Here is a 71,779-nt window from a genome sequence, read left to right as displayed (position 1 = left end):
TTTTAATTCCTCTCTCCTCTCCTCCCCGCCCTCACCCAAAGAATTAATCTGCGCCAAATCTGAGCAGCATATTTAGGATGGACTGCTTAAAATATGCTCACTGGTCTACTGGAAATGCACTTGGTAGGGGGTGGAGGGGCCTGTCAAAGACTTAGACAAATGTCCCGAAGCCAGTATAAGCATTGATTTGGGATAAAACTTTTTTTCTCACCCAGGCTGCTCTAGCTCACCCAGAGTGAGTAGCAGTTAGGACTTATGTGTTTTAGGATATTTCACAATTTTTCTAAATGATGATAATAGCTGGGGGCCAGAGAATTTGAGAAGTATTTCATGTTCTGTCTCCTTTTTGGAGATTTATAAAGCTTATCAGCAATTGGATATTAAAGGTACTGATAAGTCCTGCTGTAATGATAGCTATTTCATTTGGTTGACTCAGCATTAACGAAGTATCTTTGCCTCCTGAACGCTCTTAGGATGGAGAATCTTTTTTCTATCTCACGGAGCTCATGTTTTTTCTAACCTAGGTACTGAAAGTAAAGGAAATCAGTCTCTGGGTGGAAGAATTGTATGTTTGGGGTTCAGGTCTGATAAACATATGGCTTCTGTCTGCATCTCCTCAGATTGTCCTGTGACTTTAAAAAAATTAAATTATCAAAGTGAATGTGGTACCACCTTCAAACCTCTTTCAACATGTGAATGAAAATATCCATTTTGGAAAAGTTTATTTACGTAAACCTCATTTTTCTTACTCTGTGGTTAAGTATTTTGAATCACAGAGGGACCAGAAGCCCTCCTCTTTCCCATAACTGCACCACTGCCTCTAAAAATCACGAGAGATGAGCCCCAAACGGAACCAGAGGTCCCTGATCTGGCAAGGGAAGGTCACGGGTGAGCAGAGAAGCGATAGTTATTGGACAGTCATGCGAGACACTCTATAATCAGGGTTTATTATCTCTTCTGACCTTTTCCTTTCTCTCTGATGCATGTGGGAGCAATCAATACATGTTTCCAAAATTCCTGCCCATTCTCCACAGTGGTCCAGATTTCCTGTCTGTGGGAATCCCGCCGACTTCTAGCAGTTCAGAATCTGCCCCAGCGTCGAGTGGACGTTTTATTCGTTTTTCGGCCGAAGTCATTTCTGCTAATTTGCTAATTCATTCACCTCCTCTGTGCCAGCCGCTGGTCGGCCGCGGATCGCTTCCAGCCTACTTTTGTGCGGCCGGACGCGAACTCTATGGGCTGCTTTGAGTTGCCGTAAGTCCTTTGGAGGGAGGCACCTGACAGATTGTGCTACTCTAACAACACGCACCGCAGGTGTCACGAGAGGATGCTTTGGAATCACCGGATCTAAAATTTTCGCAAGAGATTCGAAACGAGCCTGGTTGTGATACATTTCTGTTGTCTCGGAGCATCGGCTTGTGCTCCCGGACCAAATTGGACACCTAATCACCATGCATTTTTAGCAGTCTTATCATGGGCTGCCTTCTGAGAGGGATTCTCAGAAGACAGATCTTAGCCCGGGTTCTCAAGGAGTACGCAGCCTGTCGAGAGATTCCGGCCATCTCTCTTAATAAAAAAAAAAAAAAAAGCTAGAGGTAAAATAATGATACATGTTGGTATAAATGGAAAAGGCAGTGTTAATTCCGTACCGATCGCTGTCCTCAGCACCATAAAAGTGTTAACTTTTCTACTCCTCAATCCTAGGAAGTACGCATCCTTATTATTTCTGTTTAGATGCGAGTAAGCTGAGACACAGAGAGGTGAAGACACTTGCCCAGGAGCACACAGCTAGTCAGTGGCAGAGATGGGGTTAATTGACTTTGAACACAAGATCACTGTTCCTGGAAGAAAGTGGCTTTAAGTGAGTGTTTACTGTATGCCAGGTCTCGCACTACGTTCTTGCGTGTCTTACTGGGTTTAATTTCCATAAAAGCTTTTAAGGCCAAGAAGTATCATATCCATTTTTGTCGGTAATAAATCGAAGCTCAGGCAAGTCGAGTAGCTGTCCCAGAGTTAGGGGAGCCTTCAAGGGGCCGATCCAAGGTTCACATCCAGGTCTGCTTGATTCTAAATTTTGTTCAGCTACACATGTTGCCTCTGTTGGTCTAAACCTTTGTCTGGCCAAGTAGCTTTTAATAGAAATGCATTCACACACACAAGAGACGCACACACACGCCCCTAGCTAGTTACCCGTCCCAGCTACCAGCCGCCCGGTATATTCCACCCGGTATATCCCGCCCAGTATATATCCTGTGGAGCGTAGCCACAAAGGGGCCAGTTGTCTCTTCTGTCACAACCCAGCTCCAACCTGGAGTGGCCAGGGGACCAGGAAGGGCCATCCCCACCTTCATGGCAGCCACCTGGCCCTGGTTGCTGCTGGGAATGTGCTCCGGGGGGCTTTCAAGGGGGAGGCCTCTCCTGTATCCTTGCTGCACGTAGGGTCGGGCCCCTTCACCGCCCAGCAGAGCAGGGACCAAGAGCCACCGAAGTGTGAACCTGGTTGACCCTCGGTGAGGACTCCGCCCCGGGGAACGCCCAGCGGACGTGTCTGTGGCCAGAAGGGCTGAGTCACTTCTGAGGTCGTCCGCAGATCTCCTGCTCTGCTCCTCTCTCACTCACTGAGGACCTGGGCTCCCGTCTCAGTCAGTGAGGACTCGAGCCCTCTGGCTCCAATGTCAGAGGGGAGAGTGGTTCCCTGAGTCACAGTCTCAGAGGAATTAGGAGCATCTCCCGCGCCCCCCAAGCCTCATCATCAGTCGCCTCATGAAGAAGGGAGTCGTTTGGCTTCGGGGGACCTGGAGTTTGGCCCTGGTCCTGTTGCTTGCTTGTTAGGGGACGGTGGGCAGGCCCCTTAACCCTCTCGTGGCCTCACCGTCCCCAGGGTGGAGCGAGGGCGTTAACAACAGGCCTCACGAGGACTGCCAGGTGACTTCCCAGTGGTGGGAAGCGCCCGAGGCAGTGCCTGGCACCTGCCTTTGCTGCCCTGAGCCTTTTCAGCAGCAGCCCCTCCCCATCCAGCGAGCATCCTCACCCATCCCTGTCCAGTTGGTCAGGATGGCCACTGTTCCGCGAGGCCAGTCGCGGGCATGGCCGGCAAAGCCCAGCATGTTAGTGCTTGTAGACGACACAGCACTGCCAGGATGGGGACCCGACCCTGCCTCGGGGGCCCCGAGGCCTTCCTGCGTGTGGAGACTCCCTCTTGTAGCAGGCGCCGTGCATCTCCTGTCGCCTCTGCTAGAACGGAGGACACGCTTATTTTCGTGCCTGGTTGTCGCTTCTGCAGCGAAGCCCCCCGGCCGGGTCACTCCTGTCCGGTTCCTGCCCTCACGATCCTACGCGTTTCTCCCCCTCCGTGCTTCACCTGGATTTAACGGGCAGCGTGCGCCCTCGGGGAGGGCACAGACCGCGGATTTGTCCCTTCCCGCCGCTTGCCCTCCTCCCCTCCCCCTCTGCCCCCTCGTATCCCTTTTGCCTCCCGCAGCCTTTGCCCACAGACGTCCCGTTGCACGTTTCTGGATGGGAGGAAGGAAGAAGGAATCACGCGCGCCCCCGCGGGACCTGGCAGGCCCTGTGTGGCTCCCCCAGTCTGTGGGGACAGGCGGCTTTGCCCGGCGGGGCGCCGGTATCCTGGTGACCAGCTCCTGCAAGCTGCCGCCCCATCCTGGGGAAGGGAGGGGCGCCCTGAGAGCGTGCTCGGAGCTTCACTGCAGTGTGGAAGTGAGCACGGGAAGTCCGATGCCAGGTGGGGAGGCGCTGGTGGTGACCTAGGTGGTGGGCTGACCCTTGCCGGTCAAGGCTGTGCTCCCTTATCGAGCAGGAAGCTGGCAGGCTGGGTGTTAATCAATTGATAGCATCGCTTGGCCTCCAGCAGCCAGATCAGATTTTGTAAGAGAGCAGCTCGCTGATTTGCCAGTCTCTCCTGCCTCGTCGAGATCTCAGGTTGGTGGCCGAAGGCAGCTGTGAGGCTCCCCCCGGATGCCGGAGAGGGGCCAGAGCGTGGCATGCCACGCTTCCCCTGCAGGAGGATACAAGCCCCCAGAGAGAGGGGAAAAAGAGAAGAAGGAACGTGCCAAGAATGTTCTGAGGGAAATGAAACTGTCATGTGACTGTGGGCTCCCCGCATCGGGAGGAGGGGCTGCAGGCAACCAGGACGGGTCCAGCTCAGAACTGAAGTGAGTCAAGTCTCTTTAATAAGAAGCTTGTCCTTTGGTCCGGCCCTCTGCCCTTAGAAACACTTCCCACATCTCCCTTTCTTTTCCTGGCCCTGCACAGACCTGATCCCATGACCCAGCACTTCGTGCTTTCATTGCCCATCCTGTGTCTTCAGTCTTGCCCGCCAACACACTGACCTTCAGTCTTGTGCCCGAGCAGTTTTCCCAAAGTCTTAGCAGGTCACCCCCCTGTTCCAGTGATAGCACCTTCCTGTGACTGTTCCTCCTCCTGTCCAGGTGGGTGTTTCTCAAGGTGCACCCATTCTGGTGTCCACCATGTTGGTGCCGGGGCTGACGTTGGATCTGGGATGCAGAAGATACTCATGTTTATGAACAAATGGATGGATGAGGGGAGGGATGGATGGGTGGGTGGGTCACTGGATGAATGGGTGAGTTGGTGGATGAATGAGGGGGGTGGATGGATGGATGGGTGGATGGACACCTGTCTGCATGCATGCATGGGATGGTCAGGGACAGGAAGAGGTAGAAAGACCCGGAGGTGTGTGTGTGAGATGCGGCAATCTTCATGGTGGTTATTGGGACCATACACAGTGGACACACGCCAGGTTCTCCCTGTCTGTGTAGCCATGCCCAGGCTCCCTGAAAGTGTGCTCTCTTTGCTATGCTTGACTTGGTAGCTCTTACCTGGTTTGCCCCACAACTCTAAAAAGGATCAAGTCGGAAACTTAAGGAACCAGACTGGAAATGACATCATTTACCTTACTCACATGCTATTGGCCAAAACTGAGTCACCTGACCCTCTTTTAAGGGGCAGAGCATGCTGGGAAATGTAGTCTAACTGTTTTCCCAGGAAGAGAGGGGAACCAGGGTTTGGTGAACACCCAGTAGCCTCTGCTAAACCTGCCTTCTAGGTCCACTCTTGGGTGAAACACACGCTTTGGTTCATGATACACTGACGTCATACCTCCAAGCCAGTCCTGTCCGATTCCAGCTCTGACCGTGGCCCCTGAGATTCCATGCCATATAGAGCTCCAAGTCCTCACCCCACCCTGATCCTCATACACTCTTCCCAAGGAGAAACCTGATGGGACTTCTGAGTACCAGGTACAAAACAGAGCACATCGCCTGGCTTTGGGTACTTTTTCTCCTGTGTAATAGTGTCCACACTCTTGACCCATGGCCTGAAGGAGGAACCTTCTCCTCTTTCCTTTCTCCTTCCTCCTCTGCTTGTCCCATTCTGGGTCATACCAGTTTGCCCTTGGAGTTGGCTTTTTTTTTTTTTAATCCAAACCAATTAAAAATATATTTTGTAAAAGAGTGGGAAGAAAAATGTCTTTCACCTCAGCTGAGAATTCCGCCTGCCCAGTTTTACCTGGAAAAGAATTGAAACCGACAACATGTTACTAATTGGGGAATTTGAGCAGTCCCTTCCGCGTGGCATGGGTCTTCAATGTACTGGCTCCGGTGTGTGAATAGTCACAAGTTTACCGTATCTGAAATCAAGGTTCTGAGAGGTAGCGTCTCAGACAGACCAAGCAATGCAGTCAAGGTGTATTTGGGGACAGGCTACGGATTCTATTAATATTATGCCCTAGAGCTTGACCCAAAGGGGAGGCTTAGTGCCAGCTTCTGTGGTGTCCTCCCATTGTAGAGATGCCAGTGTCCTTCCTCACCAGCAGCTGGCCTCCTCATCCCTTTGCCCCTCCCAAACCTGTGGAAAGTAGTGTAGGACCGTGAAAAACTGGTTCACATCCCAGCCCCATCTCTGTTGTCTGAGCCTGGCGATAATTTCTCCGACCATCGATTTTCTCATGTCTCCAATTGAGTCGACAATGCCAACAGATGAAAGAATTCGATCCTTGATATGAAGTACCAGCACCGACATTAGCATGGAGTAGCCTTTCTCCTCCTTTCTTTTCCTGTGAAGGAAATACCAAATCCTGCCTGGGGTACAGGGTAGAAGGCGTTTCCAAACACCCAGTGCTGTGGTCTGCACAACCGGCTTGCTTCTCTCTCAGATTCAGGCGAGCTGGCTCGGCTCTAGGGAGAGAGACCGAGGATTCCCTCTGTCAGCAGGGAGTTGATCCCTTGCAAGTGCAGCTATTAAAGCCTGTAATGATGGCACCTTCCCGGCAAATTCCATTCAAGTGCGGAGCCACGGAAAGGAACTGTCGTGCCAAGGCAGGTCTTAGAACTGATGCCTGTTCAGACACTGGAAAGGGACCCGTTCACTAGTTCCTGCAACATATCCAGCAAAAACGGTTATGGTTCTTGATTTTATGGAGCCCTTACGGGGATGGAAGACTGGCGTGTTGGGACAGAATACAGGTGTGTTGCAATGGTGGGACAGAACCCTCTGTGCACTGGTATATCCTGGGATGGAACGCAGGTGCACTGGGACGGTGCATCAGAGGGGACACAGGGAAGTGACATTGGCACATGGGGGTGGTACAGAGACCCGCGAGCAGGAGCCACTGGGATGGGCCATCCTGGAATGGGGCCCTGGGATGAAGTGCAGCCACGCTTAGAAATATACACAGGGTGACGCGTGCGGATGATACGCACATAGGGCACACGGGTATGCTGGAACAGGGCACAGTGGTGGGACACAGTTAAGGCGAGATCGTACGCCCCAAGATTCTGCCCACGAAGACACCCCACCATTGCCATGCCGAGGACCTACCACACTGTTCGTCCCTGTGGCTGATGATGTGTGTTTTCCGCTTCTCTGCTGGGACCCCACAGCTGTCCACGGTGCAGAGCCTGGAAACAAGCAGCCCAGTCTCAAGTTCTGGCCCCGCCGCTCTCGGCCGTGTGACCTTGGGCCGGTTCGTAAGCCCCCCCGAGGCTCGGGCTCATTCTTTCATCTGCACAAAAGACGAATGAAAATCTTCTTTGTGGGCTTGTAAAGCACGGGTGATGCAGAAGCACCCAGAGTCCGTCCCCGCTCAGGGTTACCTGTGACGGTTACTGGCTCTTTCTTGCAAGCTGGCGTGCAGGGGAGTGGGGACGAGGGCTCGGAAGTCTTAAGGGACAAAGTTTGAGGTTTAGCTTTTCCACGCGGTAACTCTGAGGCCCTGGCAAGCTGTGCTCTAAGCCTTAGTGTCCTTATCTACCAAAGAGGGTTAATGATGTCTACTTCTGTGTGCGTGCTGCTTTTTCGAATAAGTCGCTTCTCTCCATTGAATGCCGGGCAGGTGGTAAAAACTCCCACAACGAACGAGGCGTAAATCAGTACTTCCAGGTGAAGGGACAGTCCGGGGAGACTAAGACGATAAATCCAGTCATACCGTGAAGGAAGCAACCGCACATAAGGTGCTTGGCCACGCTTGGCACACGGTAGGAACGCGGTGAATGTTTGGTTCCCTCCTTGGAGCAACGCAAGGTTTTCAGGGTAGTTTGCTTAGGCTTGGAAGGGAATATGGGGCAAATGGCGTTTTCTACCAAGAGAGCTGGGCTACCGGAAGCTGGGCTCTTCGGTGCTGTGCAAACCTGATCAGGCTGGTCCCGACCTGCTCGGTGACGGAACATCCACCCGGAGGTCTGTGTCCGGCAAATCTTGTCTGCGGGGAGGGGAGCCAGACTTGGATCTCAGCCTCTCCCCGCGCCCATGCTCCTGGGTCCTAGGGCTCTTAAAGTGACACCTTTCAGCTGCAACATACCACAGAGCCCTCGTGGTCATTAAAATGATTCTTTGGCACCTTTTCTTCAAGAAGAGGAGTGTGGCTGACAGCTCTGACCAATGCCAAGTTCAAATTACAGTAATTACGGCAGTTCTGTCCCCGGGTCCTTTCAACCCTTGCTAGTATCCTTGTTCCCCGAAGCCCTGAAACGCTCTGGGGACTTCTCCTTGTCAGAAACGCTTGATGTCCTTGAGGTGGGGATCATCACCTATGACAGGTGTGGGTTGCGCTTGACCTTTTGCAGCCAGAAGCCCAGAAAAGGCCTTCAAGGTGGCTATGGACATGAATCTCAGTAACACGAATCCCTTATGGCGGGTCTCTTCAAGCTGGCGCACGCGAGCGCTTACAGGAAATCACATGAAAAAAAAAATTCAGTGATGGAGATGCCGAGCCACGGGGATGACAGGCTTCGTTGCCTAAGGTGAGATAGGAAATCAGTGACAGGAGCCCTCTGCCATGTGACTCCACATCCATTCACTCACTGTCGTCTTGTCAGCCTTACCACCGTGGCATGCGTTCTCTCACCGAACACCTTGACTCTCCACATCCTCCAGTCTTAGCCTCACGACTCTCCTGGGAGAGGATCCCCTTGGCCTTCTGACTTTGAAGACGAAGAAACTGAGGGCCAGAGAGAACGAGTACATTTTCCAGGAACACCGAGTAAGAGAGGAGTACGACTGGGATTCAAATCTATGTCCCTGCCCTTCAGCACGATTCTGTACGGTCTCCAGTGCCCCCGTGCCCTTTGTTCGGTGTCTTTTTATTAGGGAAAATCTCAAACACGCACAAAGTAAATGGAGTAGTGTGTCAGTTTCCTAGAGCTATGTAACAGATGTCCACAAATTTAGCAACTCAACACAACTCCCATTTATTAACCAAGAGTTTTCGTGGGTCAGGAGTCTGGGCATGACTTGCCTGGGTCCCCTGGGCAGGGTCTCATAAAACTACAGTCAAAGGGCTCTCATCAGAAGTTGGAGATGCTTTTCGAAGCTCAGGGGGTTGTCGGCAGAATTCCTTTCTTTTCCAGCTGTAGAACTCACGGAGGCTTGTTTTGTCCAGATCCTCCTGCTTTGAGTCTCTGGCTTCAGGGAAGGCCTAAATGCTCTTCTGAGAGTTCACCTGGTTAGGTCTGGCCCACCTACTATAATCTCTCTCTTAATGAACTCAAAGTCAAAGTGGTTAGGGACTTTAATCTGTAAAATCCCTTTGCCACGGAGTATAACATAATCATAGGAATGACATCTTGTCACATTCCTAGGCCCACTCCCCCCACTCAAGGGGAGGGGATTCTACAAAGGTGTGGGTCACTGGGGGGTCATCTTAGAATTCTGTCTTCAAGGATGACCCATGTGTTCTCGCTGTGTAGCTTTAATAATGCTTAACACTTTGCCATACTTTTTAAAAAATTTTTTTAAACATAGGTTTATTTTTGAGAGAGTGCCGGTGGGGAAGGAGAGAGAGAGAGGGAGACGCAGAATCCAAAGCAGGTTCCAGGCTCTGAGCTGTCAGCACAGAGCCTGACGTGGGGCTTGAACTCAAGAGCCGTGAGATCATGACCTGAGCCGAAGTCGGACGTTTCACCGACTGAGCCATCCGGGCGCCCCTGTCATGCTTCTAATAATCCCCCACCACCCCTCATTATTATTTATTTTTATAGTATTTTAGGTAAAACTCACATACACTGAAAGGCACACATCTCAGCTGTGCAGCTTTGACGAATGGACGCACCCCACATAACGCACACCCTTGTGACCGCTGAGAATATCTTCATCCCTTGGAAAGTTACTCCTAGTCAGACGCACTTACGTGTAACTTTTAATTTTAAAAAAGATAATATTTGCACTAAGTCCTATCACAGCCACCAGAGTGCAGGCAATCCATCCCTGTTGGCTTCTTTCCTGTTCTTGTAACTGACAGTCTCAGTTCTTGATGAGATTCCACGAAGGCGAAGCGAAGGGACCCAGCTGAGCTGCCCATGGCCATGGAAAAGAGACTTCTGGAAATGCTTTGGTCGGGGTGCCCGGGGAAGCCATCTGCGCGTGCTGCCGTCATCGGCCCCGTTACCAGCGCAGTGTCTAGAAAGCATGGGTTGGGGCTCTGATCCTCGTTGGGTGGTCCACACGTTTCTGATTGCCAGGGCACGTAATTGACCACGGTCGGTCATACCCGTTGGCTTTCAGAGCTCCCCCCATATGGCCACATGCTCTGAGGTGAAGGGTGCTCTTGACCTTGACTGCCCGATCGTGAGGGGGCCCTTCTTTCTCCCAAAAGGCAGGCCTGGGGCACAGCTGCGCTCAGGGCTTTCCTCCCTCCCCAGGGAAACACGCTAGGTGGCAGGAGGCAACGTGGCGAAGAAATCTCCAATCGTTCCCCTCCCATCTGCAGAAGGGAAAGGGGATGTGGAATCGGACAGACAGACTGCAACATGCAACACTAATGCCACGTTGCCCTTTGGGCCGGGGTATTTTAACATCAGAGTCTCATTCTCCTCGCGCCCCATCTCAGCTTCGTTGAGTTTTTGTGGGGATCGAATGGAAACACAATGGCACCTGTCAGAAAGCACCCGAGAAGCCCCAGTCCCTTCTCCTTGGCTGTGGGTTTAGCAATAACCTTTTCTCATTTGTCTGTCCCGCCAACCAGCAACTCTCTCAACCAACTCTTACCAACTAATATGCATGAAGGATGGAGATATGAGGGATGTATGAGGGAAATATACGGACCCGTCAAACATGATCTGTGCCTTTGGTAGGGGAAATAGGCATTTTTTATAAACACCAATAGTATAAACCAGGCAGGGGTAATTTCCCCCAAAGAAGTAAATAACAACATGCATTAAGGTTTCCAGTGGGGCTATTTTCTCCTGCACCATCTGGAAAGATCTGGGTGAGGGAGGGGCCGCCGATCTCTAGTTTAAAGACGACAAATAATTCTGGCCCCGTTTCATACCTCCTTTTATTTCCTCCTCGCTCTTGCCTCTCTCCTTCAGGGAGATACTCTATTCCACTTCGTTCCCCTGTTCCCTTTTTCTTGCTCGTTCTCCCTCTCCTTACAGACGCAGGAATGCCCACCTTTCTCAAGTACACTTCCTGGCTGATTCCCCCCCGCCCGATGCTTTATAAACCGTAACCCCCGGTCCCCGGGGTCTGCAGATGTCATGAGAAGGACCCCATGAAGAGCAACGTTGGTGATTTCTCATTTAATTTTTTTCAAAGATTTGATTTTTTTTTTTTTCACTTAAAACTCAAAAATGCCATTAAAAGCCTCACCCGGATCAGCTGTATCTTTAAGTGTAAAATCCATTTTAGCCGCCCGAGCCGCGATACGGTTAAGTACTTACTTTTATTGTCTGTCTGGGCATGGTTTTTAACGGCAGGTAGAGAATTGATCAATAATGTCATAAAGACACCTCACCCCGTGCCCTTTCCCCAAGCCCGAGCTCAGGGGAGTGGCTGAGGTCTGTGTGCCCTGAACCGTCCAGGGTGTGCAAGGCTGTGGATGCCTGTTCTCTCTCCTTTTGTCGGGCATTGTCTGGCATAGGCTGACAGTTCTTTTTTACAGTCCCCCCGACTCTTTGCCAAGGGAACCATCCATCTGGTCTATACACTAGTGTGAGATCCAATGAGAGGATAGGAATTTGTCCTTCCTGTTAGGGGAGGCTTGTGGTGGCTCCGTCTCTCCAGCATTTACCCTGACTGGGGTGGGGGGTGAGGAGAGAGGAGTGACATTCCAGAATGGCAGTTGTCCTGTTGGATGTCCTTAGTGCCCCCCCTCTTGGATTTGGCACCCCGGGACTCTTCCTGAATAGATGGGAGCCAAGGAAATCATACCTGCCTTTATCAGTGCATGCGAGCGTACTGGGCGAAGAAACGAAAAGGGTTCAGTTGCTGTCCAGAGGAGAATGTGTATGAATCCCTGTGTGCTCTTGGTCTAGGCTAGACCAGGGCTTGAAGCACTGTGCACGTCCAGAGGTCAATGGCAGACTATACCATCGAGCACTTTGGGGTGGGGTTGGGGGAACAGGAGCTATGTCCCAGGAAAATGGGCTGTTGGTGTGGTGCTAAAGCACTAAGATGCCCTTGTCACTCTCCCAGACCTTATGGAAAACTGGGGTCCTCATTTAGGCATTTATGTCCTCTTCTGTGTTTATTGGGAACCCACAGCTTGCTCAAAACTGTATGAGCCAATGCTCAGAGTCGCGAAGACCTGTAAAGAGCCTCCGGGTAGTTCTTCTCTGAGAACCGCCTGGGGTAGATGCCAGGGAACTCCTATTCACCCTTCAAAGCCCAGCTCTAACATCGCCTCTTCAGTGAAACATAGCTGTTTCTCCATAAGCGTGTTTTAGCCTTTGGGCTTTTGCACTTTCTGTCCCCTCTGCCTGGAAGGTGTCACCTCTGTTCCCTCCATTGCTCCCTCCAGCTCTCTGCTCACAAAGTTACTTTATCAGAAAGCTTTCCTCGGCACTACAGAAAAAAGCATCCCCAACTCTATAGCCCATTACTCGGCTTTGTTTTTTTTCCCGTTCTCTTATTCCAGCTCGCAGTGTGTATATATTTCCGCACTTACTGTCTGTCCTTCTCCTCCAGAATGCAAGCTCGGTAAGGACAGGAATGATGTTCTGTCCATGCTGGTCCTGGGAACATGCCTGGTCATCGCTGATTGGCTGGATTGACCCACCTCAAACACTGGCATCCTTCCCATGGCAGGTTGTTGTTGTTCTTTTTAAATAGCTTTACTGAGATATAATTTATATACAGACCGTGAAATTCACCTGTTTAGGGAGTAAAATTTAATAGATTTTAGTACATCTCTAAAGCTGTGCAACCATCACTCTGATTTTCAGAACATTGTCATCACCGCAAAAGGAAGCCCCCCCCCCACCGCTTAGCAGTCAACCCCCATTCCTTCCCTCCCTCCGAGCCCCCAGTAACCACTTATCTGGCTCTGTAGATTTGCCTTTTCTGGACATTTCACGTAAATGGAATCATAAATTACATGCTTTTTGTGACTGGCTTCTTAGCGTGTAGTGTTTGTGGGGCTCATCCATTATGTGGCCTGTTTCAGTATTTTGTTCCTTTTTATTGCCAAGTAATACGCCATTGTATGGCTGGAGCGTATCTTATTTGTCTCTTCACCAGTCGGTACGTACTTGGGTTATTTCCACGTCTGGGACTATCATGAATACTGCTTCCGTGAATGTTTGCGTGGACACGCGTTTTCACGTCTCTTGGGTAGATTTCTGGGAGCGGAATTGCTGGGGGTCTGATGGCAGTTGGTCGCTTTCCCATGTACTGCAGTTCTTCCACTTGAGGGCTGCCTGGGAGTCTTGGCTGTGGGAGCTTTCCTGCAAGACTGAATGTGGACCCTTACGCAGAGTGGCTCCTTATAAACGACGTTAGAGCAGAGGACAGAAGACCTGCTGAGTTAGGGGAGAAGTGAGGGAGGGGGCTGTGGGCTCTTTCCCTACTCGGAAGCACATCTTATCTCCTGCAAGGACGTGCTTCTCAAGGACACGCCCCCCCCCCCAAAGTTGTTTATGGTGTTCCTTGTGTCATCTTTTTACAAGTGTTTTCCTCTCGTAATAAACATGAATTGCACCTATTATGGAAAACCTGATAATACACAACAATAAAGGAGGAAATGGACCACCTGTCATGCTCCACTCCTGACGTGGCCACTTGCCAGACATCCTAGGAGAAGCATAGGGTATCTCTGAGTCTCAGGTTTTTATGTGTGCAAAGTGAGGGGTATAACGAACGCCCTGGTGCCCCCAGAAATAAGGCATGATGACCTGGGTAATAGCATCTGAAAATCTTTGTTTATTCACTCTCAGCATTCTTAACCCTCTGCCTTTAACCCAGAGCATGCGGAAAATTTGCAGTTGAGAATTCTGCCAAGCTCCTTGTGATTTCCCTGGATCTTTTAGGATCCGTGAGACAAGAGGGAAAGAAGAAGAAAAAAAATTCAGACTCATAGGCCTAGAAGCTCTGTTGTAAAACATAGAGAGATATTCCTTCTGTCTCACCACCCTACCCTTGCTGTGTCCTTCTCCCTCGGCAGAATGACCGTGATCCGGAAGCAGGCCAGTAGGAAAGTCCAAGAAACACGGACCTGTAAAATGACACTTCCCTAGGAATTCTTTCAACAAACATCTGCAAGAGTTATCAGGACAATTTGGTTGGGGATGGTGTGACATTAATGAACATGACCCTAATGGTAGCTACCACTTACCACCTGCTATCTTCCAAGCGTTAAGTAACACATTTTATCCATCCCTCCACCCACCCATCCACCCTCCCGTCTCTATCCTTCGTGGCCCCCACAGGAGGTAGATAACCATTATCTCCATAATGTGTCTTGCCCAGCTGGTAACAGACCTGAAAGAAACCTCGGTGTTTGTGATTCCAGTCTTCTGTCCTTTCGCAGTAAATCAAATAACCAGAGTGCCTCTCACTGCGTTGGGTTCTCAGAATACAAAGGTGAATAAGAAACAGGGGTGCATAGTGGTAGAGAGCACGAGTTCTGGAGTCACATAGCTCTGGGTCATCTGTCCATCCACTTCAAGCACCATGTTGGACAATGGGATCGCAGATCCCCTTCCTATAATACGTGGAGTCGTTTAATCTCCATTTTCTTAGTAGAAAACGGAGAGAATAATAAAACCTACACCACTGGGTTGTCGTGAGAATTAATTAAATTGGGCTTGACACAGCACCTGGCAAGAGCAAATTAACAAATGTTGGCTGTTGTTGTCATCGGTGATGGTAGTTGCCTCGTGTAGGAAGACAGGACCCTGCTTTCTGGAAGGGAGCTCCCTGTGGGACTGGGTGTCACCCCTATGGTCCTGCGCTTCCCTAACACTTTCTCTAGCCCCTGGGAGGCGAGACACCCTTGTGGCCATGCCCCCAGCTGGGGCCCCGCACCGTGCCTTGCCCTGCACCCACTGACCAGCTCTGCCAGGAAAAGGCGGATGGGCGTCCCTGTTGGCAAGGATCCAACCGGGCCGACTGTTGGGGTTCAGAGGACAAAGGAAAGGGACATTTGAAGGAAGTTCCTACTTCCTCAGAACCAGTGTTCCTATCTCCCTTGCTCACATGATCTATTGGGACATCCTTCACGTTCCAGCAGTAAGCACGTCCCGGAAAAATGCCAGTGCTGGTCGGTCGTGTGATGAAATGTCTTTCCTTACAAATATACGGGCGGGGGTGGGGGATGGGGAAGAGAAGAAGCTGACTCTGCATTTCTGAGTAAGGTTGAGATGGCATATTTATGTTATTAACTCTTTGAATCTCAGCTAACGGGTGTCTGTATAATGGGAATAACACGAGTACCTATTATGGGGGGGGGGGACTTGTGAGCTTGAATGAAGCCCCGTGTGTAAAAGTGCCTGCCTCTGCCGTGACCATTTTTTTCATGCCGTAGCATATTGTACCTTCATATTGTTCAGGAGAGTAGACAATTTGATTATCCCCCTTTACAGGGGAGGAAATTGAAGCTAAGAGAGGTAATTGGACTCATCTAAGGCCACACAGCTAATAGATGGGAGCAGCCGTCTCCAGGCCCTGATGTGTCTAAATCCCGAGCGACATTCTGCGTTCTGCGTGCCCTGTTCTTAGCCGGTCTCCGTTTCTTGAGCCTCCGGGTCAGCACACTTTTTCCGCAAAGGTACGGTTGTTAAACATTTTCAGCTTTGCGGCCCACACGTTCCCTGCGACCACAGAGAAGCTTGTGACGTGAAAACAGCCATGGACAGTAGGGCGTCGGGCAAGCATGGCTATGTTCCGATAAAACTTTATTTACAAAAACAAGTGGCGGGCCGGCGTGGGCCTGCGGGGCTGTAGCTTCCTGACTTCTGCTTTAGAGCAAGGCCTGGCCGCCTGGGACACACCATGAATGGGGTTAAGGAATAAATGCCTGCTAGCGTGAGGGCAGCCTGTAGCTTCTCCCGAACATCTGCTTGTCCCTACGGTGGCATGCTTTCGTAGCTGGAAGATGGCTATGAAAAAGGCGGTCCGAGCCTGCCTTCGATTGAAGGCGATCAGAGAAAACAGGAGGATTAAGTACAAGAGATCTCCATTAGAAGGGTTTCCTCCTTGTAGCCTTACTGACCCAGGACAAGAATAGCCCGCGTGATTTATAACGCTCCCTGGAGCACTCACTTCTCTGGTTTCTTTTCTGCCCCCTGGACTGTCCTGTCCTCAGCCACCCCCTTCCCCTTCCCCCAAAGCGTTGGGACCTCCCCAGGCACGGGGGCCTCCCAGCGTGCTCTGCCCTGTCCCCGGTGCCAACGCCCCTGGCCTGTCCGGGGCGAGCCGGAGCCGGGCCAATTGAGGATACGTGTGCCTTGAGGCCGGAGCGCTCTGGGGCCGCTCCAGCCCTGTTTCTGGGACAGCAGGTGCAACTGCTCACTGCCACCAAAATACATTCTCGAGGTGAGGGCAGACAGACCAAACAAGAGCAGGGCTCCGCCCTCCCTCCCAGGACTTGGCTTCCTCCAGAGGACACATTTGCTGCGAGGACACCCCGAGTGCTAATCCTCTCGCCCAGGAGATGCGACCGTGGTCAGCACTTTTCGCCGAGGGCTGGACTCGGGCAGGGGCATCCCCCCGGCGCTGGCAGGCTGGCCCAGGGCAGCGGTAAATCACGCGGCAGGAGGCACTCCTTGGACGCCACGCCGCTGGGGACTCCGTGCGTGCCATAAATCGGGAGCTCACTCCGTCTCACCTGTCCCATCCATGTGACAGTGCGCGGGGCCCCCTGGAAGCCCGGGGAAGGGACGATGGCGGCCGATGGCTTCAGCCAGGCCGGGCATCAGCGGGGGCTGTCTCTTTGTCAACTTATTACCTGAGATTTATGCCTGATGCAGCCAGGTCTGCTGGGTGACACATTCTAATTTAATTAAATTTCTGTTGGATTGATGTCTGATCAATCAATAATGTTAATGTTTTTGCAATTTGGAGATTAAAGTATGGTCAGGCCTCGGCAGAACCCCCCCCCCCCCAGCCACCAGCATCATCGTCTTGCTTTGGAATATTCTTTTGGAAGAGGTTTGCCTTCTTTGCTCCCCTCTCTGCCTTCCTCCCTTTCCTGTTTAAACATATTATTACGTGCCTAGAACGTGGACCCTTAATAAGATGGAAATACGGCTTTGGGGCATGGTTTCCGAGCCCGAGGCTGCAGCAGAACCCCCTGGAAAAGTTGGTAGGATCCGGCTCCACGGGCCTCAGCCCAGAGTTTCTGACCTGGGGGGTGTGGGGTGGGGCCCCAAGTCTGCATGTTAACGAGGCCCAGGCGATGCTCCTGGTGGTGGTCCAGGGACCCCGTTCTGGAAACAACTGGCCTGCAGGTAAAGAGTTGAAGCTCCGGAGTCCTCTGCGTGCAGATGTCGTTTACTAAGCTGTGTGGCTTCGGGCAACTTCCTTGATGGAGCCAAGCCTCCGCTTTGACTTGATTTTTCCATAAAACGGGAATAGTAACAGAGCCTAATTCAGAGGGTCCCCGCAAGCAGTGAGCGCGATTCCTCGTGCCTGGGTAACACTCAACCCAGTAAGCGCTCAATACGCGCGTCACCTCCCTTTGTAACGGGAGGAACACAGCTGGGTGCCTGCCTGACAGGAGCCTCCCACCTGGAGGGCTAGACCAATCTAGAGGTGATATTATGATCGATCTAGAGGTGATATACTATGATCGAGGCAACCAGAGGCTCTGACAGGGGTACTGGACCTAATCAGGGAGGTGAGAGAGGCCTCCGGAAGGAATGGAGTAGAAACTGCAAGGAAGGACCAGGGAAAGAGGGTCTGGGAGGCTGGCATCCTTAGAGGCCACCAACAGAACCCTATACGTATATTGAAAAGATCGTTCCAGCTGCAGCTTAAGGGAACAGCCTGCTTGCGGTGAGAACAGACCGACCGTGGCCCGGACTGTACCCGCCAGGCCTCGAGCTCTGAGACTCTGTTCCCTTCTGGAAATCTGACTCCCCAGCCATCGCCTCGGTTGCCTTGAAGTGGATTTGAAATCCCCTGTGTCCCTCTAACGAGGTAATTCGTCCCCATGGCGTGAAAGGTGCCACGTTAAGTGGTCACCCGAGACTCTGGTGAACCAGAACGCATGCCGTCTTCTTCAGGATTTTGCTGCCTGTCGCCGCACACGTCATTTATCCGCACAACGACTGAGATGAGCACGTGCTCTCAAAATGTCTTTGCTGACAACCAGCTGTGAGGGCCGTATCCCAGCACGGGCTGCCCTTTGCCGCCACGGTCTCTGGGTTAGCGTGGGTAGCCAGCTCTCGTTCAGGGTTTCATGGCTTTCTTAAAATTTCTTGCATCCCAGAACCCCTCTCCGAGATTGCTTGGTCGTTTTTCATTGTTCTTTTCGAAACAGAGCCCAAGCCAGCCTTAAGCGATGAAGCCCGATGAGAACCACTGTGAGTGGGTTGGCATTGACGGGCATTACTGATGCCTAAGAGTCACTCTTGATTCCTACAGATGTCACAGCACATCGCCCTGAACCCCTCGGTTATCTGTCCCAAGGCTGGTGGGAGATGCCAGCACATGTGGGACATTATACCCATGAGAAGGTACCATGTCAAGCCCTTCACTGTATCTCTGCACTTAGGCTTCGCGGCACCTGTTGGAGATAGAACCTTCTGTAGCTCCCACTTTGCCAGAAAGTAAACCGAGCATCACAGATAGGAAGTGAGTTGGCCAAGGCCGTGCAGCTTGTGATAGTGGAAATGTAAACCCGTATCAGTCAGCTTAAAAAAAAAAAAATTCTGCCATCCGTCTGTTTTTCATCCAGAAGAACTTGAAATGAAGGAAGTTGATGAAAATCCTTAAGATGTTAGCAGTCGTGTTGATCTATTAATCAGCATCTTTGGGATTTGAATGGTTATCCAGCTACACATGTAGCTACAATCACTAGAAAGTCTGCCACATCTCTCCTCGGCTGTAGCTTTAAGCCATTTCTACGCGATTTGCTCGAATTCCCGCTCCGGTAGGCCTTCTGAGGCGCCCCTGATCTTACCCAAGCCATCGTGGCAATAAGGCCCACACCTGTCTTTCTTGCCGTGCTCACTGTCGTTAGTACCCCCGTTCTTGAATTTGCCGGAAATCAGGCTCAGGGACTCGTCTGCTTTGGGGAATGCACCTTAACCCTTTTGGAAACTCTGGACATTTCCTGCAACCCTTCGTGGCCCTGTTGCTGACCACCAGCTCTTGTCGTAAGCAGTGAAGCCATCTTCCAGGTAGCCCGCACTGACTTAGCACAGATTTCCAAAATGGCGGCCTTGGGCCGAGCCTACCCCGTGGATGCAGGTGTTTTTTGGAGGTCTCTGCACGGTGCTTTGAACAAATTCTGCATTTCTCGTCAGCGTTTGCAAAACCTGGGCAACTCCAGTATAATAAAATCACTCAGGGTCTGGCTTATCTGGAAGATTTCAGGGTGGGGCTGCGCCGCTCGGCCTGCTGGGTCACCGCCCGCTGGACCCTCTCACTTAGACTCCCTCTGCCCCCACCGGCTGCACCCGCACACCTCACGCTTGTAACCCGCCCGCCTGGTGCCACAAGTCACCTGAGTCACTACCCCTGGTGGATGCACTACCCTTGTGCCCCTGTACCCGGTTCATGCTTATTAATTCATCCTCGGCCACGTGTATGTGATCGTTTCCAGCTTTAGAGACTGCTCCTCGGGGGAGAAGGCGGAGGCAGATAAAAGCACAGAACTTCTGCTTTCTTACTGTCATCTGTTCGAATTGCATCATCTTCTCCCAATCCCTTCCTTTTCCTTCTTGCTCCAAACATAGCTCGAAAAGCCCTTTTTATCGTCCTTAGCCTTTTTTTGCAAGCCTCAGCGCTTTCCAGGGTTTTGTCTCCTAACACTCTTCTTACAGAAGCAGTGTCAGTTTGCATTTGTTTTAGGGTGGGATGATGCGTAATAGAATAGCACACCTGCAGAAGCGACTAATTTAGAAATCCAGCCACGTTTTCAAGTTCGCAGTGGGATCCACTACGTCAAGAGACAAAAAAATATGTTAATGGAGTTTAGGAAAAATGTAAGAAATTTTCCAAAAGAGAGGCCCACGGATTTTGAAAAAATCACGTATTTGCATACCCGATGCCAACCTGGACGTCAAACGTGCCCACCTCTCCTGGCTGATGAAAGGTCCAGGAAGGGTTGGACTTGACAAAGAGAATGTGTGCCAAGCTTAGTCCTCATCAGAGCTTGACGATATGCTCAGTTCCGGTTTCCATAATGCACAGGACCCAGTGAGGATATTTGGTGTGGCAGCTGGGTAATGTTGATGTTATCTGCCACGCAAGTTTGCCATAATTCATATAAGACGTGGGGTTTTCAAATCAAATTGTCATTGGATGTTAATGGTATCTGCTCCTGCTGTCTTAAAACAGGGCTGGAAGGAAGGCTTTCAGTGTGTCAAGATAAGTTGGCATTTAACAAGAGCGGCAAGAGTGATCTTATTAAAATGTAAATCAGATCCTATCATTACCTTGCTTAAAACCATCCAGCACCTTCCACCGCCTGGAGATTCAAGCTCAGCTCCTTGCCACGGCCCAGGGCCTTGTGGGATGCAGCCCTGGCTGCTTCTCCGAGCCCATCTCTGGCACCTTCTGCCTTGCTCTTTGCTTTCCAGCCACAAGGACTTTCCCTCTGTTCCTTAAACTAGCTTGTTACCGCTTGGGGCCTTTGTGTTGACCATTTCTTCTGGCTCAGATGGTTTTCTTCTCGAGCCTTATGGGGCTGTGCCGAAGATGCCCATCGACGACAGTACTCATTCCCTGGGGTGGGCCTTCTCTGAGCCCCCTGATGGACACAGCCCTATCCACCACCACTGTCCAAACCCTGACCCTGATTTATGTACCCTCATAGCGCTAAGCAATACCCCAAAATGCGTGTTCCTGTGTTCTGTGCTTAGTATCTGTCTTCCCCATAAGAAGAGAAATTTAATAGAGGCAAGTACCTGAAACAGTGTCCCTGGTACCCGCGTTAGTGCCTGGCTGTGCCTGGTGCTCAGTCAACGTCTGTTACAGGTCCAAAGGCAAGTAAGCACGACCGACTACAGGAATGAACTGTTAGCGTGTCCAGAATGGACAAAACGTGCTCTGTGCTGGGTGTGTGAATGCACAGGCGGGCGTGCCAATGTGTGTGTGTACCTGCGTGTGCCGTTTTTAGTTTGGGGTCTTAGGTTTGAGCCTCTAATACCTTCTGAGTTGGTTTTTGTATATGCTGCAAGGGCCCAGTTTGATTTTTGAAGCCTGTGGAATACCCAGTTTTGTGAGCACCGTTTACTGAATACCCCGTCCTCTTCCCCTTGTGTATTCATGTGTTTGGTGCCCTTGTCGAAGATCAGTGAGCTGTGCTGCGTGTGTGTGCGCTCTTGACAAGAGGTGAGTTGCTAGAGGGGGGGAATTGCTAACTGGGCAAGAATTTCAGGCTTTAAACTCAGAGTGGTGGGGAGGATTTCTAAGCTCGTAGTACAGTGGTTCAGACTGGGGGCTCTGGAATCCGACCACTGCTGTTCCTTGCGTCGTCTCGGCCACTTTGCGACTTTGAGTGCGTTACTCACCCTGTTAGGGTGGGTCTCAGTTTCCTCGCCTGAATAGGGAAATAATAAAATTTCCTGCCTCGTAGAGACGCGAGAAGGAAAAGAAACTATGTGCAGAGTATTTTTGCACAGTGCCTGACATAGAGTAAGGGGTCGGTAAGTGTTGGCTCTTGTTACTATCGTTACCATTTTTTCCCAAACGGAGATGAGCCAGAGGGTTCGTGTGGGGAGGAGTCGCTGATCGACCTGGACTGGTGGGGGCAGGGGGTGGGGGCGGGTGAGTGCCGAGGTCCAGGTGCCATCTGGTTGTGCAGAAAGTAGGGCTTCCATTTCAGGCGCAGCTCAGGGAGGCCTGAGGTCTCATGTAAGGCGTGGTTGGAGCTGAGTCTTGAAACTGGGCTTCAGCCCTTCACACTTTCCACCTCTTATTACACAGCCAGAAACGGCCTCTACCCTCTCCCCACCCCCGCCCCCCACCGAAAACACATTAGGTCTCGTTTTGCAAAAAGGACTCAGGTCACCCAATCCCAGGGGTGCAGGAAGGCAGACCACAGGACAAAGGAGGAAGGGACTTGCTTAGTTAGGTCCCTCTCCTCGTTCCTGGACTGTTTTCAGGCTAACCATGTGGACACAAGTGTTCTCGGTCTTTTCCCCAAACAGTGCTTATGGTAGAGACCACAATACGCTAAACAAACCCTAGTCGTCGTCTTCCTGGGTACCCGGTGGACCACATTGCCCAGCATCCTTTGCAGCTAAATGTGCCATATGACCACGTTCAGGCCAATGCAAAAAACGGGAGGTGATAAAGACCCTTTCTGGCATGGCCCATGAAAACTTCCCATGAATTCCTCCATGACCTTTCTGTCCCATCTACTGGCTGAAGTGACATGCTTCCAAGGACCCGGACTAGCATGGCGGCATGAGATGGAAGGAGCTTAGGTCCCTGTGCTGTCCCAAGGGACACAGCTGACCAGAAACACCCACTTGGAACTGGCCTGTGAGCAAGAAACAAATCTTGGTTGTGTTAAGCCACTGAAATTTGGGGGTGGTTTGTTACAGCAACTTACGCACCCTAAGTAAATACGCCACCCCTATGAAAGTACCATCAGAGTGGTCCATCAGATATCTTCTATAACCATGTACCCTCTGAGAGTGGATTAATGACATCTAAAAATAGAAAAACAGGACGTATATCAACTCTGATTTTTATAAGGGCCACTCAACTCATTGGTATGATGATGCCTACTTAGTAGATAAATAACTGGAGGTTCTTAAAGTTCACAAATATATATCACCACCAGTGTTTTCGGCACCTTATTTCATACTCTTTCTACTGTGTGCTTCTAAGTGTGTTAAGTAAACAGGAGTCTAAGGAGATCTCGACGACACCAGCTTTGGAGAGCTGAAGAAAGAGGAAGAAAGAAAAAGGAAGAAAAAAATGTTCTTATGTGTTTGAAAACCAATCGTCTGAACATTAGCAATAAGAAATGGAAAACGTTTTTGGGGGAGGGGCACTCACCAAAAAAAAAAAAAAAAGGTTGGGATACCTTGGGATAATGTTAACAAGGAATATGAAAGAAAATTTATTACGTTTTTTTTTCAAGTTTAAAAATAAAACTTGGAGAAGTATTTCCAACACATCGACCCCATGCCAAATTCAGCTCTCCGTTGAGGGAAATTTCCATCGAGATCCTAAATGATAGTTTTCATGACAGGTTAACTCCAAAGATCGTTGGGAAGAAGCAAAGTGCAGAAGAGCCAATAGATGACAAATAAAACTAAGTGACAGGAAAGGGGAGGGTTAGTGGCCTCCTCTGTCGGACATAAAAATGTATTCCCTAAAATATGATCGTGTTGCAGGAATGGGCAAATAGCATAATGGAACAGAGGGAAGAGTTCTGGCGTTGGACACTGTATGTGTGAGAGTTTAGTATATTAGGAAGCTAGTCTTTCAAATCAGGGGATTCAAGATAGATTATTTAATATATAACATCAGGACAATTGCTTCTCCCTTTTTTCTAAGTTTCTAGAGAGCTTTTGTACGAAAAAAACACACGAGCTGTTTTTAATCCTGATGAACGATCTTTGTAAGCATAATGTCTAATGCTAGGAAAAGTGAGGGTCTAGACTGATAAGGTCGGTTCCCAAACACTGTACAACTTGCATTGAAAAAAAAAAAACAAAAACAAAAACAAACAAAAAAAACCAAAAAACCAAAACATACAAAATTTAAAATACGAATGATAAACTAAGAAACTATTTACTATAGTTTTGAAAATCAAAGTGATAATAGGCATCGTATATATAGATCTATTATTAGGCAATCATAAATAGAAATCCATATTAAAATGGATAAAAACATAGTCTTTTTGGAGGCTAGTGTGGCAGAAAGCACATTTTAATTTTTTTAGTGTTTGTTTATTTTTGAGAGAGAGCACGAGTGGGGAAGGGGCAGAGAGAGAGGGAGACATAGATTCCGAACCAGGCACCAGGCTCTGAGCTGTCAGCCCAGAGCCCGACGCAGGGCTTGAACTCATGAACTGTGAGATCATGACCTGAGCTGGAGTCAGACGCTCAACCGACTGAGCCACGTGGGCGCCCCCAGAAAACACATTTTATTTAATTGATTTTTTTTATGCATATTTAAAAAATTTTTTTGGAAAAATCCTTATTTATTTTTGAGAGAGAGACAGAGTGTGAGCAGGGGAGGGGCAGAGAGAGAGGGAGACACAGATTCCGAACCTGGCTCCAGGCCCTGAGCTGTCAGCCCAGAGCCCGTCACGGGGCTCGAACTCACGAACCGTGAGATCATAACCTGAGCCGAAGTCAGACGCTCAACCGACCGAGCCACCCAGGCGCCCCCAGAACACAGATTTTAAATGCCCACACCCTTTGATCCAGCAAATACGCTTCTGTGGTTTTAAGGATATAATCCATCCAGTGCCCAAAGACGGCTGTAGGAGGATCTGCTTTGTAATACTGTTTAAAAGAGGGAGAATGAGGAAGAATTCATTGAAATGGAAAGTGACGGGAAGGGTCTTTTCCTTCTCGAGATTAAAGTATGTTTGGAAGCTTCCGTAGGAGAAGAAGGTGGCCATGATGCAGGAGCAGACAGCCGAACACAAGACAGTGCAGAAGTAGTTTGGGACCCATGATAAGCCTCTCCCTGAAAACACAAGCCCCCGGAGCACAGTGCTCTTACTGTCTTGTCTGCTGCAGTGGTCCTACCAGTGCAACAACACCAGGTCCATAGTAAGTGGGAAGAAAGACTAGAAGAGTAGCTGGTAAACTGGTATTGGGATATCTGGTATTCTTTTTTCTTTCTTCGAATCACACACGTACTCCATCGTGGTTCGGAGAGTGCACGCTTACCCCTCGCAGAACGATATGTGAGCCTTGCCTCTGCCTCTGATGGACAGACCTGAGTCTCCAGTCCTAAACATTTGAATGAAGAATAATACCTACCGTAGGGGGTAAATGGGAAGAATTAAGATGATGCACGTGAAGCACTTAGCTCGATACGTGCTAACTGCTGTTTCAAATGCTCCGTAATTCATTTTGTCCCCGTGAAGCTAAGAAAGGAAAAAGAAGCGACGTATATGTTTAAGTTAAAAAAAAAAAAAGGCATCTTTTCCTGCATTTTCCTGCAGCTTGTTTAATATTTCCGCAAAATATTAAGGGTATTTTAATATTAATTTAATATTAAGGGTGTTGAGACTTCCCTGGGGAGAAACGTTTCTCGGTGACTCTGACCCGAGACAACGCCTGACCAAGGAGAGGACTAACCTCTCTTCTTTGACCTCTGCCTAATGCACAAGGTCACACATTATCCTTCACGGTACTTAAAATTTTTTTTTAACATTATTATTTTTTTTTTTTTTTGAGAGGGAGACAGAGTACGAGTGGGGGAAGGGCAGAGAGAGAGGGAGACACAGAATCCCAAGCAGGCTCCAGGCTCTGAGCGGGGCTCGAACCCACAAGCCGTGACATCATGACCTGAGCCAAAGTGGGACACGTAACCGACTGAGCCACCCAGGCACTCCCACGCTACTTTTTAACCAAGATACTAAAAAATAACATAATGACAGATAACCTAGGAATATCAACACAGCTATCATTTTTACTATTAACACCACCATTTTTTAACTAAAAATGCAATTCCTGCTTCCTGGCGAAGTTTTGGAAAATACAGAAGCGTACAAAGAAGAGCGTGGAATTTCACCTCCTCCACCGCCTTGAGCCGGCCATGGTTAATACTTTAGTTAACGTTAACTTTGGTTAATGTCCTTGAGTCAGACTGGCATCTATTTCGGAATCTGCCTTTTCACCTTGTTGTAAGTTGTACCTATTTTCCTCCGTTGCTACGTACGCAAAAATATATAAAAATATGCTTTCTCATGAAACAAAGAAACTCTCTTCTGAGGGCAAAGTGGTTTCTGCCGTTGGCAAAGCAGTCTCCTGTTGGAAACACAGAGCAAACTCTTTTGTCTTGTTCTTGCCAAAGATGCCCAGGGAAACACGTGTGTTCTCAGGACCGGAAGAGGAAGGGAAAGTCGGGCACTCAGGTTCCCAGGTCCGCCTGATCTGAAGCTAATCGAGAGGGTGTAGGGAAAGAAGTAAGATCCGAATCATGCGCCCTGTCCCTCTGCTATTTAGCTGAGTACTCACATGCTAAAGACCCTTCTGCACGCACAATTATATACACCAGAATCTTAGTGATAGTCTTTGGGTGATGGGATAATGGGCCATTTTTATTTTATTCTCTTTGATCATTTATATTTAAAAAAAAAATATTTCTCTAATGAGCAATCAGAGGAAAAATGAGAATGGTGGCTTTAAAAAAAAAACAACTATGAACTATATTGCAAGAAACCTTCCAGAATAGTGAAATAGTATGGCTTCTACGGTATACTAAAGCCACTCTTGTTTCGGTTCAGTGGGAGGTAGCTGTGGGTACTGCTTGTCCTGATTTCCCGTTGCCGTGGCATTTCAGGCCGTGATGAAAAATACCATGACCTCCTTGGGGTGCCTTGATCACTCTGGGGTGCCTGTCCAGTCACTCCGTATTAAGTTTAATCCTCATTTGAGGAGGATAGAATGTCGAGCATAAACTGACGGATGCTGTAATGTGTCGAGCCATCCTGAAGCCCCACTGCCCATGTCTCCTACTTCTGGGTGCAGTACATACAAATGTATATGTACACATATATAATTTATTGGACGGCTGGCTCATCAAGTATATTGGTTTTCATAGCTCCCCTATTGTCAGCATATTTCAGATTGGATTTGCTGCTGACAGGGTCGAATGAGAAAATACTGACAAGTTTCAGTATTACACTTGACATTTTGAGTATTATTATTAGTCGTTTCATTCCGTGTAGTATCATTGTCCGAATGGGATCGCGCTTAAAAAAAAAAAAAAAAAAAGTCCGAGTGCTACTTGATTCTGAAGAGGTGCCTGGCTTTGGGGTGCTCCCCTGTACGCCGTAGAGCTGGGAGCGAAGCGTGTTAAACTGGGGAGCAAACCGCAGGTGATACCTGTTGGACAGAAAATTCCTGCAGAGCTAATTTGGAAATTGTTTCAGGGAGAGCTCTTTTCTTGAAGAGAATGGCCCCTGTCAACCTCGTCCTAATCAACAAAGTGTATTTTTGGTGCCAAGTGGGTTTTCTTTCCAATTGCGACGGCCACCATATTTATCAGTCTTTGATAACTCCCTGCAAGGTCACGTTTCACCCAAATTTCTCATAAGCCCACACGGAAGAATCACCTAGGCAAATGTGTGTGTGTGTGTGTGTGTGTGCGCGCGCGCGCGCGTTCCTTAAAAAAAGGCTTTGTAGGAAGAAATAAACAAAATATATTTTTTTCTTCTGTGCTGCAAAAGACCCACACGCATTTGCATATAAATACAATCATTCCATATTCAAAGTTTAATTTTTAGCAAATGTCCCAGAAAGAGGAGGCTCCAGGAATAGGCCATCTCACTGAGAGGTAGAACCTGAGTTATTTCCTTGTGAAGAGCTGTTTCTGGATGCTGGCTGCCAGGGTGTGAAAAACAGGGTAGGCATATTCTAAGCTCATGTTGCAGAAGGTCCTTGCTCAGCAAAGGGGACTTCTGTCATCTGTTACTTAGCTTAAGGTTGTAAAGAACAGCTTTCTCTAGTCAATTTGACTTACTAGCCAATCACCTTCTCCCAAGCCCTGAGCACGGTTAGAAATTGAGAGTTCTGGAATCATCAGTGCGTATTCATTAATCCAATGGGGTCCTCCGGCAAGCATTTCCTGTATGTAAGGGGATGCTTCTGGAATGTGGAAGCCCCTCAGGCCCTAAGTCCTTGGACTTATTGAGAAGGAGACATGTTTATCTCTGGCTGGGTTGCTGTCAAAACAGAGTGGCTGTATTTCTATCAATAAAACACTGCTCTGACAATTTGTCCCTGGAGATAAATGGCCTTTTCCAGAGAGGCTTTAAATAGGGGCCATGATGGTAGCGCATGGGACTGAGTTGAATAATTGTATCATTCTCCATAAAACCTGTGGTGCCGTGTTCACACGGGACCAACTCCGGGATGCATGTTAGCACACAGCCTTTGTGTGGCGTGGGCACAGCCGTGTGCCGTGTCGGCATGATGGGTAAGCAAACTGCAGATGATCGGGACATGGGAGGGGATTTAACTCTCTGCTTTCCCTGTGCAATGTGTCTCCTTTGCCAGAGGAACGCCCGTATGACTTTGTTTCTGTCGTTAAAATTAAGATATTCACATGGCCACCAGGAGCCCTCTCCACCTACTTGATTGGACTTCAGTTTTGCAGTGTAAATCTATCAGGGGCATCTTGTTTACAACAAGTGGGAATAACCTCGTGAAGATGAAAAGAAGGTATTTCTGGCAATTTGAAAGATGGCGTCTTGAAGGGTGTTGGGTTGTACAGGGAAAGTCAAACGTAGGTCATGTCTTCTAGTGACGCGTTTCCCACCTCCCAAAGTAATACAATGTAGAAGTCACTCTACGTGTACTGGTCTACTGGGTTTGGAGATACTCATGGCACGGGCCATGATTTAGTTCATTTTCTATCCATATCGCGGAACAGTTCACAACACATAATTAAGCAAAGAGCAGGGTTTTTAAATTAAGTGCCATTTTTTTTAACCCCAAAGAGAAGTTCTCTCGAGCCCTTAATGTATGGTAGGCTTTGTTCTGAACTTAGCTTGGGGCACACCATGGTTCCGCTTGGAAGGTACATTTTCATCCAAGAAATGTCGGTGACTTGGCTTTTAAGAGGAATCGTAGGTGCGGAAAACTACAAAGAATAACGTACTGGCAGTTCGACCAGATCGGTGGTGCGAGGGAAGGATGGACCCGTGTTTTCCAGAGCTGAGTTTTCACAGATGGGACTGACGGGAAGATGGCCCGCCATGTTGGAATTAACCAAACCCAGAGGATCCGTTCATGGAGAAGTAGATGTTGTATCTGCATGATTTTTTAATTCGAGTATTTTCCATTAGGAGGGAGGTGCTGAATAATTATTTTATAAGTATGGAGGAATAACTCATTGACATTACTGAAACTTAATGAATACACGGGATTCTTAGCTTACCGTGTCTACCTCCATTTGGTCTGTATGCCACCAAAATCGGGTTGTCTTTGGGGGCCCTTTGTGGCAAGTCATCAAGGCCAATTTTGGTAAACCCATGAGCTGGTCACAGCTGGTCTTCAGTGGCTGATAGGCTTCTTTTACTGTATCTTTCCTCTGACTCTGCAGGGACCCCCTGCTTGCCCATCCTTTCACTTGATGTCCCACTGCCTCAACATCTTCTCTGTTGAGACACCATCCTTCTTAGGGAATCATAGCCCTGAGGGCTCACAGACATGGGCTCTGGATTCAAATAGGCGTGAGCCTCTCACTGACTTACTGGCTTGCCTGCAACAATTGCATCACCTCTCAGAACCTCAATGTTTTCATCTGTAAAATGGGCACACATAATGGAAACGAAACCTCAGGGTTCTGAAAATTAAACGAGACAATCCACTTTTCCTCAGTCTAGGAGGCGACCTGGTGTACAATCTCAATATATTTTGGCTATCCTAATTTATGATACATTATTATGACCTAATGTTGTGATGGTTACTATTGAAATTAACCTTCTACAGGAAGGTAGCTATTGAACACCTCCAGTATGGATTCATTGTGTTCAGTCCACGTATATGTTTGCTTAAGAGATCCAGCCTTTAAGAAGGGAATTGTGCTTTACTCTCAGGTCCCACCAAAGCAGGTCTTCAAAAAGTATGGGTTTGCAATAACGAATGAGAATAGCAGTGATCTTTCCACCAGTGCTGTTCGATTCACCCTCAAGGTAGCTACCTGATTCACTTGCGAGTGACCCGTCCAGAAATCCTTCCTGCGAAAGGGTTGGGGTAAGGGATACAGCAAATCCAGGATTCCTCTCTCCTAGTCTCCTGATGAACCAGCCTCTCCCAGTTTCTCTTCTGCCTGTTCTGTTTTCTATTACATAGAACGCTTAGGTGACGTGCCAATAAGTAGTGTATGAATACTTAATGAAGGAGGAATGAATTATAAATGGCATGGAATTTATCTACATCGCTTCCTTGCTGATGGCAGAATGGTGCTTTATCTTCCATCAAGACATATAGGAGTCAGTAGGTGAGAAAGTATCCTGGTTGATAAAGTTAAAAATTGCTACCAGATACCATCTCAGGTTACACGGAACCCAATACCGTGTGGCAGAGGGGGAAAGGCTTGACCAGGAACTATGGTGAATCTGATGCTGACAGGAGGGAGACTGAGGGGGTCCCTAAGGGCACAATGAGAGAGTAGAGAACTCAGAACAGAGGCAGACAAAGGCTTGGGTGGGAGTCGTAGTTACCGCTTGTTCATTGTGATGGCCCGTTAGAAAGAGGCCTGCCGGGGGTCTCTAGTACTTTGATTTTTAAGGGGAGGCTATTGAATGACATTTTCCAGAGAAGGGATTTCTGTCTTGTCCCACCATCCCAAAGCCATCTGTCGGCAGCTAGCTCCGTAAACACCGTGAACTCTCATCAGGAAGAGTAACAGATAAACTCCCCCGTCTCCAAAGCTTGATGCGAAATGGATTTGCACGTAGCACATAACAGGGACCTCTCCTGGGTGACTCTCCTCCAAGCGTTGATCTGGGGACCCAGGTTCTTTCTACCTTGTAGCTCTGTCGTCTGCATTATGTGGTTCCCAAGTCACCGAAAGGTTATCTCCACGTCAGCCACCTGCAGGGACACTAGCAGGGAAGGTTCGATGGATGAAGGTCTAGAAGAGGAATTGTGGAATTCTTCAACTTCTCAAGTGCTTACCCAAAGGAAGCTGAGAAATGTAGCCTAGCTGCCCAGGTAGGAGAGACAGATACCGTAATCAGCTAGTAGTGGTCACCATTGTCCAAAAACACCTATGTTCTTAGAAAATAAGAAGGTCAATATTCTTGCAGAAATGTCATTTTATAAAGTGTTTGCAAATGCTTTAAAAAATCCCCTTTTTGGGGGTGCCTGGGTGGCTCAATCAGTTAAGCTCTGACTTTGGCTCAGGTCATGATCTCACAGTCCGTGGGTTCAAGCCCCACGTCGGGCTCTGTGCCGACAGCTCAGAACCCGGAGCCTGCTTCCGATTCTGTGTCTCCCTCTCTCTCTGTCCTCCCGCTGCTTGCTCTCTCTCTCTCTCTCTCTCTCTCAAAATAAATAAATGTTAAAAAAAAAGAGAGAAAATAACAGAAATCCCTTTTAGAATATTGTGTTTGCACGCAAGCAGTGGAAATTCCAGTAATAAATTGTCTCAATTTGTAGGAGGTTGCTTGGTAATAGTCCATCAGCTTTGTTCACTTTTGTGTAGAATTCCCTTTAAATTGCCTGTATAATTAAGCCACAAATGTAATATGTGCATCCTTATTGAAAGTGTAGGCAATATAGTAATGGATAAAGAAAAAAAAATTAGAGTCACTCCTTATTGGATCTGTGTTAACAGTTTGTTTTATATCCACCTGGTCCTTTTCCTCCACACAAAGTTACCTACTGTGTCCGGGGGCCACCAAACTTTTCCTGGAAGAGGCTAGATCGTAAATATCTTAGGCTTTCCAGGCCATGCTGTATCTGTTGCGACTCAATTCCGCTCGGGTGGCACCAAAAAAACAAGCCACAGACCACATGTAAACAGATGGATGTGACCGTGTTTCAATAAAGCTTTATTGACAAAAGTGTAACAACCCCTGTAGTAATTGACAGATACAAAGTAACGTATGCAAAACACTGAGCGGCCTGCACATGAGACGCCTTCGCAGGAAAGCAGGAAAGACTCATCTGCTCCACTTAACTTGAAACGAATGCGGTTGTTTGACTTCCAAGCACTTAAAATTCAATGGGTACAAGTTTAGATAGGCATAGCAAGAGTCTAGGAGCATAGACCTTAACTATTGAAAGTTTATAAGCAGAGGGGGCCCCGGGGGGAGAGGGGATATTTTTACTTAAACCTTTATTTACTCCTATGCTGTGTGATTTTTTTTTTCAATGAGCATATTTTGCTATTGTGATCAAAAAGAGAGTTTAGATGTATGTATTGCCACCTTTTTGCTGACTCAGAAGAGAATGTTGCCTTTTAATCCTGAACACGTGACTCGTTTGCATTTTCCATGAACCAGCTGCAGCGATGTTTCAGGGACTGTAGCCTGGACCACAAAATAACATTGAAAGAGTTTAGACAGAGCCTGAAATGCCTCGAGGAAGCCAAGTGGCCTGCTTCCTCTTTCAACCGTTTAGCTGACAAGGACATTGACAAAGGGGAAGTGGAGCCTTGTTTTGCGGATCTTGCCTGGGTTCCTTTGCTCAGCCCCCTGCTATCACCCTCGTCACGTGCAGGGCTGTCATTAGCTTCTTGGGGACAGACAGGGTCCGTGTGCCCCGCGCAGCAGGCACTTCCTAGATGTTCCTCGATGTAAACCCGCAACCTTCGTTCCCAGTGACCAGCACGGCCGCTGGCACGTATTACACACTCACGAAACACGTTCAGAGGGGATTGAATTGGAGGGGTGCAGCAACTGAAGGGGGCAGGTGGGCATTTTATTTCCAGGCCAGGCTGCCCCGGTCCTTTCGGAGTTGTGCACACACGTCTTTCCCTACGAGGATTGCAATAAAGAGGCCCGTTTCGTGAGACTTCAGGACTGTTGTTCTCGGCGAGATTACCTCGTGTGAGGTTGTATGATTAACCTAAATTAACCCGAGACAGCATCCCAGGAACATTATCATGAAGAAAAGAGATATCAGCGTCTATTGTCTGCTCTGGTGATGAACAGTTTTTCATCAGGCTTCCTTCTCACTGATGTATTGTGTGCTGCTGGGTGCCTTTCCCAAATAGAGAAATGTAAACTCTTGAAATACCTCGGCATTCTTCTTCCGATTTCAGTTTTCCTCAGCGCTTGGTTGCTCTCTTAATTTCTCCCGTGGGCCGCGGTTCTGATTACTATCCATCTACCGAGATGTCAGTCAAAGACCACACTTTCTTTGCAAAAAACAGGGGAGGGGAAGCCAGCCTGGACAAAATGATCGCTTACAAAAGCCACATTTTAATACCACAGCTTTGTTTGGACTTCAGGACAAATGTAGAAATTATTAGATAACATCTTCTTTAGGGATTCAGCGTGTTCTCCACTAGATTATTATCAGGCCAGGAGAAAAAAAAAATCCTCGTTATTATTTGAATCAGTTTACAGCAACTCGTGAATTAGAAGCTCACACCCGAAGGAGTATTTTCAGCTTAATGGAAACAATTTATCTAACACTTCCAATTTTTTACTGAGAATCCGCATTGATAGATGGACACTTCTCCAATGCAGGTACATTTTATGCTAGCCTGCTTCATGCAAGTTAGCATCTGTTAAAAAGTAAAGCCAAGAAAGGGCAATTTCAGTCTAATAAGGGAATACCACAAATGACTGAAAAATCACAGTCTCGTAAATTGTGCTAAAGTTAAGTTAACGAACGACAAGCGGGTGTGTTTGGTTTTAAACCATACTTTACTGGTCTGTTCTGGTTTAACCCAATGGGATGACAGGTTGATTTTAGGGGGAGAGCTGATGTTAATGAAAAGTTACACTCTCAGCATTGATTGCTTAATAATAAGGGAATACCGTGGAAACAGGAACATGTGTTTTCCCTAAGGTTTTCAGAGTTGAGAGAAGAGCAATTGTTTAATATATGGTTATGAATCGTGAACTGCGCTGAAAACAGATGTCTGCCCACCTTAGAAGAGAAAGTCGAAATCTCATAAAAACCTGAGGACCGTAAGCTTGCGTGGGCGTGGCTGAAATTCTCTGGGGGAGGAGAAAGAGAGGGGATACAGAGCCAATCTTGAACCTCTTCTTAGGGAGTTATTTTGGGGGGAATCTTTCTGAGTAAACTATAGCTCGTCAGTGCCAGAAAGGAGCTTGGAATTCATTTGGTCCAACCACTTCTGTTTTCCTGATGGAGAAACTGAGTCCTCGTAAGAGAAAAAGCGTCTCAGAGGCCCCTCAGTGGGTTGGCCACTCACCAGATTGGTGAGAGTCAGATCTGTCTCTGACTGCTTGTTCCGTCCTGAGCTGTAGCGTTCTGCCTGGCACGTAATAATTGCTTAATAAACATTTGCTGCATACATGTGTGAGGAGGTGGTATTTTAACTCCTCCAGAATGAGCATAGGACCAGAACCCAGAAAGTGGAGTCGAATGACTTTCCAGGACAAGGGCAGTACTTTCCAGCGGAGGAAAGTCTGGCTAAGAAAACAACAAGAGGTCATGGTGTCGCACTCGTGCCTGGGGGCAGACTCCCCCAGGGGACTATGTCTTTGAGAAGTTGGATGCTCACTGAGGCAGTTCACAGACAGGCTTGAGATCCATGCGGGGCGTCCAGCGGCTAGAAGCCGTCCGTGGCTGCTGCCCAGTCACGGCTTGCAGAGCTGAAGGCCTGGCAGGCAGGCGCGGGTTCAACTCCCCAGTCTGCCCCTTGCCAACAACATGTCTTGGGCGAAACTCAGACCTTCCCTTTTTCTGTGACTCTTAGCAAGTTAATTATCTTCCAACGCGTCACTGTCCCTTGCTTGCGCCCAGTGTGAAGGAACTGGCCCCTGCATCAGAGGATTGTCTGGAGGCTTACGTGACCACATCAGGGCTCGGTGAATGTCTATTTCAGTGGCTTAACTTCGTATCAGGGAAATGGGATTTGTTTGCTTTGTCCAAAATAACATCCTTGTCCTGAATTCCCTCTTCCTAATTTTTTTTTTTTTTTAATGAACAGAAAAGCTGAGCATTTTACGATACGGTGTTGAGATGACCTTCTTTGACCCTAGAATTCTCTGCTTGGAGCATGCTTGAAGCTGTGTTGCATTGAGACGTCCCGTCCAGGTTATGGCAGGGAGAACCTAGATGCCCAAGTAGTCACCTGGGTCCCACCGCTCTTGAGACTCCTCTTCCCATTTGCAGTCTGGCCAGAGGTGACCTGAGCATTGTTGCAGCCTGCCTGTCTTTGAGTGACAAAGAAATCCTCGTTAGGGAAGTTTCCCTTCTCTCTCAGCCGTTCCCGCCTCCTCCTGACATGAGGTACAAAGAGAAGGCGAGTATCGCTTCTCACTGTGCCCCCCTCTAGAGAAGATCACCCACTCGTATGTATTTCTCCTGTGTTTTTGAAGTTGTTTTTTCTTCCCTCAAAATAAAAGCTAACCTCATTAAAAAAAAAAGGTAGCATACTCTTACCCACAACTACTTACTTGTTTTCATTTGTTGTGTTCCCATTACATGTTTTTGTTCATATGTATAATGACCACACTGCACTGATCACTTTGAATATACTCAGTTTATAATATTGAGTATTTCCCTCACACTGATATACACTTTCTCAATCTCCACTTTTATTTAAAAAAAAATTAACGTTTATTCATTTTTGAGAGAGACAGAATGTGAGTGGGGGAGAGGCAGAGAGAGAGGAAGACACAGAACTTGAAGCAGGCTCCAGGCTCTGAGTTGTCAGCACAGAGCCCAATGCAGGGCTTGACTTCACAAATCACGAGAACATAACCTGAGCCGAAGCCGAAGTCGGACGCTTAACTGACTGAGCCACCTAGGTGCCCACAATCTCCATTTTTAAAAGGTAGGATTCGGAGCAACTGAGAAGTGCCTTCTCTCCCTCGGATCTTTAATCGGGCTTTGACTATTACAAAACGTGTGCAAACCCTAGGTCTTTAGCTATGGTAACGCTGTAAGTTGGGTATGGGGTGAATATATCATTTATCACCCAAACAGGGTCACTTCTAGAGGCAAGAGGGTGCTCTTCATACTCAAGCCAGGACAACAGGTATAGCCTGGGGATGTCCTGGACGAAATGAGATGTGGTCAGTCCAGCTAGGCGAGACAGAAGCACTTTTGGGTTACGAATGCAGAAACACCGAGCCTAAGAGGCTGTTCAAAGACATCCACCAGTAACTGGCAATTCTGATCTTAGAACCAAGACTTCAGGCTCCTAATCTAGTGCTCTGTAAACCATACCCCAGCGCCTCCTTCCAGGGTCTGCACAACTTTGTAAATATCCTAGAGACACGCAGCCCCTTGTTTTTATCAAACTGGGATACAATAACCCTCCCTTCCTTTCTCCCTCTCTCTCCCGCTCTCCAGTTCTTACTGACTTCTAAGCCAGGTTCCTGACATTGTGTGAGAGGGCACTGTCTGAGGAGAGGCTTACTATCGGGGATTAAATGCCCCTTTAATAAGAGTCAGTGCCTGATGTATTGTTTTTATTAAGGATGTTCCGCTCAAGAGAATGTTCTCGCGTGCTCGCGTTAGTGTCTTATAAGGCTGAAAGCTGATTTGCAATAACATCCATAATACACCACAATCAAAACATTTAGGAGCAATTGTAATGATAAAAGGACCTAAGGGAATTGGAGTATTTCAAAACTACCCCCCCCCCCCCAATCAGACAGGGTGAGGGAGAGTCTCATGGAAACCTATCCTTTTTCCTCTTCTTCCCTGACCCCAAGAGGAGGAGATACTGCCTCGGGGTGTGTGGGTGGCCCTAGGCAGCCGAGTGAGGTGACCAGTCCTCCTGGAGGGGCATCTGTGCGTTGTGGGTTGGACATAGGCTCTGGACTTAGCCTTCCAAGATTTGGGATCGCAGCTGAGGCCCCTATTAGCTCTCTGTCTTTGGCCACGTTGCGTTTTCTAAGCCCTGGTCTCCTCATTCGTAAAATGAGTTGATGTGGGAAGTCACTGGAGAAACAAACGTAATTACCACACATAATTACCATTTCTTTTTTGTGGGGAGAACATTCAAGATCTACTCTCTTAGCAGCTTTCACGCGTATGATACAGGGTTCTTCACTCTTCCGTGAGGTGATGGGAGTGTCACCTAATGCGATGATGTGTCACATCACCGCTGTGTACTCCTTAAACGTGCACAATGTTGTACGTCAGTTATGTATCTCGACGAAGCTGGGGGAAACAGAGAAAACCAAAGCGACAAATACATTGGGCTCTTCACAGGAACGGATGCGTCGCAACCGGATCCATATGTGTTTGGGGCATGTTAGTTTTATTATTCGTTATTAGTTTTGTCGGGAACTGAACGACCCTCCCACTTAGAGACCCCAGCCTCTGTGTCTCTCTCTGTTGGTGTCCTTTCAACGATCCCCCCAAATGTCACTTCTCTTGGCGTGTGCAATGCAGGGAGCAGGTATGACTCATCGATGAAATCAATCTGGGATTTCCAATGGACTCTGAAACGAGTTGCTCTGATAAGCAAGGATTACGTGAGTGGGACGGTAATGAGCCAATCCTTCACACAGCATTCCAGGACTTCTCCGGGGGAGCCCTGTGTCCCAGAAACAGCGCTCTGGCCATGGTCGCCAAGGGATGAGGCTCTCTGTCTCAGAATTTCTAGTGATCCACTAAGCATGTTGATATCCCCCCCCCCCAAAAGTGGCCCGAAGGTTCCCATAAAGATCTCCTGACCTTGGGGAGATAACAGACGGACACCTTGGCCTTAAACCATCTCGTGTAGTTCACACAGTCTGCTAAGACACATTCCTGCCACCTTTTTTTTTAAATATGAGGAAGCTGAGGTTCAGCTAATGAACCGGCCCGAAGTTAGAGAATTCCGAAGCAGAAAGCCACTTTTTGAAATAGGATCTGACCGTAAAATCAATGTTATTTTATTTTCCCTTAATATTTTACTTTTCATTACCAAAGTAATTTAGGTACATTGTAAAACATTTTGCAAGCGGAGTGAAAGTATGAAGAAGAAAGTAAAATTATCCCTGCTTCTGGTATGGATAGTAATTCATTTTGCTGTAAATCTTTCCTGGTTTTCCTATAGGGCTCTCTCTCTCTCTCTCTGTCTCTCTCTGTCTCTCTCTCTCTCTCTCTCTCTGCGTGTAATGAGAAGGGAAAGGATTTGATGGTCATAGGAAGTTTCTTCTTGCTTTTCTCATGTAATATTCTATTTGGAATTTTTCCTGTGTCATTAACTAGTATTAAATAGTCTCCAAGAATGATGGTTAACAGGCTAGGTAACCTTTCTTCACACACACATACATACACACACACACACACACGTGTATATACACATATACATCATCATTAATTCTGTCTTTAGACATTTTGCTTCTAGTTTTTTTTTTCTCCAATCATAAATAACACCTCGATGAACATCTTTGGTTTGGGAAAAGTAGCTAATACCAACAGGTGGTCCTACCTTAGGCTCGAGTGGAGTGTTTTGCACACGGACGTAGTATATCACTTACATTGCTTAATGTAAACCTCATCACAACGCTGCGAGCAAGGTGCTATTATTAACACCCTTTTCCTGATGAAAAAGCAGAGGCTTAAATAGGTGAAACGCATCCTCTGGACAGACAGTGAAAGCTGGCGACCGAGGCAGAGTCAGATGCAAGAATCTCTGAAGGTCAAGCCTGTGTCTTCTTCCATATAGCCACCCACCCGGCTCTGTTTCTGCTATTAGCCCGTTAGGACTCCTCCGTAGAAGGGGCGTGGCTGGGTCCAAGAGCAGGTGCTGCTGTCTCCGGGTTTTGGAACCGATGTCCCCGTTGACCTTCCTAAAAGCAGTGCTGGAAGTAAGTGCCTTGTTCCCCAGCAAAGAGCCACCTCCCCCTGGGGAGGCTGGGCTCAAGCCACCCCACCTGGCTGTCCCCAGACTCTGAAATTCTGAGTGTGGGCTCAGATACGGCCTGGGCAGTGAGCTGGGTGAGCCCAACAGGGGGCTCTTCCAGTGGGGGAGTGATGGTGGTGGGTCAGCTCCGACATCTCTGAAGCTGGGGCAGCTGTGTTAGTTTAAGGATTTTCCCAGCAGGAAGCCAAGGGACCCTCTCTGTGCCGCCTTAGACGCCAAGGAGTGGGACAGGGGACTATCTTCCAGTTTTGCTTCTTAGCCTTGACTGCCTTCTATGACAGCCATCTTTACTTGGACAGCGAACTCAGCAAAATGAGCTTGTGTCTGTCACCTTCCCACGTGTCCCCTAGACTCTGCCTTTAATCCCTGCTCTGCATTCCCCAAAGACAAGGACTTTATGACATCCCCCCTAGCCTTCCCCCCTTGACACGTGCTGCCCGCTGATGACCAAGAGTCTTATGCAAATTGCTGTGGCTTACGTCTTGGGCTCCCTCCCTGTCTGGTTTCCCACTGTGGCCAGGACCAAATCCCTCCCATCCGCCAGGGGAGGTTTTCCTCTGGGGAAGCGGGCTGTTCCCTCTCTGTCCCGTTGGCATTTCTCGGGCCTTTCTGTGCTGCCGAGACAACTCCTCAGCCACATTGGCTGCTGGGCAGATGGGATTCCACACGTAAAGCTATGTTCTCTGTCCCAGGCTCTTTCTGGAGCTCTTTGACATCCTTGCTTGGATTTTTTGGTCACCTCCCAAATTATTTCAGGGATTACGTAATTCCTCTTAGCTTGGTCTTCTTCTTCATCAAAACCCCTTGACCTCTTGGATTCGTTTCCTAGGACTCTTGTACTGGTTTACCACAAACACGGCTGCTTAAAACAGGAGCAATTTATTGTCTCCCACTTCTGAAGATGAAGTCTGAAATGAAGGTGTATTGGGGACTCGCCCCCTCAGAAGGCTTTAAGGGAAATTTAATCCATGCCTCTGTCCGTTTCTGGTGGCCGCTGTGATCTTTGGCCTTCCTTGCCTTGGGGCTGTCCTTCAACCTAAATCCAGCATGATTCCATTTCAAGACCTGTGACTAATTACACATGCAAAGACCCTCTTTCTGAGTAAGGTTCCATTCTGAAGCTCATGGTGAAGAAAAATTTGAGGGAGATGCTCTTCAAGTCACTAGAATTCCCAACATCTTCCTCCATGCTGTGGAAGGAAGCACACAATTGTCTTTGCTCCCCCTCCTTCCCCCACTATACTTTCACGGCAGAGAATCATAGATGCACCAACTTTTGGACCAGGAAGGGGTCTTCAAGATCATTCTAGTCTACAGCTGTCCAGTAGAATTTCTGTGATGATGGAATTGTGCTACTCAATATGGAAGCCCCCAGCTGTATTGGGGGTGCACTTGAGATGTGGCTAGGGCCACTGAGGGACTGAATTGTTCATCTTAACTAACTTACATTTACCCTTAGGTAGCTACAGGTGCCTGGTGAGGGACACACTGGGCAACAGGGGCCTGGTCCAACCGTCCATTTTCACCGTGATGATCAGAGGCCCAGAGGGAGCACACAGTCTGCCCGTGGACATTTGTGGCTGGTGGTATGCCTAACTCCCTTCAATTGCAGGGTTCAGCACACCGGCTTACTACCGGAGTTTTTTGGTTGGCCAGGGAGTTTAGGATATTTTTCCCATTGTTAAATGGTTGACCATAACCAAGAGAAGAATGATTTTTCATAACTTGTAAAAGTCATACGACATGCCAATTTTGGCCTCCAACATGAAGTTTTACCAGAACACAGCCACACCCGTTGGTCCCCCTGGTATCTGGGGCTGCACCACAATGGTTGAGTTGAGTTGCCGCAGAGAGTAGATGAGCCCCACAACCAACAACATTCACTCTCTTGTCCTTTCCAGAAAGAGGTTGTGAGTCCTGCTTTGACGCGGTGAGTTTTAAACCTTTGGTGCAAGTGAGAAAAGAGGGTAGTTTGGGAGCAAGAGGAAAACACATCCTGGCAACTTCCCAGCACTGGGGGAAACGGCTCATGGCCTTTAGAAACAGGGTATGGACGTCAAAAGGGCAAGGCTTCAACTCTGAATTTGTGATGGAGAAACCAGAAGTCTTGGGTGCCGTGTTGGTAGTCCTTTTTTTTTTTTTCTTCAAGATGGAGAATAAAAAGCCACCAGTTACTACTAATGGACGCCACAGGGACACTACAAATGCGTCACGTCTCCAGCGAGGAAAGAGACTCTGTGGCCGGTACAGACGACTGACCACGCCCACGCAGGGACCCGGCTCTTAATTAGCTCCTTCCCCGTATGTTGAGGAGGTGCAAGAGCTGGAGGGGGGGCACGTTACCCCCCGAAATCCCTGAGACGAAGGCTGTGTCAGTGTGCAGCGCTTACCGGGGCTGCGGGGGACTAGCCCGGCTAGGCCTTAGGCACGCTTCTCCTGTCTGCTGCATCTTTTCTTTCACACTCGAGAAAACGGGCCAAGACACAAGCGAGTGAAAGGAAGAGTGGCCTAGGACTGGCATCCGAGCTGCTTTTTGTTTCAAGCTTATTTATTTTGAGAGAGACAGCGGGGTAGCGAGAGAGAGAGAGAGAGAGAGAGAGCGAGCGAGAATCCCGAGCAGGCTCCGCACTGTCAGCGCAGAGCCGGATGTGGGGCTCGAACTCATGAACCGCGAGGTCATGACCTGAGCAGAATTCGGACGCTTCGCTCCCTGAGCCACCCAGGTGTCCCCGAGCTGCTTTAATTAAGATGTCAAAAAAGGAAAAAACAAGCAACCCATTCCAAAGCTTCCACAGTTTAATTGCTGTAATTAGAGATGACTTGAGCCCGTGGTGCATTGGATATGGACACGTCTTGGTTGGACGTCTTGTGTGCACCTGCTGTGTGCTTGCTACTGGAGGTACATAGGTCATTCTCAGAGCCCTCCTGCCCCCCCCCCTTCCAGCTCTGTGGATGAGGTCTGTGCTCACATCACCCCGCTCCAGGGAGCTGGGGCCCAAGGGGGCTGCCCACCTGGGCCGGGAGGACCCCCCTTGCTGGCTTTCCTCTCTTACCATCCTTAGAAACACACGATCGGTTGCTTCCTTCCCACGTCCAGGTGTTAGCACTGCATCTCAAGGGAATGGAGAACTTGAACCATGTCCAAAGGGAAGGAATGTTGTAATTAGGGAAGTGGAAAATAGAACTGAACCCAAGGAATCTGGTTTTGACTGTGCCTGTCTGTTCCCTACGCTGTAAACAGGCACCTCGGTGAAGCAGGGCCAGAAGACCTCTCCCAAAAAGTAAAACAACCCCCCTCCAAAACCCCTCCGACCCCCAGACACAATCGCGAACACACAGAAGCCTAGAACGTGAGGTCCATGAGCCATGAGGTCTTGTCAGATGTTATTTTCCGCTGTTAATATTTCGCCTTCGGTAGCTTTGGGTTCCCCAGTGACCTGTCTCCGCAGTTGCCATCTTCCCTCTGAGTGACTCCCATGTGTGGGTCGGTGCTGGTCCCTCCGGCACATTCCGTCTTCCCTCTGCCATCTGTAGGCCTCTGTCTTTGCGGTCTGCTTGACACGGACCTCTCTCTCTGTGACGGTCGCTGGCTTTGTGCCTTTGGACCAGTTGGAGCAGAGGAGGGAGATGCTATTCCCCGAAACTCCATTTTGGTCATAGACTGTGAAGAGTAGTAAGTCGTACCTGCCCCATGGGGAGGCAGGGAGAGTTATGGGAGGGGCTGCGTGTTGCGTGCCTAGCACAAAGCCCAGCACCTGATGGGGTTTCAGGAAGGCTTCTCCAGGATGAGTGAATGAATGGATGGAGGAAGACAAGGGCTCCCCCCACCCCCGCCGCCTCTGCCTCTTGGAGTTGGAAAGGCCTAGTGGCATCTTTGCAGCAGGGGGGACTTGGGAAGCAGGCAGGCCTGAGGCCGGATCTAATCCCGGGTCTTTTTAACTCCTTTACAATTCTCAGGATATCTCAGTTCCTCAACTATATAAGGGGGCCTGTGACAGTCCCTGCTTTCTACGATGCTCCAAGCACGAAACGCCAGTATACCTACACCAGTTGTAACACAGCTGTGTGCACGTAGTATGTGCTCAGTTAAAGCAGCTACTAGGATTAATTGCTAGCGTCGTGTTTTTCTTAGCACTTCTTTTTAGTAGCATCTCAGTTCTCCGTGGAGGTGGGAAGATACGAGCAAGGGTACAGGGGTGGGGGTGGGGGCCACCGGGGTGCAGATTCCGGACACGCACACAAGAACACTGACGCACAGCGAGCTCTCTGCAAACACCACTTCCCACGGCCCAATCCTTACATAACACTCCGTACCCTCCTCAGGGCTGCTATCTCCTTGGCAGGGAGGCCGGGCGCTGCCGCTTCCCCACACGCCCCAGTTAATATTTCAAACGTCCTGCGTTTCTAATTGTGGCGTAGCCTGAGAGCCACCTAATCCGCCCGTGTATTAACTGCTCTGTTTCCATATGGGGGCCTCCGGACCCAGGGCTGACACTTGCCGAGTTAATAATGACTTGATTCATTCCTCACGCCAAGTGCAAGCACCACATAATCTGCGGGGCAGAAATAACTCCTGTAATTAGAAATGCCTGAGGGAACCCCCCACAAAGGGCCTTGGAGCTTGGCGTGTGGGAACCCTTTGCCCGCCCCCCCCCCCCAACACACACCCGGAGCCACAGGCTTCTGCTGTTTCCTGAAGCCGCTCAGACCTGGCGTCTCTAAGAGACAGAGCTCTCCAAGGGATGGCATTCCAGCCCCCCGAGACGTGCCCAGCAGAAGCCCCGGCGTCCTGGTGCCCGGCGAGTCCTGTCCCAGCGAATGGGCCTGCCAGGAGCCCAGCCGGCAGAGGGAGGCCAGCCCCGGAAGCTCTGGCCTGCCCTGTGCTCTCCCAGGGGGGGAAGGGAGAAGGCCCCCTTCCCGGCCCAGGCAGAAGTTTCTATTATAAGGGGAAAGGAAATGGTGTGATTGAGAAACGCCCAGTGCCAGCCTGCAGTTTCTGTCTCTGAATTCTGTGGCTGAGGGGCCTGCTGCGCTTTGGAAGCTTCCAGAGAGGGGCCAGGGGCTTTCAGAAGGCAGGGGTCCCGATCCGGCTGCTGTGTGCTTGAGCGGGGTGGGCCAGCAGGAGGGCCTGAAGGAATCTGTCCGAGGTGCCCTCCCCGCAGATGTCCAATGGGGGAGCTCGCACGGCCTCCGTGGGCGGCCCCGTGGGTGCCATGCCGTGCCTGGCTCCTGGCGGGTCCTGGACCACCGTGCCTCCCTCCCCATGAAGGGTAACGCGAGGTCAGATTGGCCCAACTTTACAGGGACTCTTTGCTGAGGCGTTTCGAGCGGGGTGCATGACTCTGTCCAGTATCCCCGTGCAATCCCAAATAGGCCACCCAGTGGTTTGCGCCCTGAGGCCTTCCCACCCCTGTGATGTAGGTCTTCAAATGCCCACCTGAGGGGTACAGTCCTTAGCCCTCGGCTGACCCGTACTTGGTTCGCCCCCGGCCCCTCTGCCAGCAAGGGGCAGGGCCAGGATTTCAGTGCAAGCCAACGTGGCCCCGCGTTTTCCTTACGACACGCTCTCTGCCCTACTAGGGCGTGTAAGGTACGCACACGTCTGCAGACAGGTGCACGCACACCCACGGGGCTTCCTCCCGTTCTCAGTCCCCGACACGCACTCTCTGGGTGGCCGGGACGGTTGCTGAAGTTAGCGAGAGAACCAGGGCCCCTCTGACCATCTCGTTTCTGTCTGAACAACTTCTGAAAACACCCCAACCCGTGACTCTGAAGGGCGAGACTTCTGAACACGCAGATCTCTCTCTGGCAAGTGGGTATGGAGCCTGGGGAAAGAGTCCCCCTGGGTGATGTGCGTTCTCCCCGTGGAGGAAATGCCCCTTTGCTTAACACAGTGAGAACCCTGCCTCCTGGATCCCTTCAGCTCCACCCTTGAACTTGCCCCGACTCTCACCAGGCACTGAGGATGTCAGGCTGGCGACACAGCCCCGGCCTCCGAGGGGGTTCAAGGTCCTCTTGGGAGCAGAGGGTCCGTGAAACCCGCTCGTGGAATGTGCGATCGGTCGCAAGACAGAGGTTGGCACAGGGGTCTCCTTTTTAAATACCCTCGCGACCGGCAAATCCTTGGTAGGTGACTCCCATTTGGAGAAACTTGCGGAAGTGAGCTGTAGCCAAGTGGGGTGGATGAGGTGGGAAATAACCCTTTGGTACAAACCTGCTGTGTTTCTTGCGCCTTCTTGTCTAAAGCGTTTTCCCGAGAGCAGCCCCCCTCTCTTTAATGGGAGGCCATCCCTTTCTTTCCTCGCTGGGGTGGGGCCCTCTGTGAGTCACTCCACCTTCCTCACCGTTCACACTTCCGTGCCACAGAGGGCGGAATGTGTTGGTTACACTGGAAAACGACCTAGAATACGCCAGAGACAAAACAGGATTCTGTCACTGCTGGGCAGTTGGGGCCAGTCATTTCCATGTGATTCGGGGGCAGACTGACTTCTGATGAAAATCCTAAAACCAGCGCCCTCCTGGCATGGTTCAAGCCTCCTGGGGGCTTGAAGGATGAGGCCCAGGAGAAGAGAAGAATGCCCTTCGAGTAGACTGGCCGGAAAGTCTGCTGCTGGGCCGGCTCTGTGACCCTTCGCACACTGATCCGGCTTCCTGGGCCTCGGTTTCCTCTTGGAAAAACGGGGGATGAAAACACAGCCTCTGTCTTGGCTGCAAGGATGGAGTGAGCGGGTGCACGTACGTGAAATTTGGGGCTCGTAGTGAAAGCCCAACGGATGATTAACTGTGAAAAAGTCTTCTCTGTCGATGGCATTTATTGGATCACAGAAGGTGCGTGGTTTCCTAAGTCTGAGGCAGTGCCCTTGAATTTGGGGAATATAGAGGCTTCCAGGCTATCATTATAGATTTTGTTTTTGAAGTTTATCCATTTTTGGGAGAGAGAGAGTCAGAGGGTGAGCGGGAAGGGACAGAGAGAGAGGGAGACACTGGATCCGAAGTAGGCTCCAGGCTCTGAGCTGTCAGCACAGAGCCCGACGCGGGGCTCGAACTCAGGAACTTCTAGATCATGACCTGAGCCAAAGTCGGATACTTAACTGGCTGAGCCACCCAGGCGCCCCTCAAGCTATGATTATCATTTGCAGGAAGATTCTAAAGAAAAATTCCATGTGTGTGTATACACAGGTGTGTTTGAGGACGTGTGTGTGCACCTGTGTGCACGTGTATCCACACACAGGTGTGTGTCTGCATGTATTGTGTGTGTGTGTGTGAGTGTGTGTGTGTCAGTGGAGTCGTAGCAAGAGAGCCTCATGGGTTAAGGCGTGCCGTTCTGGGACAGGTAGCATCTCTGTCCGCCCTCCTGGGGCCGAGGGCTGGTGGCTCCCATCAGATAAGCAGCAGAATCCCGGCCTTGGCAAGATCCCACCAGCAGCTCTAGGCCGTGAAGGAGTCATTGCTTCTCAGGAATCCATCCAAATGCGCTACTGAAGCATCCCTACCTGGGTCTGGATTTTTCTTTGGATTCTAACCCTTGGAAGTGGGGGGCGGAGGAAGGACTGGCCTGATACCTGCACCTGCATTTTACAGCAAGGAAAGGAAGAAATGAACGTTTATGGGTGTTCTACTTTTTTCTTTATAATCTTTTAAAATGTAGCATTTATTGTATTATATAATCTTTAACAGGGAATAAAGTATTTATGAACTCCCGTTATCTATTAAAACCATATATCATTTATTAAAATGATACCTTTCCCGTTTCAATTATGTATTAAAGATATATTATGTATTAAAAGAATATAGTATGCTTTTATAAGTATAATCTATAACATAACAAAATGTAACATACCATATAGTGTAAAACATCACGTATAAATTTCACAGTTGGCTCTTTCAAGCCAGCACCAGCCAGCGTGGTAATGAAGTGTATCTTGCTTGTAACTGGTCCTTAAGAGCCAGTTGTTAAATTTTCAGTTGACTTCACATTGGTAACTTGAAATGAGCCATGATGGAAGCATTTACACAACAGAAATTGGCAAACGTTACAAATTAGGGTTTCCCTCCTGCAGTGAGCTTAGTGTTAAACATTTATAAGCATACCACTGTGTGTTAGTCACCATGCCTACTTTATTTTATTATTTTATTTAAACTTCACCGCGGTCTGCAGACGCTGGCAATTCACTCCACCTTGAAGGGGCCGGTGTGCGGTTGCACGCGTTGTTTACTGCACGAGTCAGGGAGCTTTCTTCCCATCAGAGCCTATTTGCCTCTGGGCTTTAGTTCCTTGACCTGTACAACGGGGAGAACGGTCACTCCTGTACCACCTCCCTCTGAAGGTGCTAATGGATCAGAACACACAGCTCAGCACCTACAGGGGGCTAATGGCAGGAGAAGAGAGAGTGGGAAGGACTGGGGCAAACTGGGGCCCTGTGTTCCGTGTAAAGGAGCAGCTGTAGTCCGTCACTTCCGCCTGAGGACGCAGGGGACCAGGGGTGTTAGATCTTCCTGATGTACTAAGAAGGAAGAAAAACCTCTGGGTTTTTAAACACCTGTGCAATTCCCCAGTTTTTAAAAACACCGTGAGCCTAACTCATGGCCCTGCCTTGGATTTCCTGGGGGACCTGCATTCAGTGGGTGGCGCTGAGCAGAACCTGGGTGCACGTGAGCGGTGGGAGGTGCATAGAGAATGGAAGCCAGTTTCAGGGCTCCACGTAGTAGGCCCTTTCCTGTTCGAGTGTGAGGTTATGCCTCTCCCCTCTCCGAGCTCCTTTAAGGGACCTGGGTGTCCCGCTCAATTCCCATTATTGAAGAATGACGGGCTACAAGAGGGTCATTGCCCGCACGGGCCTGGTGCGTAACTGCCACCGCGAAGCTCAGAGCTGTGTTCTGAACAGAAGAAACGGTTGAGCTGCAAACATGGTTTTGAGCTTCCTGGTGGCCAGAGCGGAAAGCAAAACACAGCTAGTTATAGATTTTCGTCAGCCAGGACGGCGAAACGTCACCAGCCCCTTCCTTTGACTGCCGTTCTCCTTGGATTTCTATTTGTTCTGGTTATACCGGTGCATCTTTCCCGGTTACACTATCTTTGTGCATTTCCCTTAAGCTACTTCAAATCCTTCGTGGGAAAAGAAGCGTATTAAATGACTGGGGATCTCAGAGTCGCAGCTTGGACAGTTCTTGAGCTACTGCAGAAGGGCCATGACATGTAGCAAAGTGTGGCTTTGCCGAGGCCCAGATCTGGGTCCCATGATGTGCTGTGGGCTTCAGGAACACGAAGGGGGAACCCTTTTACCTGAGGTACTTAGTCTGTTAGGGCCGCCGTGACAAAGAGCCACGGTCCGGGTGGCTTGAGAGACAGAAACGTATCGTCTCACGGTGCTGGGGGTCAGACGTCCGAGATTCAGGTGTCTGTAGGGTTGGTTCCTTCGGAAGGCTGGGAGCGAGACTGCGTTGCAGCTTTTCCCTCGGTTTCCGGGGGTTCACTGGCCATCTCTGGTGTTCCTTGGTTTGTGGACCGCCACCCCCGTGTCTGCCTTTGTGTTCACCTGGGGTTCTCTCTGTGTGAGCATCTGTCCCCAAATCTCCCCTTCTTATGAGGACAGCAGTCGCTGGAATGGGGCTCATCGTACTCCAGTGCGACCGCATCTTAACTGATGAATCTGCCAAGATCCTCTTTCCGAACACGGTCACATTCGGAGGTCCTGGGGGTTGGGACTTGGACTTAGGACTTTGGGGGCCAAGGGGGCACAGTTCACCCCATGATACATCGTAAGGGACCATGCTCTGCTCAGCATCAACCACACCGTGTGGTTCTCTCGATGAGCCCCTCACATGGGAACTCCTGAGAAGTAACGTGAAGTCCTGTTTCTCGGTGCAGAAAGGCCGTGACTTCTTGAGCTGCTGGTGCTCATGCTGCAAACAAGGGACGAGTCGAGGTGTGCAAAAGCGGGATCCTCAAGTCAGAGCACGAGCTAGAGTGTGTCAGGAGGAGGGCACACACGTTGGTGAAGGTCTCCAATTACGACTTCTTTTAAAAAAAAATTTGTTTTAACGTTTATTTTTGAGAGAAAGAGACAGAGTGTGAGTGGAGGAGAGGCACAGAATCCGAAGCAGGCTCCGGGCTCCGAGCTGTCAGCACAGAGCCCGACGCGGGGCTCGAACTCACGAGCCGGGAGATCACGACCCGAGCCGACGTCGGACGCTCAACAGACTGAGCCACCCAGGCACCCGCCCCCCGTTTATAATTTTTTTTTTTAACATTTATTTATTTTCGAGAGAAAGAGAGCGTCCAATTACGACTTCAAAGAGGCACCTTCAGTAAAATCTCTCCGAATCAAAACACGCCAGAGAGATGAAATGATTTGTCCGGAGTTTGCTATCAGTGAAGGGCCTGGGAATATTTAAATATTTAATAAGGATGTGGATAATGGATGTGTGCACACTCTTAAGATCTGTTTTGTGCTCGCTACACAAATGAAGAAGCCGAGGTACAGAGAAATTAAACAACTTGTGTAATGTTACTTGGCTAGTATGTGAGCGGGGTGGAATTCGAATCCGTGCTGCTGGCTCCACAAACCGTGGTCTTTACCATCTTCAGCCTGCGTGTGAGACTTCAGGACTCATGGCTCACCACCACGCCGCTTTCCTGTACCAGGTACTTGGGGTGCTCTGTATGGTTGAGTAGGTTGTACACTGCACAGAGGCACTCAGCTAAGGGGCCAAGTGAGGATGGAAATCCAACCTGCGTATGAATCACTGAACTACGCGCCCTGGCAAGTGGGGGAGGGGCTCCCTTTGCCCGGAGGAAGGGGCACCCCGTTCTCATTTAAATAAAAGCACTGTCGGGGGGGGGGCGGTACTTGGAGCCCTGTAAGTTCCCAAAACGTGAAAGAGACCGATTAACTATTTACCTGCTTGGATTTAAGTCACTTTGTCCAGGGCGTCTCACGGAGAGAACTCTACTCCCTGTCACAGTGTTCCTGGCAAGAATCCCCACTGCCCCAACCCAAGCTCTCCGATCTACACCCACGGTCCAAAGTGTCGTTACCTTCCTACAGTGCTTAGTGGCAGGGCGGAAGAAGGGCTGTGCGTGGCACGGGCCCCCGTGAGCCCCCTGGGTCTGGCAGGGAGTTGGGTGTCCCGGGATGAAGAATCAGGAACTGTAGAAAGGAGTGTGTGTGTGGATCCAAGAGCATCTTCCCGGTCTCCCTGGAAGGACTCTGAATGTCCGCTGTCTTAAGAGGTCGTGCCGGAGAGGACCAGCAACCTTAGGGTCTGGTGGAAAAGGAGGGAGAGGGGAAGGAGGGCCAAGGCCAAGGCCAGTGGGCAAAGCCAAGCCCAGCTATGTGTTTGGAAGCAGGACAGCAGCTCTAGGGCACGCTTAGCATGACGGAGCAGGATTGTGCTTATTTGGTGAACCAGAAGCTTATTTGGTGAAATCAAAGCCAGCTGGAGGGGTAAGCCGGGTGCTATTCATGCAGACAGCACCCTCTCCCCTGCCAGGCCCACGTCCTAAGTTGCTTTCTTTGTGCCAACTCATTCGGACGTGCGGATCTCCCGAGGCGGGGGTTGGGCAGGGCCCCGTGGAGCAGGGGAGTCGTGAAGCAGCCTCCTGTGATCATCACCAGGCGTCGGGCCTCTCACTCTTAACCCCCACCAGGCTTTTCTTCCAAATGGGCTCTGTGCCAGGCACAGAAGCCATCTGGAAGCGGAGGTGGCCTTGGTGAGGCGGTGGGCGGGGGGCAGGCCCGGGCAGAGGGGGCACAGGAACCGCAGGGCTCCCCGTTGCGGGGGGTGGGGTCTTCCTGAGAATTTCCGGTCGGGGTTTGTCAGAAGCAGGGAGGTACTGATGCCAGGGGCCGGTTGTCCAACGGAGACCCAGCTCAGCCCAGGGGAAGGGGGCAGACAGTCCCGCCTCTAAGGATTCCAAGCTGGCTTTAGAAAGGGAGCAGGCTCTATGTGCTGAATATAGCTCCAGCTTATTTCCTAGTAAATTATTCAGATGTTAATTGCACTGTAAACAAAGCTGCTACCTTTCTTTCCTTTCCAATTATCGGCATAAAATGTGCGGGTACGGGGAGCAGGGAGAAGGGAGCGGAAAGCCAGAGTGGAAGCCAGGTTGAGGCTCCCGGGTGCGACTTCTAGAAGGAAGGGGCCGCGGTGGACACCTGGCCTGGAACCACAGGGAGGCAGGAAGACTTGGTCCCCAGCCCAGAACTCCGGGTGGAAGATGCTGGTGGGGTCAAGGCCGCAAAGCCTGTGTTCCTGTCCCTTTCTCTTCTCTTTGCCACCCCCAACAAACGGCTGAAGTTCTTCCAGCAAGAACTGCAAATTATGGAGATACCCATCCCGGGTGGGGCTGGCGGAGCCGAGCTGCAGGGAAGAGGGTTGGAATGGTGCATAGACCGCGATACCGGGCAGGTGCATTGCAGGAGAGCACAGACCCCGTCAACCGGATAATTTCAGCACCAGGCACAGAGGGAACCGGGGGGTCGCGGTTCCCCCTTCTCCGCACCCCTTCTGACCTATCAACTTGTGGACCGGAGTGAGGCGCCCAGAACACTAGGGACAAGCCACTCAGCTTGGCTACCCCCAGTGTGATCTGAATTTACCACGTGCATCAAATCCACTTGAACTTTGAAGAGCCAGCCCGCGTTCCCGTCGCTTCTGGAAATGACTGTGGTCCTAATTAAAAGCAAATTACTTCAGCTTATGGCGTCAGGAAAGGGCAATGCTCCTCAGAGGGGAGAAACAGCCAGGCAGATGGGGCAGGGAGAGGAAGAAGAGACACACAGAAGATGGCAGATTCTGTCCTCTCCACCGGTCCCGTTTCGTGGCCGTTCGTTGTTTGCCAGCGGGTATCGGGCTGTTGGGCAGGAGATTTGTGTTGACTCATGACTGAACTTGCCCGGAGATGGGCCAGTGCAGCGTGAGGGCCACAGAGGTTTTCTTTTTTAATTCTGGGAGATGACGTTCCCGAATAAGGCCCCAAGGTAACCCTCCAAGGGTGTGCCAAAGAAAAGCATCTAAATGTCCCCACTTCCAACTTAATTAGCTCCAGCAGACATTTAAAGACATCATGTTGTTTACAGCACATCTCAGCCTGGTTCTTGCCCAGTGATGGACTTGAAATGCACTATTTCCAGAGTGACTTATTCATGCATTCCACGGAGTGTCTCCTTCTCTGTCCATCACAGGACATGTTCTGATGGCAGCTGTTGTTGTATCGTGGCCTCTGGTAACCCCGGGTCCCATCCCTCTCCTGTGATCTCTAGGGAGAAGACAATGCTTCCTTCCTTCCTTCCTTCCTTCCTTCCTTCCTTCCTTCCTTCCTTCCTTCCTTCCTTCTTCTTTGTTTCTCTTTCTTTCTCCCTCTCTTTTCTCCCTCCTTTCCTTCCTGTCTCCCTCCTTCCCCTTGCTTCCTCCCTCCTTCAGTCTCCCTCCCTTCCCCCCCCCCATCCTCCCAAGCTCACAATTAAAGGGAAAATGTCACTTTGAAAGATTCCAAGGTAACGCCATGGTCTTCATAACATTTGTCCTTGACACAGCCGAGTATTGAGCTGGTTGCCAGTTAGAGGTGGTTGCAGAAAACAGGTCTAACCATTGGCTGGTGCTGCCCATGCCTACGGCTGAGGCCTCTGGGACCCCTCCATTGTCTCAGGTGACTCACACTGCCTCCAGGCCTTGGTGGGGAGACCAGGAACCCCCACCCCAAACCTCCAGGTACACGTGGAAGAGGCAGAGGCACTCGAGAGACGCTTCTCTTATTTCACTCAAAGCTGTAGTTTTTAAGCGTCAACAGAGACTCGCGGAAGTTGCTTGGCAACAGAAGAGCTTTGGGGCACCCAGGAAGGTCTGAAAGACCAGGAGGGCTCTTGGTCGCTTGGCTCTGTTCATTTGCTCGTTTTATACCTGCGAATCATCCCCGAGGCTCCAGCCCCTACAGCCCCAGTTTAGAGAGGCAGGGAGCCGAATCCAGTCCGATTCCTGCCCTCAGGATGTCGCGTCTACTGGAGAGCTGGCTAGACAGATAAACAGAATAGCTTCTCACCCGCGTAACGGGGGCCGGGATGGAGAGTCAGAGGGGAGCACAGAGGCCCGCCAGGAGCTGTCAGGAGAGGCTCCTCAGGCAACTGAATCCCAAAAGAAGAGGCGGAAAGCAGCAGGTGGAGGGGAGAAAAATGGGGAGAATGAGGTCTGAGGGGGTCTTAGACAGGGCCTTCAAGGTGGGGGGAAGGAACACCCTTGACTGTAACCTGAGAGAGAGAGAGCCCGCCTAAAGGGTTGTGTCCAGCTGCTACACATGCGAGCTCTCCAAACACAGTCCCAGATCACTGGGCTGACATCACCCGCTCCAAATAGGTAAACAAGCAAATGAATGGGAAAAAACACGCAACATCAGAATCGTCTGCGGGAAGAACCGGGTAGAAATGGCGGACAAATGGTGTTGTTCGAGCCCAGGGAAGGTAGCAGCAGATGTTTGGGGCAGCCCAGGGCACAGCAGGTGGACAGTCGAAGTGTACCCAGTAGTAGCCGGATGAGATAACCAGCCACGGGGGCTAAGTGTACTGAATGGGGCTCTTTCCAAACCTAGGTTTTGATTCGTATCTCGAGTCACTGATGGTGGGCTTTGCTCAGGTTGCCTGCCCTTTGTGTTTATTTTTTCTTTCTCTTCTAAAACCACAATGATAGTTGAAAGGTGGAATAACGTATAATTGCCTAGGAGTTTCCTACCCATTGTCCTATGTGGTCCTCAGGACAAATCTAAAGGAAGGAGAACAGTATCCTGGACTTTTGGTACCAATGACAGGAATACAGCTCATTTGGCTTGAGCAGAAAACAAGGTATGTTGGTGGCTCATGCGAATCAGGAATGCAGATATATGTATATAGGGGCTTCAGGCGTGGTTTGATCCAGGGGCTCAAGTGATGTCATCCGGGGGGGGGCGGTTTCATTGCATCTCTCAGTGATGCCTGTTTTTTGTGTCAGCGTCTTTTTAGGACTTCATTCTATGCTCTAAGTATGGGCTCTGGCAGCTCCAAGTTCACACCGTCCTTCCTGTTAGCAGACCCTGGAGGAAAAAAGCATCATTCATATGAACCTTCCATCTAGATATATTTGGATTCGCTTTGCTTAGATTAACCTAGAGCACATGTCCTTCCGTGAACCAGTCCCCGTGACCATGAGGATGGTCAACGTCGGCTGAATGGCTAGACCCTTGAATCCCACTCCTATCTGAGGAAAATTGGTTTTCTGATCCTTCGATCGTGGGTCGCATGACCTGTTTTATTCTGGAGCTGGAGGCAGGGTCTCGCTTGACACATTGGGACTGACTATGCAGCAGGATTAGAGCCTGGAGAAAATTTTAGTAAGAATCTAAAAGTATAGGGTGTTGGAGGTGTGCCCGTGTAAAACAACCAATGCCCGTTTGTAATTTCAGAGGTTTGATTAGTCACATGAGGTCAGGTAAGAACGAACGGGCAGAATTTATTATATTAATGAACTTTATTTAACTCACTATATCCAGAATATTATTTCACCCTGTAATCAGTATATAAATGTGAACTAGATATTTTATTCCTCTTTTTCATGCCAAATCTTCCAGGTCCAGTGTGCATTTTATATACTTGTAACACGTCTTCTATGGGATGCTACAATTTTATCAGAAATACTTGATCTGTATTTAGATTTCGTAATGTTTACAGTTGAAGAAGTAGTTTCACCTCCCCAGGTTTTTCCAAACGTACTTAAAAGTTTTCCAATAACGAAATTAAGTATTAGTATTTAAGTTTAACTCCATTATAGAAGTGAATGAAATAAAAAATCAGTCCCTCAGTGGCACTGGTTACATTTCAAGGGCTCAGTAGCCACCTCTTGGACAGCTCAGGGCTAGCAGGTAAAAATGCTTAGAAATATCTGGGAGTATCCTATCTAGAAGACCCCTTGTGTGCTGTTGGTGGGAATGGAAGTTGGTGTAGTTGCTACCGAAAACAGTAAGGAAATTCCTCAAAAGATTCAAAAGAGAATTACCATATAATCCAGAAAATCCACTACTGGGTATTTATCCACAGAAAACGAAAACACTAACTTGGAGAGATATGTGCACTCTCGTGTTCGTGGCAGCCTTATTTACAACAGCCAAGATCTGGAAACAACCCAAGTGCCCCCTGATGGATGAATGGGTAAAGGAATTGTGGTAGATACACAATGGAATATTACTCAGACATTAAAAAGAATGGAGTCTTGCAAATGGCCACAACACCGAAGGACCTTGAGGGTGTCATGCTAAGTGAAATAAATCAGACAGAGAAAGACGAACATCACATGATCTGAGTTATATGTGGAACGTAAAAAACAAGCAAACAAACCCCAAACCAATCTCATGGTTGTAGAGAACAGATTGGTGGTTGCATGAGGTGTGGGGGGCGGGGGAGGGGAGTTTGGGATGTGTATGAAGAGAGTCAAAAGGTAGAAATTTCCAGTTGTGAAAGAAATGTCATGAGAATGTAATGTATATTACAATATACGTTCCTGTAAGGTGTATTACATGATGACCGTAGCAAATAATACTATATGGCACATTTGAAAGTATCTAGGAGAGAAGATCTTGAAACGTCTCATCGTAAGAAAAAAAATTGTAACTATGAGTGGTGTTGGATGTTAACTGGACTGACTGGGTGATCATTTTGCAAGATATACAAATATTGAATCATTGTGTCACACCCCTGAAACGTACAAGGTTATGTCAATTATATCTCCGTTAAAAAAAAAAAAAAAACACAACCACCCAGAAGCATCTAGTAGTATCTAGAAGCATCTAGTAGTATCTAGAAGCATGTAGAAGGTAGGAAGGTAACTGAGCACAGTGTTCGCTACTTGATAAGAACTCAGGAAGTGAATCACGTGGTGGGGGGGCGGTGCTGAGTTGTGGTTTGATCCTGCCTCTGGCGTTTATTGGCTCTGTGATACAAAGCAGGTTTTCCAGCCTTTCCCAGTCTCCATTTTCTTCTCTGTTAAATGGGAATGATGAAATCCGCTCTGCGACTTCCCTGTAAGGAAGTTTCCTCCTCTCCCGGAATGTAGTTCATGCTCAAAAGTCAAAAGTAGGGGCGCCTGGGTGGCGCAGTCGGCTAAGCGTCCGACTTCAGCCAGGTCACGATCTCGCGGTCTGTGAGTTCGAGCCCCGCGTCAGGCTCTGGGCTGATGGCTCGGAGCCTGGAGCCTGTTTCCGATTCTGTGTCTCCCTCTCTCTCTGCCCCTCCCCCGTTCATGCTCTGTCTCTCTCTGTCCCAAAAATAAATAAACGTTGAAAAAAAAAATTAAAAAAAAAAAAAGTCAAAAGTAGTAGGTGTTCCCAGTTGAAGTGGCCCCCCTTCATCTTCCCTCAAAAGGCCAAATGTCCTTTCTGACTGAAAGACAAAGTAAAAAGATGAGTTAACTCAGAGGAAGAAGATTGCTAAGGATCATTGTAAGTGACCCTCACCAGTTCTTTCGGCTTTTTTGACTAAAGCACCGCAAAAGCTTTTCAACAAATCAATTTACATCCAGGTTGACTGGGGAAGTCCTCACAGACGATTCTGCTGAGCAAGGGAGGGGGGTGGGGGGCAGAGGCTAATGGTTTTGTGGACCTGCTATGTGCCTGGCACTGCGCTGGCCCCATGGTACTCCTCTCTGACTCAGCCCTCCCAAATTGTGGACTGTAGGTTTTATTTCCCGGTTTTACAGAGAAGAAATTTTGGCACAAGGACCTTGTGCAGCATTACCCAGCTGATAGCGCGATAGGGCTGGACTCCCAGATTTTGTAACCGCGGTAAAATCAGGAAGAACATGAAGAGTCCAAGTGAATGTTCTAACATATAAGTTAACTTTTTTTTTTCTTATTAGCAGTGGTCGGTAACTAACAAGTTTTGGGGTTATTAACTGACTTTCAAAACCGCTGGGTTTTAAATGCAAACGAGAAAAGCATGCGGAACATTGTTCCATTCTCCAGCTCAGCTCCCGCCCCGTGGCCAAGATGAACTTTCTGGCCCCAGGACCCTGTTTGTTGACGAGGAACCGGGCCATTAATTTTGCGCTTTATTTTCGTGGGTCTCCTCCTCCAACTGTGTAGTAAGATCTTTTTTTTACTCAGGGAGGCCACACTCCAGATAGTGTTAAGCCCACAGGAATTTCATTTTAAAAATAAAAAACGCCATCATGGACTTGTGGCTACAGGGTTATTCATCACAACATTGTCTATCATGGTAAATTTAAAAAAAAGATGGGAATGTTGGATGAGAGGAGATCGTATAAATGAATGTGGGTGCTTTTATAATATGGAGTATTATAATATCATTAAGCTGATATTGAAAGAATAATAGGATGACAGATATCCTCTTTGGGTAGGTGGGGAAAAAGTAGTTACAAAAAAAGTGTGTAGACTGTGTTTCAATTCTGTTACAACTAAAATCACCCTTATATAAACAAGAAAAGAGCATAAGGGTATATATTAAAGCATTAGGAATTGTCAGTTCTGGGTAAGAGCATATTCTGAGTGATTTTTATTTTCTTCTTTTGTGTTCGTTTTTGTGTGCTCTCATTTTCTCTAATGAAAATGTGTGGATATTGGGACTTGAATGGGAACAGCTTTTATTTTATTTTTAGAGGCATAACTGGACAAATTGGCTATAACACGAATGTTTTGATCTTTATTTTATTAGAAAAAAATGTAACGTTTATATTTTTGAGTTAGAGAGGGGAGAGGGGCAGAGAGAGGGGGAGACACCGAATCCCAGGCAGGCTCCAGGCTCCAAGTTGTTAGCTCAGAGCCCGATGTGGAGCTCGAACCCCCAGACAGTGAGATCATGACCTGAGCCAAGGTCGGACGCTTAATCAACGGAGTCACCCAGGCACCCCCAACTGTTTTGATTTTTGAAAGGTATGTGTATCAGCACATAATCAACAACAGCCATGTTGCGTTTGTTATGTGGCCCCCACTTGCTCGCATCGCCTCCTGGAGTCCTGGCTGGCAATTCCTGGGAGCAGGGGAGGCCGGGGCCGACTTCTTCATTTGGGCACAGCAGACACAGCGCCTAAGACTCAAGATCCTTTTGGGATCCCGTATCAGCGTTTTAATTTATTTGAAAATCCGCAGGAACAAATGAATACAACCCAGCCTGGATTATATTCATCTTCACACCACATAGTCACAAAGTACTAGAATTTTTAATGTTTTTAATGGAGGAGGCACTCATGAAGGCAAAAGTGCCTAGTGTCCCCAGAAATTATGTGTCTGTGGGTGGGATCGTTTCCGTCTTACGGAGAGAGAAACCCAGGCTTAGGGGGCATACTGCTTTCAGCTGGCTTGTGGTAGAATCCAAATTATAACTATTATCTCTTGGCTGGCCACCGTGCTGCCTTGTTCCTGCTTTTCAGCATTAAGGTTTTTTTTTTTTATTTAAGTTTATTTACTTTGAGAGACAAAACGAGCAGGGGAGGGGCAGAGAGAGACAGGGAGAGAGAGAATCCCAAGCAGGCTCCGCACTGTCAGCGCGGAGCCTGACGCAGGGCTCGAACCCACAAACCCTGAGATCATGACCTGAGATGAAACCAAGATTTGGAAGCTTGACCGACTGAGCCATCCAGAAACCCCTCAGCATTAACTTTTAAAAGCGTTAATTTTTCAATGTCGGGGTAGAGCTTTATTATTATTTTAGTTTTCTTAAGAAGAACAGAGCATGTACAAAAGTTCGGCCCGTTTCTTTCGTAGCCGTCCTCAAAATCAGGTAATTCCGCATGAATCCCACCTTGGCCACCGTGTAATTTGCATATAAATTATGTATACTTAACATGGACCGATGTCCTGTGCTCATCTCTTACCAGAGAAAGTAATAACCACCTTAATGGACATAAGTCTATGAAATAAGAAACAAGTCTTCATTTATGATGGTGTCATAACGGGTTAATGAATCCTAGTATTATTAGCAACCACACATTGGAATCAAATTAGTTTTCTTTCCGTTTTAGTACCAGAGTCAAAAACTTGAACACTTGATTGTTTTAAAACATTTATCTAAAAATTTAATTTCTTGGCAGGGGGCCGGGGGGGGGGGCGGGGGGACACCTGGGTGGCTCAGTCCCTTAAGCGGCCGACTTCGGCTCAGGTCATGATATCGTGGTTTGTGAGACCTAGCCCAGTGTCCGGCTGTGTGCTGACAGCCGGGAGCCTGGAACCTGCTTGGGATTCTGTGACTCTCTCTCTTTCTGCCCCTCCCCTGCTTGCACTCTGTCTCTCAAAAAAATAAAAAACATGAAAGAAAAAAAAATTAGTTTCTGATGGAACAGGAACCACAAAATAGGAAGATGGAAGTTAAGAAAGGTGGGCAGGAAACTAGGATTCAGCACAGCGAGGTTGCTGTTTCCTAGGAGTTGTTGTGTTTTGGTTCCTGGGACATGCTGTAGTTTCTCTGAAGGACAGAGGAGTAAATAAATTAGGTTTTGTGGGATTTATGGTCTCTGTAACAACGGTTCCACTCTGCTGCCATAGTGGGAAAGCAGCCACGGACGCCATGTAAATAAAGGCGTGAGGCCGGGTTCCAATAAAACTTTATTTACAAAAACAGGCATCAGCCTGGATTTGTCCAGCAGGCTTTGTTCGCCAACCTCTGGTGGTAGTTGGGCTGTTACTCATGGCCCAGATAATTCCATGGATTAAATACATGCGTCGTTGTGTTTGATTGACTCAAACTCCTCATCATAGCCTCTAGATCCTTTAGAGTGGGGCTCTGACTTCCTGTCCGAAAGCACATCTCCCACCCCCTGGATATGCTGACCTTCTTTCTGCACCCTAGATAAGCCAAGTTCACTCCCATGGCATCGCCTTTGTCCCTGCTGTTCCCAGCTCCTCCAATAGGCCCCCCAGATTTAGGAAATAAAAACACAGGGCGTGTCGTTACGTGGGAATTCCAAATAAACAGTTAATAATTCTTTTTGTGTAATCCCATCCTATGCAATATGGAGTCACGCTTACGTTGAAAAGTGTTGTTTATCTGAAGTTCAAGTTAACTGAATGTCGTGTATTTTATTTGTCAACCCTACCCTAGAATAGCCTTCCTCTTCTTCTTTATCCAGCTGCCTGCTTCTTGTTTTTCCTGTCAGTGTCAGCTCTTCATGGTGTCCCTGGCCATCCTCCTTAGTCTGTTCCCCCTCCCAGGCACCCTGTCATACTTGCCGTCGTCTTTTCTCCATATCTGAAGTCATCTTATTTATGTGTTCAGTAGACGAATATCTGTCCATGAGGACAGGGACCTAAGCTCTCGTGTTCGCTATCCTATCTCAGGTGCCCACTATAGTCCCCGGCTCATAACACGTCCTCGGTGAACATGTCTTGAGTGAGTCCGTGCGCAAATAAATGAATGACTCTGAATCCTATTCATCCAAAAGCTAACTATGCCCAAAGCGATGGAAATACGAACTAAAACTAACATCAGCTGAGCCCCGGTGTTGCCCAGGTGCTTAATCTCCTCTGTAGTCCAAAATCTCAGGAAGGAAGTTGTGTCCTCAGCGGAGATAAGAGGATTCGGGGTCTCATTAAGTCTGCTGAACACGTTCAAGATCTCGGAGACGGTAGTGGTGGGAATCCAATCAGGTCTTCTTTTTAACCCAAGACTCTAGGATTCCCAGGACTCCTAAGAAGAGTCTTGTGTATATCAAATGTGTGCTCACTTCCTTTGAATTTCGTTTCATTGGAACACTCGTTGAAACACAAGGAAACAAATCTGGCCCATGTGGAAAGGAAAGGCCACCTCACTTTGGCTTCGTTGCTCAAATCACTTCTTCTTTTAAGCTCTTAGCGGCTATAAAGCGTGCCAAACAAGATTTCCAAACGAATGGCCATGAAAACAAAACAAGGCAAAACAATTTTTTTTTTCTTTTGCGGCTGCTGCTGGCTAAAGTGGGTGCCCTCTCCCTTGGGAGCCTCACGTTCACAAAATTGCATTTAAAGGGACACACACTCTGTTTGCCATCCAAGAACACTGATAGACACCTATAAACTACACAGCCGAAGGATCAGTCTGTCTTTTTTCCAAGTGCCTCTGTCCAAAGGAACACACAAGTGTCACCCTGCCTCCCAACTGCAGAGGCATGAGATTGGGTCACTGCAGTTTCATAGGTACCAGTCACAGTCGCTTCTACGTTATTATTTTTTTTCTCTCAAAAAACATTTTTTAATGTTTATTTACTTTTTTTTTTTTTTCCAACGTTTTTATTTATTTTTGGGACAGAGAGAGACAGAGCATGAACGGGGGAGGGGCAGAGAGAGAGGGAGACACAGAATCGGAAACAGGCTCCAGGCTCCGAGCCATCCGCCCAGAGCCTGACGCGGGGCTCGAACTCCCGGACCGCGAGATCGTGACCTGGCTGAAGTCGGACGCTCAACCGACTGCGCCACCCAGGCGCCCCAGTGTTTATTTACTTTTGACTAGATGAATCTATCTATCCAGATTTTTCTCGGAATTATGGCACCTGCCACGAAAATCTCCGCGACCCCAGAAAGTCATGTTCACGGTGTTGTTCTCTTGACTCTTTGCTCCTTCCGAGAGAACGTGTGAGATCTAACTCTTCCAGACCAGGTATGGAAGATTAAGAAGGGGAGGACACTGAGGCAGGAAAGGGTCAGCGGGCTCAGGGTCCCTCCGCCCGGAAGTCTGAAAGGGGTTCATCAGTAAGCTCCTTCCTTCCAGCCCGTCCGAATGCACGAGAGCTGGCGCGGACATCTCCGTGGCTGGTGGCAGGGAATCACTGATCTCGAAAGCCAGGATGCTTCTGGCCGCAGATTTCCATTTCTTCCTGCGGCCTGTTTTCTCAAGCTGCGCGCATTTGTGCTGATTCCGATGTAAGGGAAAGGTGAAATATTGTGACACAGAAAGCTGAGGGCTTGTTCCAGGGAAGTGTTGAGTTCTGTTATTTCCTTCCTTTCAGCCCCCTCGTATTCTCGTTGTTTGCAAGGCGGCCGCAAGCCAGAACTGCTGTGTTTGACCAGTGCTAATATTAACCCGGCGAGCAGGGCGTCTTGTCCTCACCTCCCCAGCACACCTTCACCCCTGCAGGAATGCGCGTGCTCCGGAGGGGGGAAATTAATTCCGCGTTCGGTCCACATTTAGGCTGGTGCATTTCCTGTGCAAACACGGCTGACATTTATGAAATCTAATTTAATACATGTCTACGATATAGCACTCATTAACATACCGCAAAATAGCTCCAGAGTAGCCCATTTTAATCAAATAAATTGTTACTGCTGCTACCTCAGGCTGTTCCTTTATTAAAGGGGGGAAGCAGCAGACCCGGGCCCGTTTCCTAGGCCCCGTGTTAGGATCCCGCAGCCCCGGCCGGCAACAGGGCTGGGGGCCGTGCCTCTCCGTGTTTGCTCCCGAGGTGAGAAGATGAAAAAAATCACCGCTCGTATATCATCTCCATAAATCTTACCGACAATAAGTCATAAAACCTTGTGTCCTTACATATGGTAGGTGCCTGGGGATCGTGTTGCCATATGTGAGCAGCAGCCTCTGGAAGAGAAGAATTCTGTTGGCTGGGAGAAACTTCTAGAACTGTTTTCTGTGCCTGCCGTGAGCGGGCCACTTGTTCCTCCCCACCGCCTCTGTTTTTTGGATTTTGGTTTTTGGTTTTTGTGGGTTTTTCTTTTTTTCTTTGGCTTGGGTTTTCCCTTTCCCTCACCCCGTCATGGTGGGGCTCTCTCTTTTTGTTCCAAATTACCATCCAAAGAACTCCCGGCGCACTAATTAGGAAATTTTGTGCTTTGCTAAATTCCCTTTCTGTCTGTCACAACAGAATGGGTGAATAATCACCCCCAGCCAGTGTGGGGGCACAGGTATGCAGGGCTTTTGTGCGGGAGACCCGGGGCTCTTGTGTTTTTTCCGGGAGAGCTCCCCGTGCACAGGGAGGCCCTACGCCTGCGAACTGCCCCCCGCTAATGAGAAATGCCTATTTATTTAAAAAACGCAACCCGTTTTCATAGCTGTCAGCTAAGTTAAAGGGGACACAAGAAGACGGTGTCTCGAGCTCAGCCGGGCTGGGGTCTGTGTTCTGGCAACACGGTGAGAAAGAATCCCTCAGCTTCAGGCTGGCCAGGAACCCTGCATGTGGTTTTCTTCCTGAGGCCAGTTGCACACTTGAGATGTGGAAAAACGGAAAGGTGTCGCGTTGTTTCTACTGTCTTAGCTACGCGGTTTGAACATCCATCGCCTGTCACGGTGATCAGGTGACAGTACAGGAAGAATGCCCGCTGGCCTGGGCTGGGGGTCTGTCTCTCTGGGCTGAGGCCCGAGCAGAGGACCCCTGCAAGTTACCGTTTCTAAGAAGTTTCATTTCCAGGCTAAGACACACGTGCTTTATCGCCGTGAGTAGCGTGTGCCGGGTCCACGTGGCGCTCCTGTGGGCGTCTTATCTGGACCCTGAGAGAGGACACTCCTTTCCTGCGATATTTTATCCAAAAGTCATAAACAAAAGCAAGCCCCTGATGAACACGAGAAAATACTTGGAAAGACAAGGCAGGAAGTTAGGGGCGGCGTGGGGAGGGGATGCCTGCCCAGCACTGCTTCTAGAAAGGGAAGTGGCCTGCCCGGTGGGGCTTGGAGGCTGGGAGGGGGGGGGGAGGGGGGCGGCGGGCACCCAAACTCCTGTGCCTCCCGTCCTTCCCTCCTTCCTCATCCTTTGCCCCGTGATGCCCACTGGGAACATCATCTGTCCCGCAGCCCAGAATAAACATGGCACACCTTGGAGCCCTGCTTCACTCTGGAAACTGCCTAGAAGAGGGAGGGAATTCACCCCCTCCGCCACCAAAATCGGGTAGGGGTGAGGCTGGCAGGAGCCCTTTTGATGTTTGGCACCAAGTGTGGGACGGACTGACTTTGTGCTATTCTTATGCTAATTATCTTACCGAGTGATATTTGATTGTTTCTATAAAAGGTTTATGTCAGTGCAATTCACCACAGGCTTTTTAAAGACCTCAAGATGTAAGAGAAAAAAAAAATTCACCCAGAGTCCATTAAAGAATTAGGTTCTATTAATGTCCGAGTCTGCTGAAAGGGGCCATAGACACTTGCTCAGCCTGCCATGAACAGGGGACTGGCACTCCCCTCGCTTAACAACTTCTGCTAAAAGTCGGAGGAGAGGTACCCGTCCGTTCTGTGAGTTTGGCTCTGAACATGCCTGGGAGATTGTGGCATTTTGTAAACGACGCATTTGCCCGTGTTCCGTTTTCCTGACGTGGAAATGAGGGCCGTGTGCCCGTGTGGAAATAAGAATAGTTTTGGTAGCTGCCGTGGTGGTCATCGTAACACTTGGATAGCGGAGTCCAGTCCTCCACAAACAACAAGATAAAAAGCTTCCTTATCTGTCCTTTATCCATCAGGAAACGGTCACACAATAAAGTGGCTTCCCCAACCGTGTACAGAGAGAAAGTGACAAAAACATCCAGGTCGTCCGATGCTTCATATCTGCGGTGCCTTCCATACTGTTCTCCTCTCTTGTCCCTGGGACCAGACCTAGCACTAGGGACAAATTTAGGAATTTGGAGGGCTGGGTTCCTGGGCACCGTGTCTGAATTACTTTTCTTTATTCATTTGTAAGATGGAGGAAAGGAAAGGGACACTTCTGCCTGGGTGATATTTAAACCTTTCAGCTTAAAATCATATGATTCTATGGAAGTCACAATAAATGCCTGATTTTTTTTTTTTTTTGCAATATAGCTATAAACCACTTCCTTTTTTATGCTTCCCAATGTCTGGTACCACCCTGAAGAGAAAGAGAAGCAGCCATATTTTGAAGAGTTTATTAAAAAAAAAAAAAAAAAAGTATGTTTAAGTTCATGAGTTCGAGCCCCGTGTCGGGCTCTGTGCTGACAGCTCAGAGCCTCGAGCGTGCTTTGGATTCTGTGTCTCCCTCTCTCTCTGTTTCTCCCCCGTTCACATTCTGTCTCGCTCTCTCTCTCTCCAAAATAAATAAAAATTAAAAAAAAATTAAAAGAAACCTCATGGGTAAATGAGTGAACGGGGCTGACCTCACCCAGGTCCCTGGAATCCCCAAGAACCCGTCCAGAATGCAGAACAAGAAGGCTCTGAGAACCTCCACCTTGGGCTCAGCCATCCCCTGGTGTTGTCTCCGTCTATAATTATTAGCAGTGAGTAATTGTCCCTGCTTCATCCTGTGCACCATGTGGCAGCTCGGGGCACTCAAAGCAGCTGCCACCAGCTCCAAGCTGGGTACATCCCCTCTGTCAGTGCTGCCGGGAGGGGACAGGTGCAGGGCTCAGGCATACCCAGGCACATGGCGCTTTGCTGGAAGGAGGCGGGGAAGCCTTTACCCAGGGGGGAAAGCTCCGTGGGAAGTTCAGTTGTTTACAGGGAGTGAGTTCCGAGGGCTGTAATGTGATGCTCTGAAGGATTCAAGGGTGCGGCCCAGAGGGAAAGGGCAAGAGCTGTTGAAGGGTCTGTGACTTTACAGATGTCTTTGCTTGATGAGCGAGGAAACTGAGTTCCAGGGATGTCCAGTTAGTGTCTCCAAGGCATGCAGCTAGAAAGGGAATGGTCCAGGAATCACGTCCATGGTTCACCTGACTCCACAGCCCATGTTCTTTCTGACACGCCCCAGGAAGAAATAAGGGGGTGGAGGCCTTGAGGGGGAGGGTGCAGGTATCAGTGGCCTGGAAACCTTAGGGGCTTAGGACACAAGCTGCTTTGTGGCTGCAGAAAGTAAGCCATCTCAACCTGACTGCTGACCATCCGCGGCTCAGCCCCCCTCACCCACACACCGAACGTCTCCTAATTTAAGGAGACTTCCTCCCCAGTCCACAGTTCTGTGCCTGGACAGCAGAGAAGTTTCTTAACAGCTCGAGTCCCCGTCCCTTCCTGTCTTCTTTCCCCATGAGGTTGTTGAGCTTCTATCTCATGCCAGACACTGGGCTGAGTGCTAGTGAAAGAAAAGAACGTGTGACCAGCCATGTCTAGTGAAATGTCAAGGTGAACGCAACCAGCACTCGCAGGTGGAAGCTGTCGTGCCTCCCCTCCCCTGCCTCGGTGATCGCCCTGGTCCCACAGCAGACCACAGGCACATGCCCATCTCTGTTTCGTGAAGCGACTGAGATTCGAGGGTTTTTCCCGTGACGTAACTTCGTCTCTTCTGACTAATACATCTGCGTTTCGAGCTTGGCTTTCGGTGCTGTCCTTCTTTATGCCTTCTCTTCTAGCCGTGCCTTCTCTTGGGGAGTTTGGCTTTTGGCACTAGACTTTGAGCTCCTTGAGGGCGGGGTCCATGCCCTGTCTACCTCACCCTTGGCTCGGGGCCAAGCAGATATCTCCTGAGACAGTGACGAGAGAGTGAAATGAGGAACCACAGAGTTGGCAGAGGCCATGAGTGCCCTCAGAAATGGCGGACGTGAGTGCTCGGACAGAGGACGGGATTTGCCCAGGTGCTAAGTGGCAGAGTGGGGATTTGAACGTGGACGTCTCTGACCCCAAGCTCCGTCCTCTTGCCGTTCCAGCTCACCCACCGACTGCTCATGGATTGGGCCTCCATTTGCTGAGCTCTCTTCCCCGGTGGGTGATGCTTCAGCCCCACAACATCCTCTCCCATTGGAGAATGGGGATTGCCCCTTGGGAGAGATTGCTGGTCGTACCATTACTGAGAAGGGGAAGACCTACTGTTTTTTTGTTTTTTTTTTTTAATTTTTTTTCAACGTTTTTTTAATTTATTTTGGGACAGAGAGAGACAGAGCATGAACGGGGGAGGGGCAGAGAGAGAAGGAGACACAGAATCCGAAACAGGCTCCAGGCTCCGAGCCATCAGCCCAGAGCCCGACGCGGGGCTCGAACTCACGGACCGCGAGATCGTGACCTGGCTGAAGTCGGACGCTTAACCGACTGCGCCACCCAGGCGCCCCAAGACCTACTGTTTTGAGTATGTACTAGACCCCAGGCACTTGGTCCCCACCATGGGCGTCATCTACGTGAGAAATACACACACTGCTGATATATAGTATTACACTGACCACCCACGTTAGCCCTTTGAAGTAGGTCCCATTGTTACCCCTGGGTTAAAAAGAGGAAGCTAGGGCTCAGAGAGGTAAAGTAATTGGAGCAAAGTCACAGAGCTCATGAGTAGCAGAGGTGAGACTTGATCTCAAGTCTGACTTGTAAGGGAGGGTTTTGATAACTATTTTAGGGTGCATCTTACTGCAGGAGGCTTGTGTGTGTGTGAGAGAGAGAGAGAGAGAGAGAATGAGCGCACAACTCTTTGGGAGGCTGGTGATGACACAGGAATATCTTTACTTTGCTTGCTGTTTATCCAAGTTTGTCACTTGTTTTTTTACAGGAAGCTGTAAGGACTTCCTGCTTGAACTCTCACAGATGCTGGCCCTGATAATTCCCATATTTACATACCTACAGGGCAAGGCTAGCTCCGTGAGCTGCTGACTCTGGTGGGATTTCAGGACAGAGACTGATGGGCCCCTTCTGCCCTGTTATCTCCCAGGCAGCCTCCCAGAGCAGCGTGTGGATGGGGGAGGGTCTTTCCTCCCTCCTTTATTGTGGCCATTCAGCCCCGCACCAGCCCTGGGCTAAGCCCGTTCATACGTGTCACCTCATGTGATCCTAACAACAGCCCGGCCTAATAGGGATTGTTAGCCTCCCCTCACAGCTCAGGAGACCCAGGCTTAGCTGCGAGCGGTGGTTCTCAGCTAGGGGGCACTTGTCACAGCATGGGGTGGGGGGCAGAATTAGGACCAAGAGAGTAGAGGCCAGGAACGCTCCTGCGAACCCTGTAATGCGCCCGACAACACCCACAACACAAGATTACCCAGTTCCATGTCCAGTGCCCAGGACCAGAGACTTCGATATGTCGTGGAACACTGAAGCCGCAGGGCCGGGATCGAGCCCGTGTCTGCCAGGGCTAATCGTGTGCTCCTCGCGATGGAGAACAGATGCTTTTACAAGGCCTGCGAAGTCAACAGGCCCTTCTCCAATATCTCCACATGGTTGCTTACTACCTGTGCCACGTGGTACCACCTTGACCTCCTTGGGAAGTGTCGGCCAACCCCTTCTCCGACAACATGCGCGTCTCACCTCTGTGGCCTTGCATTCTTGGCACTGTATCCCTGAAGGTTCATTTTGTCCTATGGTGTTTTGTTTTTGTTTTTTAAATTTTTTTTAACGTTTATTTATTTTTGAGACAGAGAGAGACAGAGCATGAACGGGGGAGGGTCAGAGAGAGAGGGAGACACAGAATCTGAAACAGGCTCCAGGCTCTGAGCCGTTAGCACAGAGCCTGACGCGGGGCTCGAACTCACGGACCGCGAGATCATGACCTGAGCCGAAGTCGGATGCTTAACCGACTGAGCCACCCAGGTGCCCCTTGTTTTTGTGTTTTTAATGTTTATTTGTTTTGAGAGACACAGAGAGCACAAGTGGGGCTGGGGCAGAGGGGCGGGGGTAAAAGAGAGAATTCCCTGAAGGCTCCACACTGTCAGCTCAGAGCCCAACAGGGGGCTCCAACTCACGAACCGCAAGATCATGACCTGAGCCAAAATCAAGGGTCAGACTCCCAACTGACTGAGCCACCCAGGCGCCCCTGACATATTGTGTTTTTGAGCATCATCTCTTAATTACCCTGGATCCCAAACTTGTGAATGTTAAGGCCTGGCTTATTCCTCTGAGGCCACACTGATATGGTTCACTCGTTCAGGAAACACCTCCTCTATGCCTGGCCTCCGCTGGGCGCTAAATATGCATAAGGGAAAAGACAAAGTGTAGCACAAAGTGGATGATTACAGGAGTCGTAGTGTCAGCAGCAACCATTAGCATTTACTGAAGTTTTCGTACCAACCCTCCAGTGGCCTTACGAGATAGGTTTTACTGAAGAGTACTTGGCCAACACAGAGGGGAATGCCCAAGGCTGGCTAGGTGGTTGAGGAAGATGGTCTAGAGGTGCTGGGGTCCGAGTGGAGACCTGAAAGAGAGAGAGCCCGTGAGTGAAGGCATAATAGGCAGAAAGATCCGCCATGAGGACAGCCTGAGCAAACCAAACTCATGGTGAGTCTAGAAAGTTCCAAAAAGCAATTCAGTAAATAAAAACAGCATTTGGGGTTGATCAGATGTCTGGGCCACACAAGGAAATCCCATCAGAGACTGGGCTGTGTGTCTCAGTTTGATGTATAGATTGTCTCCATCACTCAGAGCCAAAAGGGTCTTGAGGCTGACTTAGTTGAAAAGAGAACCTGTCTGACTTCTCGGGGTTCTCCCCTCCCCCTGCCCTAGCAATGATCCCAGGGCTATCCCTAGTGTCCGCTATCAGGACAAGCTTTGGGGGACTCCTTGAATGACACTGAGGTTGGTTATCAAAAAAATTAAAGGCATGGGGTATGGGATCTGGGGGATCCAACTCAAGTGTCGCCAACCTAAGAATGACAAATATTTAGGCGCAAGTCAATAGAGATGTGATACAGGAAACCTAATTTATCAAGGGGGGTTATTTACAGAGCACCTACTCTTGAACTCCTGGGGGACAGAGAATAATGATAATAGTGAGGCCCCAGCCACGAGGACTTTGAGGTCTTGGGGGAAGACTTCACGGCAAACAAAGTGAAGACTGTGGTTGAAAACCGCCCAAAAGTGACTGTGGAGTGGAAGCCAAATTGGAAAAGAGAAGGATTGATGTACAAAGGTGAGCTCGAAGTAGGCTTCTGGAGAAGGCAGGATTCAGGCAGAGCCTTGAAGGACGGGAAAGACAAGGAAAGTAAGCCACTGAGGGCATTTCGTTGGGCAGTAGGTAAGGAGCCCAAGACTAATACCTACGGAAAAGTCAAGGGATTCTACATTGAGGTCAGGTCCAGACTCCCGCGGATATTATGTGAGGTGCCTCACTGTCGACTCCCATTCTCCCCGCCTCCACCTAGCCCCACTTTCCACTAAAACTCTGCCCCCCCCCATAAGTTATCTCCAGTCTATAGCCACATCACGGTTTTGAGATTTTGTTCATGCTTTTTGCTCTGTTAGAATGTTCTTCCCTTTCTCTGCGAGAAACGTTCTTCCCTTATATGAGCGGCTTAATTGCTGCCTCCTCCATGCAGCCTTCCTGCATTCCTCGTCCTTTTTCCTCTCTGCTCTCATCCCCTGTCATGGCACCTACACATTATTGGTTGCTCTGACTCATTCCCTGAGTAGAATGCAAGCAAGGATACAGAATATGTGCCTCATCTCCGAAAATTCCACTCTTCACCACTGGTCTTGCCTGGGTAAAGAATGACCTCTTGGGGCGCCTGGGTGGCTCCGTCGGTTACGTGTCCGACTTCGGCTCAGGTCATGATCTCACGGTCCGTGCGTTCGAGCCCCGCGTCGGGCTCTGTGCGGACAGCTCAGAGCCTGGAGCCTGCTTTGGATTCTGTGTCTTCCTCTCCCCCTGACGCTCCCCCATTCATGCCCTGTCTCAAAAATAAATGAACCTTAAAAAAAAAAAGAATGACCTCTTATGCCCATTCTCCTGTCCCTGTTTGTACCCTCTGTCTCGTCCCCAAGGTTTGCTGCGGCTAATCCTTTGGGGAGTCAAATGGCAGTACTTGTATGAGGCCAAGAGCTGCAGAGGAATTTGGCGACGTGGGGTTTGCTTAGGGTTATTACTGCGCTGTGTATAGCAAATCACTCCCCGTGGGTGGCCTTCGGGCCTGCAGAGGGGGCCCAGGGGCTGTGGTGTTAAGACACAGGTACCCGTCACGGGAAACTCGAGAGCCAGACTGCGGACCGAGGCAAGCGTCAGAAACACCTGGCAGGCTCCGAAACACAGATGTCTCTCGGCTGTTAATTGAAAATATTCTGAGTGGGCAGAATAAAAGCAGAGCTATTTGAGATGCCTTCTCTTTCGTGTTTCCTGCAGAAAAAAAATACCTACTTTTTCCTTGGGTTGGCCAGTGCAGTTAAGGGCATTTATTGAACCCCAAGATCAGTGAATTTCAAATATCTGTTTTCTCTTTGCGGTGGGCCCCTATCCTAGAAGCCCAACTGATACAGCATAAAAAAAGAGTGAGTTTCTGCTAGGTTTGAAAGTGGGGCAGGGAACCTGGATCCCACTTGTTTGGTTTTTTTCCTCCCACGTCATCAGACTGCACAACTCCAGGGGGCACTACTCACACTGTCTTCTAGGTTTGACCTGCCGGCCTCACCTTTGCACCCTTGCAGGGAGGCATGCAGAGTCTGAAAAATCTGCTTTTCCTGCAATCCTAATTTTTTTTATTTATTTATCTTGAGAGAGAGACAGACAGCATGAGCAGGGGAGGGGCAGAGAGAAAGGGAGAGAGAATCCCAAGCAAGCTCTGTGCTGTCCATGCAAAGCCCGATGTGGGGCTCCAGCCCACGAACCGTGAGATCATGACCTGAGCCGAAATCAAGAGCCTAATCCGTCGAGTCGCCCAGATGCCCCTTGCAACCCTAACTTTTGAAGAAAACGTAAAATATGCCCACTTCTGCAATCACTCATAATGAACCTATACGTATTTCTGGAAGCCTTTCTAATTTGTCAGGTGCTTTGTGTATGGTGTCTCATCAGTTCTTTTCAACAGAGGCTGGAATGAGGCCATGGGCTTCAGCCTCCCCTTGTTCCTCTCTGTACCTCTGGTACCTGGTTTACTTTCTGATACATCCTAGGCATTTAATATGTTGTTCGAGGAAGGGGGAGGGAGGCGGAGAAAAAAAGGAGGGAAGAAAGGGAGGGAGGAGTTTCCGGCATCTGCTTGTCAGTTTCAGGTTACAGGTAAAGAAACGTAGGAAATGCAAGGAATCTAAGTGACTTATTAAGGTAAAAAGTTCATAAACAGGGGGACCAAGATGCACTCTGTTCTGTCCTTAAAGCCTGTGCTGTTGATCGTACCTCACCCACTCTCCCATTTTGTTGTTTCAAGTAAAAAGCCTCTTGGGGTACTTATTACCCATTCTTTTATGGCACCAGCTTTTTAACTTCCAAAACGGTGGAAGAAGGTCTGTCTCCCTCTGCGAAGGGAATTCCCCTCCTGGGAGTCCTGACCCTCCCTCCTTCCCCAGAACTAACCCACCCCTCTCCTTGTCTATCAGAGGCAAATTGCGAGCCCGCACAGGGGACACGAATGAAAAGTGCATCACCCAGCCTAAGGATAACAGAGGCATTGAGGCCACAAAGCCTACGA

The sequence above is a fragment of the Lynx rufus genome, unplaced genomic scaffold (assembly GCF_022079265.1).
Source record: "Lynx rufus isolate CCGP_SWC_20201006 ecotype Redwood Valley unplaced genomic scaffold, mLynRuf1.p SCAF_16, whole genome shotgun sequence".
Classification (NCBI taxonomy): Eukaryota; Metazoa; Chordata; class Mammalia; order Carnivora; family Felidae; genus Lynx; species Lynx rufus.
The sequence above is the reverse complement of the archived record's forward strand: the minus strand, read 5'-3'. Positions refer to the sequence as shown.